Source organism: Daphnia pulex, chromosome 10 (genome assembly GCF_021134715.1).
Source record: "Daphnia pulex isolate KAP4 chromosome 10, ASM2113471v1".
NCBI classification, from domain to species: domain Eukaryota; kingdom Metazoa; phylum Arthropoda; class Branchiopoda; order Diplostraca; family Daphniidae; genus Daphnia; species Daphnia pulex.
In genome coordinates, this window is record NC_060026.1 from 10773977 (window position 1) to 10834924 (window position 60948).

The 60948-nt window shown below is 38.7% G+C and overlaps 25 non-coding genes across 25 annotated transcripts; all 25 read left to right on the plus strand.

Annotated features, from left to right (window-relative positions):
• The first annotated feature begins 12776 nt into the window (after positions 1-12776).
• Trnag-gcc lies at positions 12777-12847 on the plus strand. Its single transcript has one exon. It is a non-coding gene; the product is annotated as a tRNA-Gly (tRNA).
• A 929-nt stretch (positions 12848-13776) lies between these two features.
• On the plus strand, positions 13777-13847 carry Trnag-gcc. The gene has a single exon. It is a non-coding gene; the product is annotated as a tRNA-Gly (tRNA).
• Positions 13848-14778: 931 nt separating this feature from the next.
• Trnag-gcc lies at positions 14779-14849 on the plus strand. The gene has a single exon. It is a non-coding gene; the product is annotated as a tRNA-Gly (tRNA).
• A 929-nt stretch (positions 14850-15778) lies between these two features.
• Positions 15779-15849, plus strand: Trnag-gcc. Its single transcript has one exon. It is a non-coding gene; the product is annotated as a tRNA-Gly (tRNA).
• Positions 15850-16778: 929 nt separating this feature from the next.
• Trnag-gcc lies at positions 16779-16849 on the plus strand. Its single transcript has one exon. It is a non-coding gene; the product is annotated as a tRNA-Gly (tRNA).
• A 930-nt stretch (positions 16850-17779) lies between these two features.
• On the plus strand, positions 17780-17850 carry Trnag-gcc. Its single transcript has one exon. It is a non-coding gene; the product is annotated as a tRNA-Gly (tRNA).
• A 929-nt stretch (positions 17851-18779) lies between these two features.
• Trnag-gcc lies at positions 18780-18850 on the plus strand. The gene has a single exon. It is a non-coding gene; the product is annotated as a tRNA-Gly (tRNA).
• Positions 18851-19769: 919 nt separating this feature from the next.
• Trnag-gcc lies at positions 19770-19840 on the plus strand. The gene has a single exon. It is a non-coding gene; the product is annotated as a tRNA-Gly (tRNA).
• A 929-nt stretch (positions 19841-20769) lies between these two features.
• Positions 20770-20840, plus strand: Trnag-gcc. The gene has a single exon. It is a non-coding gene; the product is annotated as a tRNA-Gly (tRNA).
• A 931-nt stretch (positions 20841-21771) lies between these two features.
• Trnag-gcc lies at positions 21772-21842 on the plus strand. The gene has a single exon. It is a non-coding gene; the product is annotated as a tRNA-Gly (tRNA).
• A 929-nt stretch (positions 21843-22771) lies between these two features.
• Positions 22772-22842, plus strand: Trnag-gcc. Its single transcript has one exon. It is a non-coding gene; the product is annotated as a tRNA-Gly (tRNA).
• A 929-nt stretch (positions 22843-23771) lies between these two features.
• On the plus strand, positions 23772-23842 carry Trnac-gca. The gene has a single exon. It is a non-coding gene; the product is annotated as a tRNA-Cys (tRNA).
• A 929-nt stretch (positions 23843-24771) lies between these two features.
• Positions 24772-24842, plus strand: Trnag-gcc. Its single transcript has one exon. It is a non-coding gene; the product is annotated as a tRNA-Gly (tRNA).
• Positions 24843-25771: 929 nt separating this feature from the next.
• Positions 25772-25842, plus strand: Trnag-gcc. Its single transcript has one exon. It is a non-coding gene; the product is annotated as a tRNA-Gly (tRNA).
• Positions 25843-27774: 1932 nt separating this feature from the next.
• On the plus strand, positions 27775-27845 carry Trnag-gcc. The gene has a single exon. It is a non-coding gene; the product is annotated as a tRNA-Gly (tRNA).
• A 1929-nt stretch (positions 27846-29774) lies between these two features.
• On the plus strand, positions 29775-29845 carry Trnag-gcc. Its single transcript has one exon. It is a non-coding gene; the product is annotated as a tRNA-Gly (tRNA).
• Positions 29846-45165: 15320 nt separating this feature from the next.
• On the plus strand, positions 45166-45236 carry Trnag-gcc. Its single transcript has one exon. It is a non-coding gene; the product is annotated as a tRNA-Gly (tRNA).
• Positions 45237-46165: 929 nt separating this feature from the next.
• On the plus strand, positions 46166-46236 carry Trnag-gcc. Its single transcript has one exon. It is a non-coding gene; the product is annotated as a tRNA-Gly (tRNA).
• Positions 46237-47165: 929 nt separating this feature from the next.
• Trnag-gcc lies at positions 47166-47236 on the plus strand. The gene has a single exon. It is a non-coding gene; the product is annotated as a tRNA-Gly (tRNA).
• Positions 47237-48157: 921 nt separating this feature from the next.
• Positions 48158-48228, plus strand: Trnag-gcc. The gene has a single exon. It is a non-coding gene; the product is annotated as a tRNA-Gly (tRNA).
• A 1931-nt stretch (positions 48229-50159) lies between these two features.
• Trnag-gcc lies at positions 50160-50230 on the plus strand. Its single transcript has one exon. It is a non-coding gene; the product is annotated as a tRNA-Gly (tRNA).
• Positions 50231-52151: 1921 nt separating this feature from the next.
• Positions 52152-52222, plus strand: Trnag-gcc. Its single transcript has one exon. It is a non-coding gene; the product is annotated as a tRNA-Gly (tRNA).
• A 1932-nt stretch (positions 52223-54154) lies between these two features.
• Trnag-gcc lies at positions 54155-54225 on the plus strand. Its single transcript has one exon. It is a non-coding gene; the product is annotated as a tRNA-Gly (tRNA).
• A 930-nt stretch (positions 54226-55155) lies between these two features.
• Positions 55156-55226, plus strand: Trnag-gcc. The gene has a single exon. It is a non-coding gene; the product is annotated as a tRNA-Gly (tRNA).
• A 1925-nt stretch (positions 55227-57151) lies between these two features.
• Trnas-gcu lies at positions 57152-57222 on the plus strand. Its single transcript has one exon. It is a non-coding gene; the product is annotated as a tRNA-Ser (tRNA).
• The last annotated feature ends 3726 nt before the right edge of the window (positions 57223-60948 follow it).

The window sequence follows — 60948 nt, forward strand, 5'->3', positions numbered from 1 at the left end:
AAAAAAAAAAACTCTAGCAAAGAGAGTTTTACTACTTTCAATTAAAAAAAAACTCCCAGTGCCACCCGGGAGTTTTACTCCAGCAAGCCAAAAAACACATTCAACAAAACAAATTCACCGGGTGGAATCCTCACACACACTCACATTGAAAAAAAATCCGCCGGTGGAATCCACACACACATACATAAAACAAAGAAATTCGCCGGAGGGAATCCACACACACACACACCCACATTCAAAAAAATAAATCCGTCTTTTGACTCCACACACAAACACACATTTAAAAAAAATAAATCAGCCAGGAGATTCCGCACAAACAAATTAACAAAAACAAATAAGCCGGTAGCTTACGGTAACAGGCAAACACACACGATCTCCCACTCTTCTTACGTAATCACGGCTGATACCCCCTAGTGTAAGAATTTGACGTCCTTAAAATCACCATATTTCATAGTCTCTAACTAAATAAAAAATTGGAGCAATATGAATATATATAAGAAATCACGACAAGAAAACCATAATAAAAAAACTATTTAAAACATAAATGTTAAAAACAAAATAATTTACCGAAGATGGTTTTCGGTAGTTTAGATTTATAGAGAAACAGACCCGTCTCCTTCTTGCTTCCTTTTTTCAGTTGGCAAGCCCATGTGAATTCAACCGTTAGGGAATCTTCCATTGTTTCCCTCCATGCCCAACGTATGACAAATTATTATTTTTTATGTCGACACCTCCAAACGCTCTTAACACAGTGATCTAATAGGAAAAGAGATTCATTTTTATAATACATTGATGGCATTCAAAGACACACGGCGGCTTACAACATTTTTTCTTATTTCAGACATATCAAATTGTTGTTCAAATACTTAATCTTCCATCTTATGAATCTTATGAGGTGGCATATTCAAATCCTTATTGACTACAAGGCGCCGTTTATGACCACTAGGTCTAGCATCGTTTGAATCGTTGCTGGGAGCATGATCGTTCTTGATCTTTAAGACTTACGAGAATTTTCCATTGATCTCGCTGTTCTAGCTTCACATCAACAACATACTCTGGAATAGTTCGGACATAACGTTTAATGCCCAAGAGTAAAGAATCAAATATGAATAACAGAGAAAAAGTTGTTGTCCTAAGACCAAGGCGAAAAAAGTTACCTTTTCAGTAATTTATAAACAATTTTTCCTTGTGAGTAGAGGCAACACATTTCACATTCGGGTTCTTTTTCAACTATGACATTTCTTTTCCATTGTTTCCCCTTTGTCTCTGTTACATTATCCGTACCTGAAATGGCAGGATAATGGAAATTAATAGCTGTGTTGTTATAAAAGAATTTTAAAGGGTAACCTTTAGTTTTCTTCTACTTGGACATATGATTGTCTTCTTCCTCAGATTCCACACTTTTGTCTAAAGAAATTTGAACAGGCATTCGGAGCCGGACGAACTTACTTTGCTGGTGAGACGGAAGGCGGCTTAACTAACTGAATCTCACTATCTGTGCTGTCCAAGGTTGGAGGGATTTGTGTAAAATACTATTTCCACATGAAGCCTGAGTTGAACGCCGTTTCCCATGAAGACTTCCAAATTCCTCTTCTCCTGATTTAGCTTATGTTACACTCTCAGATTCGGAAGACTCTTGCAAATCACATCGCACCACATCTTATTTATATGAGAACTATTAAAACGTAAACGATAAAAACTTACAGTGTGCGAAAATTTTGTGTATGGAATGTTGAGGCCAAGTAGTTTTCAGCAATTCACCTCTACGAACTTTTCCTTGAGGATCTTTCGTTGGCCAGTAACATTTTCCTTCATTCGACTTCCAACATTGTGGAATCACTTCGTTGCGAACAACCTCAGTAAATTCAGCTGAGTCAAGTAAATTTCATGACCAAAAAACCATTTTGATAACTAACGAATGTTGGCTTTATGGACGCAGAACGAATTCCAATTTTAGCACTTTGTGAAACACGTGTAGTACTGCTTAATAAATGCGACTGAATACTGAGTTTTAATCGTTCTATCTCTGTCCCCTTTCTCTAAAATAACTTAAACATTTCTTACCATTTCCTTACTTTTATGAACTTGAAAGATGTGAAGGTTATGAATCATGCTTGCAAACGCAATTTTATTTCAATGTGAGCTGCGTACCACATTAAAGTTTACGTGATAAAAGATGGCTATTTTTAGAAATATAATTATGTGTACGCCATTTGTCATCTTTTTTCACAAAATAAAAAAATGCATATGGCAACGCATCACGCGACGAAAAAAACAGATAAAAACAGCAGTCAAAAAGAAGAAAAGTGACCTTAGGTTTATTTTCCGGAATTTTGTTTTCTTATTGGAAAAATCATAATTACAGATATCTCGTTCAGACCTGGTATTTAAAATTAAAATTATATTTTTTTCACTCAACTGATTGTTGTTAAAACAGGGATCGCAAACATTGTTTCTTTAACTATGGCTACCAGGAAACGTAATCTTGGGAGAGTAAAATACAAGTCTCATTTTTTAACTTTGCCAATCAATTTGATAGTTTGGGTTCATCAGATTCTTATGAAATCCCAAGTGTTGTAACAAGGCCAATCAATAAAACTTCTTCAGAATGTGAATTAGATTATAGTGCTAGGCCACCAACTAAAAATGCAACGAGCAATTGTATACATCCAGATATAACGAGTGTCACCGATTTTGAGGGAATGTGAAGTATTTGATTGTAGTTATATTACATCAGTAGTTATTTACATGACATTGCATTACATACTAAATGCAAAATTTTCCCCTAATGATGAGTCTCTCTAGTGGTAGACATTGTGGGGAAATTTTGCCGTTTTTCTGTTTATTTTTATACCCTTAAACTTTAACTAGATTACAAATTAAAGTACTTAAAATGTAGATGAACTTATTCTTCAACTTTTCCTAAAAACTATAAGGGCTTAGGCCTAGCGTTTTTTTTTGTGATTTTTTTTAAACAGGGCCCTTTTTTGAAGTGCCATAAGAAACGCATGGCAACTGCCACAACTTTTGCTCGGCGAAGCGGTTACAGTTGGCGCCAGTTCCAGGGGGCAGGGAAATGTACATAAAGGGGTGTTGCATTTTTTTCATGTTCCCTGTTTTGTTTCGACCCCCCTCCCTCCAAAAATCTTTACATTACAGTAACTAGGTTGCTAATTAAAAAATAAAAACTGAAGTCGCGTAGCGCCATAAGACGCCATGCTAAAAGCGGGCGAAGTTGGTACGCTGTACCAAATTTCATCCCACCCAGCCTAGTCGCCATTTTCTATCACTCTCCCTCAAGTTCCTGGTGGATGACAGTCGACGCTACGCTTTCCTGGCCTTCACTTTAGACCGAGGGACATACTGTAGGCCCTTTCATATAGTCTAGTGGGCAGCAATATGAAGCCATAGGTGCAGAAAACTCGCATGCCTGTTTTTTAGGTCACGATTGTGTCATCCCTTTGCAAGTTGTGACAGCGCTAAAGTCAAATGAAGGGCTACACTACTGCAGCGTTGAGCTCGTCAGGCTAAATCGGTAAAAATGATCTAGGATTGATTCAGATTTTGCCTCGCTCGATTCAAAATTGAAGAAATTCGTGGGGCGGTCAAACAATATTCTTTTCAAGTATGACGACCCTCCACATAACCTAACATCTCTACAAACCAACTACGCATCTGACTACAGCAACATGCTAGTTATTCAATACAAGTCTTCAAACACTCGGGTAGTGAATATTTACATGGAAGATTCTATTGCAATAATAATTTTGTTGTTCTATTCAGATCAGGGAGAAGTTACCACGGTTAAGGTTAGTCTTGCTGAAAAAAACGTGCAGTAGTAGTTTAGTACCGCGCCTATTAGACAAGAAACTGATGATTATGAATCACAACACGACACTACACTCGCGTTTTCAACAACATCAAACGAGGCTGCTTCTACTGATTTGTCAACCAGGATCCAGTCACCTACTGGAATAAAAATGGATTATAGTGAGGTTACAGCTATCGGTAAAACAACTGGAATAATTGTGATGCGTGACAAAGACATTCAAAACCGTGAAGCTAGATGGAGGACTCGAAAACTGTTCCGTAACTCTGTCCAGAAAATTCAGAAGAGAGAAAGAAATAAAAGAAACATTGAGAGCTGCGCCATTAAGAGAGCCCTCCAATTTCAGAGCGACGGGAAAATTTGTTTCAGTCCTGTTTCGGAAAAAATTGAGGCATCCTACCACTACCCCCATGCCCGGAAGATTTCGAACCTGATTTTGTTTTCAACGAAGGGTGGGAAAAAAGACCACAAGTAGTTAAGATGTAATATCTTGAGCCGTATAAAGTTGAGATAAAAAATCTCTACAATTGCGGAGAACAAAAAAAAAATAGTCCCGCCCAAATGCTGGAAAGAATTCAATTCCAACATCCAAAGGAATTCTGTCTTCCTTCCGAAAACCATTTAAGATCTTACATTTAAAAAAAAACTACAAACGTCCAAAAAAGGGAGGCGGTGAGAAAACAGAAAAAGTAGCCGATCAGTACACTGCGTTCCTGCAAGACTTAGCCCACAACAATACGGACATGGAACCATCAGACGCGTTACTCATTACTTAAAATAGCTTCCTTATTGAAAGTAATCCTAACCTTCCAACGGATGCCAAAATAAACAACAAATTTAACTATTGTATGTCTAGGTTGAATAAAAGATAGATTCTGTTCAGATCCAACCAGTTCTATTGATTTCTTTCTAACGCTGTCTAACACTAAAAGCCAATTACGTGTTTTCTGATGACGTCTCCATTAATGTGACGATACTCGTAAAGCTAACTGACGTCAAGGATTATGCCGTTCTCCAGTAGTCGTCGTAGTAAATACACATCTTCAGTAATAATGGTTCGATGAGCAGTGCACGGAATATAGGCTTTGTGTGTAGAAAACATTATAACACTGGTTTTTATCTTTTTTCTTAACACTGTCAACAGGATTTTGGATTCAGCCTGCAGGTATAAAACCTAAAAGGATGAGAACAATAAATATTAGAAAATGAAATATAGAAAAACAGTGAATTACCTGAGATAGATTTCAGATCAGCACATCACAGAGGATTGAAAAATGACAGGAATTTCAGAGCTTGGCATAGCTGGATCTGGTTGGTTGGCACAGATGCACATGATTACCTGAGATTAACTATTTTGTTGTCTTGTGACTTGCTGCGTGTATATGTTGAATTGAAAATGCATAAGACTCTGCAAATAAGAAAGACAAGTTAATAAAATTAGCGTTGTACTCAATATCTGGCTAGTGTAACTGCACATGATCACCCGGCAGTACTTTTTTGTTGACTATTGACTTGCTGTGTGTATGCTGTTTGATTAGAAGTGAATAATACTCTGTGAATTATACAAACATTTTAATAATGTTAGCATTGTACTCAATATCTGGCTATAGTGTATCTAAACATGGTTACCTGATAGTTTATTTGTCGAATTTTTACTTGTGACTGTTTGATGGCAACTGCAAGAGAAGAATTGCCCATAACAGTTGTTAACAAAGGCACTTTTAGGTCAATAAACATAGATTGTCCAGTACTAGCAATAGAGCACATGATCAGTTAACAAACACTCAACTTCTAATGATACGAAGAATAATAGGACACATTTTGAATCAACTTGAACAAGAGTCTTCAGGTTGTTTTGAATACGTCAATTAACCGACTGAAGCCTAGTCTTAACTAATAAAATGTATTTTAAAGTGAGTAGAAATGGATTCTTTGTATTCTTTTCTTGTTTATTAATATTTTTTTCATTGACTTTAAATTTTTGCCTACAAACCATTCCCCTCTGTTAATTTTGTTTTCTACTGTTTCTGTGAGAAGCTTCATTTCAAAATTGTTCAGTTGCAGTACTGCAGTATGAAAGAAATCTGACTTTGAAATGGCGAGATACAAGAATTTTGACTAGACAGGTATGAGGTAGCTCCATTTTACCAGGATTTCCACAATTGGTAACATATGATTGCAATGTAAGGAAAAGTTTAAGTACGTTTAGTAAGTTAATCACTTTGTTCGACAGGTATCCAATTAGATTGTTAGAGATTGGAGGTGAACATTGGTTCACCACAGTTAGCTGGAAGATATGTTCCACTTTCAAGACAATCTCAAACGAGCTTCTACATGGAATTTTCAGATTTATATTAAAAACCAAGTTTACTGACATTCTGTCTTTAGATTATTGACGTTTTTTAGGAATATTTAATTGAGTGGTTTCATTGCTACTTCTGGTATTGGTTTGTTCCTTTGCCCGTTGATTGTGCAATTCAATCGATTTTTCTAGCTTGCTATCAAGCTTGTCTTCATTTGAATCTAACGGTGCTAATAAAAGACTCTTGTATTAGAACTCTTAGATTGTCACAAGAGCATGGTCTGTAATGTAGGGGGTTTCCTCGTTGATAACGTAGTCCGTGATGTAAGCTAAAATTCTTTTCTTGACATTCCATAAGACATTGTTGCAGTGGTGTAACTGGGCATCGTTTATCTATACATCTACTCCACTTTTAGTGAGTTTATCGTTTTTTTCCATATCGATTACTTACTAAATTTAACAACTGATCATTTTCCCTAATCGAAGCCGAAAATTCCATTTACAAGTGTTTCACTCGGATTGCTGGTGTGATTGCTTCCATTCTAACCGGACCTACTCTGATCATTGCCGAGCGAGAAGTCAACGCCAATTCATCCGTGCACATGTTTCCTCAAACGCGGAATTCGTTAACCAACTTATTGACGAATTCTATTTGATCATAGGAGCCAGGAATTTGGAGGTAGCTACCAACGCCTGTTTGAAAGGAGTCCACTTAGCTGGCCATCTGGCCTCGTCTAAATATGGAGGCCTTTCGGACAACGCTGGTTATCAATTCCCACTACATTCAAATGTCTTCTCCCATTTATCTCCTCCAATCTCTTTGACGAAAATACGAAAAACGAACGTAGATTGTGTTTAGTCGCTGTGTGCCATCTCGCTGTGTGCCATTACCATTTAAGTCGCTGTGTGCCATTTCGCTGTGTGTCATCATCATTTAAGTCGCTGTGTGCCATCATTGTTTAGTCATTTTTGCTCGTAAAAATTGTTTTACATTCCGTCGATTCGCCAACAGCTTGGCACACATCACTTGGGCAAGATGAAGATGAACAATGAATGCAACAAGGACTGCAAGAAAAATGTTTTGAAGTGGGTTAGATAACTTCCAAAGTTTTCATATTTTATTGGTGACTTCATAAAGGAAAAATTTTCAGAAATAAAAATTATTTCATTTCATTAAGAAGAATTCGTCACTAAACTCGTCAAGCGTTTCATCTGGGCAAGCGTTAGATCTACCCCTAATAGCATTAGTACCGTGATCCTTCCGTTCGTAAAAATCCTCCTTAAAAGAAAATAAAACACCACTCGTACCACAAACTCCATCTACTATAGGAATTTGGTCATCAATCTGAAAGAAAAGTCTTATTCAATGTTGACATTTTATTTAATTCGTATATTTTTTTTACCACATTCTTTAAAAGTTGACAGGATATGCATGTTGTCTCGAACTCTGTTCCCATTTTTCTAATACGTATCCCATGGAAAAGCAAATAAATGTCTTGCAGGTCAATCAAATATGATTCAACAGATTTAAACCATTCCATCTATTAGAGAGTGTAAGAAAAAATTAATAGGAAAATTGCAAAATATGATGGTTATAGGAAAAAAATTACCAGCCCGAAACTGCTAACCACAAATCCACTTGGGTGAAGACAGCAGATAAAGATTGGCTTCCCTTTAGTGTATACGTAAGCAATGCGATGGACAAGCGTCACTAAAGTGGTGTAATAACCACCCTGAGAACCCATAACATCTTTCTTCTATTTCATCGACGTGTAAATTCATAGCTGATTGCAAGGAGCGACCACTACCCATGCCGACTGTGTTTGGCATTTTAAAGAATTTTTTTTTACATTATTCCATCCCTAGTCAAATTGACAAATATGTAAATGTAAATTGTAAACGTAATTTTAATGAAATTGTAAACTTACGAAACAGCTTTGTTGACAAGCTTTTCTATTTTAGTAAAGTAATCGTGTGGGCACGCTTTTCAACCAGACATTCTTAATTTGAACAAAATTGTTAGTAAATCAATGCTGGAAATCAACACAATTATATATCACCTGTTAACAGAAAAAACAAATACTTCCGTAGACAAAGGAATCTCAACCATTCTGCCCAACAAAATTTGGACATTGTGGGAAAGTGACTGTTGATAGTCGGAAAAATAAATTTTCGAGAATGATATACCCCTCGCAGATTTTTGTGTTACATTTGCTGAAAATGAAGACAATTCTATAGCAAAATCTAGTCATTTCGAATACATTTACATTTATTGATTTAGATTTCCCCCCACTCAAAGGTCTTTGATAAACACTCACCTACAGAACATGTCATTTTTCTCGCCGATAATGATCGTGATGATGATGATGAAGAAGTGAAAGAGTTAGATGTTAGTAAATAAAGTAGTATAGTAGAGTAAAGTAGAGTAAAAACAACAAATAATAATAAATGCTTTTTAAATATCAATCTTAAGAAATCTCCTGCAAATCTCCTTTACTTGTGTCCAAAAAAATTGACATCAAAGTTGCAAGATATGGTATCTGAAACGCTTAAACAAAAAGGTGTGAATATTGATACTGTATCAAAAAGCAAATTCAACATTAATAAGTCGGTAAGAGAGATTATGTTGGGAATGTTTATACTCATACATATTTGGAAAATACCAATTTAATAATTTGCAAAAAAACTATGATAATATAAATAATTCTACTATATTAGGTAACAAAAATAATGGTAAAGGTGGAAAAAAGAGAGAGCGTTGAAAGTATAGCACATTAAACCAATCCTGTATCACATTGTAAAATAAAATGAAAATGTTCTTTATTCCTCGATATGTTACAAATACTGAAGTAACATTTAATCTTGTTAAAAAAATATACTATTTAACTGTTCTCAGCGAAGAAGATAGTTTCTTACATCATCTAAGGAAGAAGGGAAAGTTTAGAGGTGGATAACGAAGGTTTAGAAGATGATAAGTAAGTCAATAAGGATGAGCAAGGTGACGACAAGGGTGAGCAAAGTGAAAAAGGAAATGAGGAAAGTGAAGGCACGCAGAGGTAGGAGGAGAAACCTAAAAGAAAGTAGCTGAGGAGACAATCACGTAAGCAGAGATGGTTAGATAACCAAGGAAAGAAGAAAATGAAACTGGATACTGACACATTGTCAGAAGAGTTGGCTGAAAAATGTAGCACAGATAATTTAAATAGTAAAATAGTAAAAAATTAATTTTCCCTAGCAACATTTTTTGCAGACAAAAATTCCGAAGTAGAATCAGACAACGTGGACGAAGTCAGCAATCTTGTTAAAAACCTTATACTATTCTTAGCGAAAAATATGTTGATTGCTTCAATATTGCAAAAGAAACAAAATTGTTGGTACAAACATTACCTTTAGTTTCAAATATTTCTTTAGATTACGAACTCCCCCCAGAATTGATCTCCTACAGAGAAGATGAAAACAATTCTAAAGAAGAATCTGGGGAACATTACTTCGGGGCACAATCCTCAGAATCCAAAGAGGAATCTTATTTAGAGATAGTGACTGAGGAGAGTTACGAAGAAAAAATATTCTAAAAAAAATATGACATCCTGGACAGTTTCGCCAAAAAGAACTAAAGCTCCTGTAAAATCATATGGAAACTCGCTGCAATTGTTAACAACTAGAACTTGAAGAATATTCAGATTGAATAAAACATAAAATGCGAAAATTAATGTTGGTGATAACGATCACCAGGATTCATTATCCATAAAGCGCGAGTCGACATGGGCATCCAATTACAGCAGCAAACGGCATTATGTAAGATCGAAGAAAGCTTGTAGAAGACAGAAGCCAACGATGCTAGCGGTCTTCCTTGACTGGAGGCTTCCGGGTAGGCTTCCAAAGAAACGAGTGAATCCAGCACGTATATATCTATCGTATATACATCTGACTGTTTAAGAACGGCAGCTCTTTTCTAGTCAATGATGGCCATCGACGACGCTACACAATCTCCAACAAGCATAGCTCCTTTCACGCATTTGACGCCAAGAAAGTACTGAACCATTTTGATAATCGGTACGAATTGGTTGCCTATACGACGTCCTTTGATCAGATCAATGCAATCGCCCAAACCTAAAGAAAAAAGCAAATTATATGGGCTGACTATTAACCTTAACAAAACAAAGAAAACTCACACCATTGCTTTAACAGACGAATTTGACGACTTCTTGAGCTACTTGCTCATTCTGTTAAATGCCTTCAAAAGTCTTCAATGTTTTTTTTTGTTTATTTAATCTCGAATTTGGACCCAAGAATCTTTAATATCTCGAGACCTTCTTTCTGTGCTATTTACAGGTAACTGAAGAATCCTCGTACAGAGTGTGCCTATCATGATCGACGTATAATCAGCACAATCAATCGATAACAAAATAACTGAGTCACTAAATTCTTTCCCTGAATCAAAGGTATCGTCGGTGTACTGCCTATCTACCTCAAACAGCAGCTCACTTTGAAATCCATTGTTTTAGTAAGATGTAAACTTGTAACCCTAACATCTTGTATGTGTAGTGTTGAAAAATGGATTTTATCCGAACATATTTCAAAAGTGTTTCTGTGAGGGGATCAGGGTTAGTGAGGCTTTTGCATGTAGTTGTTTTTCTGAAAACGCCTATTTTAAAAATCTTTCAGCATCCTAAAGTATCCAAATAACAAAAAAAAGATGTGATAAGAAAAATACTCAATATATTGAACAGGAAATCCCATTTAAAAATGATCATATAGGCCTACCAAAAGAAGGGATAATAAGGTTTTTTGATGTTTCCAATTTCTTCCAGCTGCATATAGAAGGGTAGAGAGATTTCATCTGGTAATACATATACCCAGCTGAAAAATCTATCAAAAGCTCCTTAGCTGGCAAAATAGCTCCAGCTACGTATTTTTCAATCAATTTTCGATGAAGAATTCATGATTCTTCTGTGTCATCCCTCTCGATTGATTGACGTTTTACAGTTGCTCACGAACCAGGTGGCTATTTTCGTCTTGGATGTTATGTTGATCCCGTTATACTATTATAGTTTGTCCAGTCATCGGCCACTTGTTGCACAGTCAATTTTTTCTTGAGTTTGAAATGAAATCCGCTAAAAGCTAATAATCCACGAAAACGTAACAGTAAAATCCGTTCAAGCACGAAAAGAAAAAAGGTAGATTGGTTGACTGATGTTAGTCTTGTCTAACGTTCCTTCCTTCTTAGCCTCGTAAAACCGTTCCGTCATAGAGTTGGAGACGTTCTTTGGGTTACAACTGTGTCTTATTCTTCCATCCATCCATCCGTCCATCCCCGTATGTATCGAGTGAATGGAAAAAAGGACCGACGAAAGCCGCCGCCGCCCGGCCGCAGAAACCGACAACAGTTTCTTTCTATGCTTGTTGTTGTGTGTGTGTAAAAAACACTCCGCCCATATCTTCTCCTTTTTTTTATAGGCTAGAGAGAAAAAGAAAAAACATTTTTGTGATATGCTTTGAGGCCCGGAATTTTTTTTCTCCAGTGGGACGTGCTAAAACGGTCACCTTCTTTTTTTTGCTAACAAGCTTAGGCATGATAGTCGGCTACAATAGATGGGTTGTCGTCGTGCAATTTGTATCAAGAAGTATACGTGAGGGGCAAGCATCGATGGTTCAGTGGTAGAAATCTCGCCTGCCACGCGGGCGGCCCGGGTTCGATTCCCAGTCGATGCATTTTAATCATCATTGCCCAAGACAGATTGGTAGAATCTACTCTATTGAGTTTAGTTTGCTGATATTCTTGCGCAGTACGTATAAGGACGGTACTTAGTGGTTAGTGGTGGTTGAAGCAATCTCCTTAAGCGGACTCTTTTTTGTTTGCCAGATTGGTTTAGATTACTTAATCTTCCTTTGATCATACCAATTGGCGAATAAACCATTTGTAGGACAGAGAGGTACAAGTTATATCCATCGCCAGACTCTGTGTTTGTATCGTGGAAACCCAAGTATAGTTATCGGTTCAAACTCGTCGTGTTCCAACTGCTGTGGTAATCGACATTCAGACGCAAATGTTCCTTTTTTTGTAAACTCATTTGGTTCTATGCTCTCCCATTCCAAAAACTGTAGTCCCGTGTAGATCTAAAGTCACATTTTGATAAAAAGAAAAAAAGAAACAGTTGACTAAGATTCAAATTGAATTAGGATACATGTGTGTTGAGATAACAAGATATAGAAACAATGGTGATTAATGTTATTTGAACGTTGTATCCGTCTTAAAAGCCTAAACATACCTTCACAAGAAATATTTTTGCTTGATCTCGACGTGATTTGAACACGCAACCTCCTGATCTGGAGTCAGGCGCGCTACCGTTGCGCCACGAAATCTTGATTTTCGATGTAATTACTATCGTTATATTTTGGGAACTACGGTGTCTTTTATAAAGGAATAGATTCTGATGGTAAGATTGATTATCACACGAACACATTTAGTCTTTTGAAAGAGTCAGTCAGATTAGTCAGGTTATTTTTTTATATTTCCTTGGATCTTTTGATCGCCACAAGCCTTGATTTCCGTAATGAAAGCTAACAAGCTTAGGCATGATAGTCGGCTAAAATAGATGGGTTGTCGTCGTGCAATTTGTATCAAGAAGTATACGTGAGGGGCAAGCATCGATGGTTCAGTGGTAGAATGCTCGCCTGCCACGCGGGCGGCCCGGGTTCGATTCCCGGTCGATGCATTTGAATCACCATTGCCCAAGACAGATTGGTAGAATCTACTCTATTGAGTTTAGTTTGCTGATATTCTTGCGCAGTACGTATAAGGACGGTACTTAGTGGTTAGTGGTGGTTGAAGCAATCTCTTTAAGCGGACTCTTTTTTGTTTGCCAGATTGGTTTAGATTACTTAATCTTCCTTTGATCATACCAATTGGTGAATAAACCATTTGTAGGACAGAGAGGTACAAGTTATATCCATCGCCAGACTCTGTGTTTGTATCGTGGAAACCCAAGATAGTTATCGGTTCAAACTCGTCGTGTTCCAACTGCTGTGGTAATCGACATTCAGACGCAAATGTTCCTCTTTTTGTAAACTCACTTGGTTCTATGCTCTCCCATTCCAAAAACTGTAGTCCCGTGTAGATCTAAAGTCACATTTTGATAAAAAGAAAAAAAACAGCTGACTTAGATTCAAATTGAATTAGGATACATGTGTGTTGAGATAACAAGATATAGAAACAATGGTGATTAATGTTATTTGAACGTTGTATCCGTTTTAAAAGACTAAACATACCTTCACAAGAAATATTTTTGCTTGATCTCAACGTGATTTGAACCCGCAACCTCCTGATCTGGAGTCAGGCGCGCTACCGTTGCGCCACGAAATCTTGATTTTCGAGGTAATTACTATCGTTATATTTTGGGAACTACGGTGTCTTTTATAAAGGAATAGATTCTGATGGTAAGATTGGTTATCACACGAACACATTTAGTCTTTTGAAAGAGTCAGTCAGATTAGTCAGGTTATTTTTTTATATTTCCTTGGATCTTTTGATCACCACAAGCCTTGATTTCCGTAATGAAAGCTAACAAGCTTAGGCATGATAGTCGGCTATAATAGATGGGTTGTCGTCGTGCAATTTGTATCAAGAAGTATACGTGAGGGGCAAGCATCGATGGTTCAGTGGTAGAATGCTCGCCTGCCACGCGGGCGGCCCGGGTTCGATTCCCGGTCGATGCATTTTAATCACCAATGCCCAAGACAGGTTGGTAGAATCTACTCTATTGAGTTTAGTTTGCTGATATTCTTGCGCAGTGCGTATAAGGACGGTACTTAGTGGTTAGTGGTGGTTGAAGCAATCTCTTTAAGCGGACTCTTTTTTGTTTGCCAGATTGGTTTAGATTACTTAATCTTCCTTTGATCATACCAATTGGCGAATAAACCATTTGTAGGACAGAGAGGTACAAGTTATATCCATCGCCAGACTCTGTGTTTGTATCGTGGAAACCCAAGATAGTTATCGGTTCAAACTCGTCGTGTTCCAACTGCTGTGGTAATCGACATTCAGACGCAAATGTTCCCCCTTTTGTAAACTCACTTGGTTCTATGCTCTCCCATTCCAAAAACTGTAGTCCCGTGTAGATCTAAAGTCACATTTTGATAAAAAGAAAAAAAAAACAGCTGACTAAGATTCAAATTGAATTAGGATACATGTGTGTTGAGATAACAAGATATAGAAACAATGGTGATTAATGTTATTTGAACGTTGTATCCGTTTTAAAAGCCTAAACATACCTTCACAAGAAATATTTTTGCTTGATCTCGACGTGATTTGAACACGCAACCTCCTGATCTGGAGTCAGGCGCGCTACCGTTGCGCCACGAAATCTTGATTTTCGATCTAATTACTATCGTTATATTTTGGGAACTACGGTGTCTTTTATAAAGGAATAGATTCTGATGGTAAGATTGATTATCACACGAACACATTTAGTCTTTTGAAAGAGTCAGTCAGATTAGTCAGGTTATTTTGTTATATTTCCTTGGATCTTTTGATCGCCACAAGCCTTGATTTCCGTAATGAAAGCTAACAAGCTTAGGCATGATAGTCGGCTACAATAGATGGGTTGTCGTCGTGCAATTTGTATCAAGAAGTATACGTGAGGGGCAAGCATCGATGGTTCAGTGGTAGAATGCTCGCCTGCCACGCGGGCGGCCCGGGTTCGATTCCCGGTCGATGCATTAGAATCACCATTGCCCAAGACAGATTGGTAGAATCTACTCTATTGAGTTTAGTTTGCTGATATTCTTGCGCAGTACGTATAAGGACGGTACTTAGTGGTTAGTGGTGGTTGAAGCAATCTCTTTAAGCGGACTCTTTTTTGTTTGCCAGATTGGTTTAGATTACTTAATCTTCCTTTGATCATACCAATTGGTGAATAAACCATTTGTAGGACAGAGAGGTACAAGTTATATCCATCGCCAGACTCTGTGTTTGTATCGTGGAAACCCAAGATAGTTATCGGTTCAAACTCGTCGTGTTCCAACTGCTGTGGTAATCGACATTCAGACGCAAATGTTCCTCTTTTTGTAAACTCACTTGGTTCTATGCTCTCCCATTCCAAAAACTGTAGTCCCGTGTAGATCTAAAGTCACATTTTGATAAAAAGAAAAAAAACAGCTGACTTAGATTCAAATTGAATTAGGATACATGTGTGTTGAGATAACAAGATATAGAAACAATGGTGATTAATGTTATTTGAACGTTGTATCCGTTTTAAAAGACTAAACATACCTTCACAAGAAATATTTTTGCTTGATCTCGACGTGATTTGAACACGCAACCTCCTGATCTGGAGTCAGGCGCGCTACCGTTGCGCCACGAAATCTTGATTTTCGATCTAATTACTATCGTTATATTTTGGGAACTACGGTGTCTTTTATAAAGGAATAGATTCTGATGGTAAGATTGATTATCACACGAACACATTTAGTCTTTTGAAAGAGTCAGTCAGATTAGTCAGGTTATTTTTTTATATTTCCTTGGATCTTTTGATCACCACAAGCCTTGATTTCCGTAATGAAAGCTAACAAGCTTAGGCATGATAGTCGGCTACAATAGATGGGTTGTCGTCGTGCAATTTGTATCAAGAAGTATACGTGAGGGGCAAGCATCGATGGTTCAGTGGTAGAATGCTCGCCTGCCACGCGGGCGGCCCGGGTTCGATTCCCGGTCGATGCATTTTAATCACTATTGCCCAAGACAGATTGGTAGAATCTACTCTATTGAGTTTAGTTTGCTGATATTCTTGCGCAGTACGTCTAAGGACGGTACTTAGTGGTTAGTGGTGGTTGAAGCAATCTCTTTAAGCGGACTCTTTTTTGTTTGCCAGATTGGTTTAGATTACTTAATCTTCCTTTGATCATACCAATTGGCGAATAAACCATTTGTAGGACAGAGAGGTACAAGTTATATCCATCGCCAGACTCTGTGTTTGTATCGTGGAAACCCAAGATAGTTATCGGTTCAAACTCGTCGTGTTCCAACTGCTGTGGTAATCGACATTCAGACGCAAATGTTCCCCCTTTTGTAAACTCACTTGGTTCTATGCTCTCCCATTCCAAAAACTGTAGTCCCGTGTAGATCTAAAGTCACATTTTGATAAAAAGAAAAAAAGCAGCTGACTACAATTCAAATTGAATTAGGATACATGTGTGTTGAGATAATAAGATATAGAAACGATGGTGATTAATGTTATTTGAACGTTGTATCTGTTCTATAAGCCCAAACATACCTTCACAAGAAATATTTTTGCTTGATCTCGACGTGATTTGAACACGCAACCTCCTGATCTGGAGTCAGGCGCGCTACCGTTGCGCCACGAAAACTTGATTTTCGATGTAATTACTATCGTTATATTTTGGGAACTACGGTGTCTTTTATAAAGGAATAGATTCTGATGGTAAGATTGATTATCACACGAACACATTTAGTCTTTTGAAAGAGTCAGTCAGATTAGTCAGGTTATTTTTTTATATTTCCTTGGATCTTTTGATCGCCACAAGCCTTGATTTCCGTAATGAAAGCTAACAAGCTTAGGCATGATAGTCGGCTATAATAGATGGGTTGTCGTCGTGCAATTTGTATCAAGAAGTATACGTGAGGGGCAAGCATCGATGGTTCAGTGGTAGAATGCTCGCCTGCCACGCGGGCGGCCCGGGTTCGATTCCCGGTCGATGCATTTTAATCACCAATGCCCAAGACAGGTTGGTAGAATCTACTCTATTGAGTTTAGTTTGCTGATATTCTTGCGCAGTGCGTATAAGGACGGTACTTAGTGGTTAGTGGTGGTTGAAGCAATCTCTTTAAGCGGACTCTTTTTTGTTTGCCAGATTGGTTTAGATTACTTAATCTTCCTTTGATCATACCAATTGGCGAATAAACCATTTGTAGGACAGAGAGGTACAAGTTATATCCATCGCCAGACTCTGTGTTTGTATCGTGGAAACCCAAGATAGTTATCGGTTCAAACTCGTCGTGTTCCAACTGCTGTGGTAATCGACATTCAGACGCAAATGTTCCCCCTTTTGTAAACTCACTTGGTTCTATGCTCTCCCATTCCAAAAACTGTAGTCCCGTGTAGATCTAAAGTCACATTTTGATAAAAAGAAAAAAAAACAGCTGACTAAGATTCAAATTGAATTAGGATACATGTGTGTTGAGATAACAAGATATAGAAACAATGGTGATTAATGTTATTTGAACGTTGTATCCGTTTTAAAAGCCTAAACATACCTTCACAAGAAATATTTTTGCTTGATCTCGACGTGATTTGAACACGCAACCTCCTGATCTGGAGTCAGGCGCGCTACCGTTGCGCCACGAAATCTTGATTTTCGATGTAATTACTATCGTTATATTTTGGGAACTACGGTGTCTTTTATAAAGGAATAGATTCTGATGGTAAGATTGATTATCACACGAACACATTTAGTCTTTTGAAAGAGTCAGTCAGATTAGTCAGGTTATTTTTTTATATTTCGTTGGATCTTTTGATCGCCACAAGCCTTGATTTCCGTAATGAAAGCTAACAAGCTTAGGCATGATAGTCGGCTACAATAGATGGGTTGTCGTCGTGCAATTTGTATCAAGAAGTATACGTGAGGGGCAAGCATCGATGGTTCAGTGGTAGAATGCTCGCCTGCCACGCGGGCGGCCCGGGTTCGATTCCCGGTCGATGCATTTTAATCACTATTGCCCAAGACAGATTGGTAGAATCTACTCTATTGAGTTTAGTTTGCTGATATTCTTGCGCAGTACGTCTAAGGACGGTACTTAGTGGTTAGTGGTGGTTGAAGCAATCTCTTTAAGCGGACTCTTTTTTGTTTGCCAGATTGGTTTAGATTACTTAATCTTCCTTTGATCATACCAATTGGCGAATAAACCATTTGTAGGACAGAGAGGTACAAGTTATATCCATCGCCAGACTCTGTGTTTGTATCGTGGAAACCCAAGATAGTTATCGGTTCAAACTCGTCGTGTTCCAACTGCTGTGGTAATCGACATTCAGACGCAAATGTTCCTCTTTTTGTAAACTCACTTGGTTCTATGCTCTCCCATTCCAAAAACTGTAGTCCCGTGTAGATCTAAAGTCACATTTTGATAAAAAGAAAAAAAACAGCTGACTTAGATTCAAATTGAATTAGGATACATGTGTGTTGAGATAACAAGATATAGAAACAATGGTGATTAATGTTATTTGAACGTTGTATCCGTTTTAAAAGACTAAACATACCTTCACAAGAAATATTTTTGCTTGATCTCGACGTGATTTGAACACGCAACCTCCTGATCTGGAGTCAGGCGCGCTACCGTTGCGCCACAAAATCTTGATTTTTGATGTAATTACTATCGTTATATTTTGGGAACTACGGTGTCTTTTATAAAGGAATAGATTCTGATGGTAAGATTGATTATCACACGAACACATTTAGTCTTTTGAAAGAGTCAGTCAGATTAGTCAGGTTATTTTTTTATATTTCGTTGGATCTTTTGATCGCCACAAGCCTTGATTTCCGTAATGAAAGCTAACAAGCTTAGGCATGATAGTCGGCTACAATAGATGGGTTGTCGTCGTGCAATTTGTATCAAGAAGTATACGTGAGGGGCAAGCATCGATGGTTCAGTGGTAGAATGCTCGCCTGCCACGCGGGCGGCCCGGGTTCGATTCCCGGTCGATGCATTTTAATCATCATTGCCCAAGACAGATTGGTAGAATCTACTCTATTGAGTTTAGTTTGCTGATATTCTTGCGCAGTACGTATAAGGACGGTACTTAGTGGTTAGTGGTGGTTGAAGCAATCTCTTTAAGCGGACTCTTTTTTGTTTGCCAGATTGGTTTAGATTACTTAATCTTCCTTTGATCATACCAATTGGCGAATAAACCATTTGTAGGACAGAGAGGTACAAGTTATATCCATCGCCAGACTCTGTGTTTGTATCGTGGAAACCCAAGATAGTTATCGGTTCAAACTCGTCGTGTTCCAACTGCTGTGGTAATCAACATTCAGACGCAAATGTTCCCCCTTTTGTAAACTCACTTGGTTCTATGCTCTCCCATTCCAAAAACTGTAGTCCCGTGTAGATCTAAAGTCACATTTTGATAAAAAGAAAAAAAGCAGCTGACTACAATTCAAATTGAATTAGGATACATGTGTGTTGAGATAACAAGATATAGAAACGATGGTGATTAATGTTATTTGAACGTTGTATCTGTTCTATAAGCCCAAACATACCTTCACAAGAAATATTTTTGCTTGATCTCGACGTGATTTGAACACGCAACCTCCTGATCTGGAGTCAGGCGCGCTACCGTTGCGCCACGAAATCTTGATTTTTGATGTGTTATATTTTGGGAACTACGGTGTCTTTTATAAAGGAATAGATTCTGATGGTAAGATTGATTATCACACGAACACATTTAGTCTTTTGAAAGAGTCAGTCAGATTAGTCAGGTTATTTTTTTATATTTCGTTGGATCTTTTGATCGCCACAAGCCTTGATTTCCGTAATGAAAGCTAACAAGCTTAGGCATGATAGTCGGCTACAATAGATGGGTTGTCGTCGTGCAATTTGTATCAAGAAGTATACGTGAGGGGCAAGCATCGATGGTTCAGTGGTAGAATGCTCGCCTGCCACGCGGGCGGCCCGGGTTCGATTCCCGGTCGATGCATTTTAATCATCATTGCCCAAGACAGATTGGTAGAATCTACTCTATTGAGTTTAGTTTGCTGATATTCTTGCGCAGTACGTATAAGGACGGTACTTAGTGGTTAGTGGTGGTTGAAGCAATCTCTTTAAGCGGACTCTTTTTTGTTTGCCAGATTGGTTTAGATTACTTAATCTTCCTTTGATCATACCAATTGGCGAATAAACCATTTGTAGGACAGAGAGGTACAAGTTATATCCATCGCCAGACTCTGTGTTTGTATCGTAGAAACCCAAGATAGTTATCGGTTCAAACTCGTCGTGTTCCAACTGCTGTGGTAATCGACATTCAGACGCAAATGTTCCTCTTTTTGTAAACTCACTTGGTTCTATGCTCTCCCATTCCAAAAACTGTAGTCCCGTGTAGATCTAAAGTCACATTTTGATAAAAAGAAAAAAAACAGCTGACTTAGATTCAAATTGAATTAGGATACATGTGTGTTGAGATAACAAGATATAGAAACAATGGTGATTAATGTTATTTGAACGTTGTATCCGTTTTAAAAGACTAAACATACCTTCACAAGAAATATTTTTGCTTGATCTCGACGTGATTTGAACACGCAACCTCCTGATCTGGAGTCAGGCGCGCTACCGTTGCGCCACGAAATCTTGATTTTCGATGTAATTACTATCGTTATATTTTGGGAACTACGGTGTCTTTTATAAAGGAATAGATTCTGATGGTAAGATTGATTATCACACGAACACATTTAGTCTTTTGAAAGAGTCAGTCAGATTAGTCAGGTTATTTTTTTATATTTCCTTGGATCTTTTGATCGCCACAAGCCTTGATTTCCGTAATGAAAGCTAACAAGCTTAGGCATGATAGTCGGCTATAATAGATGGGTTGTCGTCGTGCAATTTGTATCAAGAAGTATACGTGAGGGGCAAGCATCGATGGTTCAGTGGTAGAATGCTCGCCTGCCACGCGGGCGGCCCGGGTTCGATTCCCGGTCGATGCATTTTAATCATCATTGCCCAAGACAGATTGGTAGAATCTACTCTATTGAGTTTAGTTTGCTGATATTCTTGCGCAGTACGTATAAGGACGGTACTTAGTGGTTAGTGGTGGTTGAAGCAATCTCTTTAAGCGGACTCTTTTTTGTTTGCCAGATTGGTTTAGATTACTTAATCTTCCTTTGATCATACCAATTGGCGAATAAACCATTTGTAGGACAGAGAGGTACAAGTTATATCCATCGCCAGACTCTGTGTTTGTATCGTAGAAACCCAAGATAGTTATCGGTTCAAACTCGTCGTGTTCCAACTGCTGTGGTAATCGACATTCAGACGCAAATGTTCCTCTTTTTGTAAACTCACTTGGTTCTATGCTCTCCCATTCCAAAAACTGTAGTCCCGTGTAGATCTAAAGTCACATTTTGATAAAAAGAAAAAAAAAACAGCTGACTAAACTTCAAATTGAATTAGGATACATGTGTGTTGAGATAACAAGATATAGAAACAATGGTGATTAATGTTATTTGAACGTTGTATCCGTTTTAAAAGCCTAAACATACCTTCACAAGAAATATTTTTGCTTGATCTCGACGTGATTTGAATACGCAACCTCCTGATCTGGAGTCAGGCGCGCTACCGTTGCGCCACGAAATCTTGATTTTCGATGTAATTACTGTCGTTATATTTTGGGAACTACGGTGTCTTTTATAAAGGAATAGATTCTGATGGTAAGATTGATTATCACACGAACACATTTAGTCTTTTGAAAGAGTCAGTCAGATTAGTCAGGTTATTTTTTTATATTTCCTTGGATCTTTTGATCGCCACAAGCCTTGATTTCCGTAATGAAAGCTAACAAGCTTAGGCATGATAGTCGGCTATAATAGATGGGTTGTCGTCGTGCAATTTGTATCAAGAAGTATACGTGATGGGCAAGCATCGATGGTTCAGTGGTAGAATGCTCGCCTGCCACGCGGGCGGCCCGGGTTCGATTCCCGGTCGATGCATTTTAATCACCAATGCCCAAGACAGGTTGGTAGAATCTACTCTATTGAGTTTAGTTTGCTGATATTCTTGCGCAGTGCGTATAAGGACGGTACTTAGTGGTTAGTGGTGGTTGAAGCAATCTCTTTAAGCGGACTCTTTTTTGTTTGCCAGATTGGTTTAGATTACTTAATCTTCCTTTGATCATACCAATTGGCGAATAAACCATTTGTAGGACAGAGAGGTACAAGTTATATCCATCGCCAGACTCTGTGTTTGTATCGTGGAAACCCAAGATAGTTATCGGTTCAAACTCGTCGTGTTCCAACTGCTGTGGTAATCGACATTCAGACGCAAATGTTCCCCCTTTTGTAAACTCCTTGGTTCTATGCTCTCCCATTCCAAAAACTGTAGTCCCGTGTAGATCTAAAGTCACATTTTGATAAAAAGAAAAAAAAACAGCTGACTAAGATTCAAATTGAATTAGGATACATGTGTGTTGAGATAACAAGATATAGAAACAATGGTGATTAATGTTATTTGAACGTTGTATCCGTTTTAAAAGCCTAAACATACCTTCACAAGAAATATTTTTGCTTGATCTCGACGTGATTTGAACACGCAACCTCCTGATCTGGAGTCAGGCGCGCTACCGTTGCGCCACGAAATCTTGATTTTCGATGTAATTACTATCGTTATATTTTGGGAACTACGGTGTCTTTTATAAAGGAATAGATTCTGATGGTAAGATTGATTATCACACGAACACATTTAGTCTTTTGAAAGAGTCAGTCAGATTAGTCAGGTTATTTTTTTATATTTCGTTGGATCTTTTGATCGCCACAAGCCTTGATTTCCGTAATGAAAGCTAACAAGCTTAGGCATGATAGTCGGCTACAATAGATGGGTTGTCGTCGTGCAATTTGTATCAAGAAGTATACGTGAGGGGCAAGCATCGATGGTTCAGTGGTAGAATGCTCGCCTGCCACGCGGGCGGCCCGGGTTCGATTCCCGGTCGATGCATTTTAATCACTATTGCCCAAGACAGATTGGTAGAATCTACTCTATTGAGTTTAGTTTGCTGATATTCTTGCGCAGTACGTCTAAGGACGGTACTTAGTGGTTAGTGGTGGTTGAAGCAATCTCTTTAAGCGGACTCTTTTTTGTTTGCCAGATTGGTTTAGATTACTTAATCTTCCTTTGATCATACCAATTGGCGAATAAACCATTTGTAGGACAGAGAGGTACAAGTTATATCCATCGCCAGACTCTGTGTTTGTATCGTGGAAACCCAAGATAGTTATCGGTTCAAACTCGTCGTGTTCCAACTGCTGTGGTAATCGACATTCAGACGCAAATGTTCCTCTTTTTGTAAACTCACTTGGTTCTATGCTCTCCCATTCCAAAAACTGTAGTCCCGTGTAGATCTAAAGTCACATTTTGATAAAAAGAAAAAAAACAGCTGACTTAGATTCAAATTGAATTAGGATACATGTGTGTTGAGATAACAAGATATAGAAACAATGGTGATTAATGTTATTTGAACGTTGTATCCGTTTTAAAAGACTAAACATACCTTCACAAGAAATATTTTTGCTTGATCTCGACGTGATTTGAACACGCAACCTCCTGATCTGGAGTCAGGCGCGCTACCGTTGCGCCACGAAATCTTGATTTTTGATGTAATTACTATCGTTATATTTTGGGAACTACGGTGTCTTTTATAAAGGAATAGATTCTGATGGTAAGATTGATTATCACACGAACACATTTAGTCTTTTGAAAGAGTCAGTCAGATTAGTCAGGTTATTTTTTTATATTTCGTTGGATCTTTTGATCGCCACAAGCCTTGATTTCCGTAATGAAAGCTAACAAGCTTAGGCATGATAGTCGGCTACAATAGATGGGTTGTCGTCGTGCAATTTGTATCAAGAAGTATACGTGAGGGGCAAGCATCGATGGTTCAGTGGTAGAATGCTCGCCTGCAACGCGGGCGGCCCGGGTTCGATTCCCGGTCGATGCATTTTAATCATCATTGCCCAAGACAGATTGGTAGAATCTACTCTATTGAGTTTAGTTTGCTGATATTCTTGCGCAGTACGTATAAGGACGGTACTTAGTGGTTAGTGGTGGTTGAAGCAATCTCTTTAAGCGGACTCTTTTTTGTTTGCCAGATTGGTTTAGATTACTTAATCTTCCTTTGATCATACCAATTGGCGAATAAACCATTTGTAGGACAGAGAGGTACAAGTTATATCCATCGCCAGACTCTGTGTTTGTATCGTGGAAACCCAAGATAGTTATCGGTTCAAACTCGTCGTGTTCCAACTGCTGTGGTAATCAACATTCAGACGCAAATGTTCCCCCTTTTGTAAACTCACTTGGTTCTATGCTCTCCCATTCCAAAAACTGTAGTCCCGTGTAGATCTAAAGTCACATTTTGATAAAAAGAAAAAAAGCAGCTGACTACAATTCAAATTGAATTAGGATACATGTGTGTTGAGATAACAAGATATAGAAACGATGGTGATTAATGTTATTTGAACGTTGTATCTGTTCTATAAGCCCAAACATACCTTCACAAGAAATATTTTTGCTTGATCTCGACGTGATTTGAACACGCAACCTCCCGATCTGGAGTCAGGCGCGCTACCGTTGCGCCACGAAATCTTGATTTTTGATGTAATTACTATCGTTATATTTTGGGAACTACGGTGTCTTTTATAAAGGAATAGATTCTGATGGTAAGATTGATTATCACACGAACACATTTAGTCTTTTGAAAGAGTCAGTCAGATTAGTCAGGTTATTTTTTTATATTTCGTTGGATCTTTTGATCGCCACAAGCCTTGATTTCCGTAATGAAAGCTAACAAGCTTAGGCATGATAGTCGGCTACAATAGATTGGTTGTCGTCGTGCAATTTGTATCAAGAAGTATACGTGAGGGGCAAGCATCGATGGTTCAGTGGTAGAATGCTCGCCTGCCACGCGGGCGGCCCGGGTTCGATTCCCGGTCGATGCATTTTAATCACTATTGCCCAAGACAGATTGGTAGAATCTACTCTATTGAGTTTAGTTTGCTGATATTCTTGCGCAGTACGTATAAGGACGGTACTTAGTGGTTAGTGGTGGTTGAAGCAATCTCTTTAAGCGGACTCTTTTTTGTTTGCCAGATTGGTTTAGATTACTTAATCTTCCTTTGATCATACCAATTGGCGAATAAACCATTTGTAGGACAGAGAGGTACAAGTTATATCCATCGCCAGACTCTGTGTTTGTATCGTAGAAACCCAAGATAGTTATCGGTTCAAACTCGTCGTGTTCCAACTGCTGTGGTAATCGACATTCAGACGCAAATGTTCCTCTTTTTGTAAACTCACTTGGTTCTATGCTCTCCCATTCCAAAAACTGTAGTCCCGTGTAGATCTAAAGTCACATTTTGATAAAAAGAAAAAAAACAGCTGACTTAGATTCAAATTGAATTAGGATACATGTGTGTTGAGATAACAAGATATAGAAACAATGGTGATTAATGTTATTTGAACGTTGTATCCGTTTTAAAAGACTAAACATACCTTCACAAGAAATATTTTTGCTTGATCTCGACGTGATTTGAACACGCAACCTCCTGATCTGGAGTCAGGCGCGCTACCGTTGCGCCACGAAATCTTGATTTTCGATGTAATTACTATCGTTATATTTTGGGAACTACGGTGTCTTTTATAAAGGAATAGATTCTGATGGTAAGATTGATTATCACACGAACACATTTAGTCTTTTGAAAGAGTCAGTCAGATTAGTCAGGTTATTTTTTTATATTTCCTTGGATCTTTTGATCGCCACAAGCCTTGATTTCCGTAATGAAAGCTAACAAGCTTAGGCATGATAGTCGGCTATAATAGATGGGTTGTCGTCGTGCAATTTGTATCAAGAAGTATACGTGAGGGGCAAGCATCGATGGTTCAGTGGTAGAATGCTCGCCTGCCACGCGGGCGGCCCGGGTTCGATTCCCGGTCGATGCATTTTAATCACCAATGCCCAAGACAGGTTGGTAGAATCTACTCTATTGAGTTTAGTTTGCTGATATTCTTGCGCAGTACGTCTAAGGACGGTACTTAGTGGTTAGTGGTGGTTGAAGCAATCTCTTTAAGCGGACTCTTTTTTGTTTGCCAGATTGGTTTAGATTTCTTAATCTTCCTTTGATCATACCAATTGGCGAATAAACCATTTGTAGGACAGAGAGGTACAAGTTATATCCATCGCCAGACTCTGTGTTTGTATCGTGGAAACCCAAGATAGTTATCGGTTCAAACTCGTCGTGTTCCAACTGCTGTGGTAATCGACATTCAGACGCAAATGTTCCCCCTTTTGTAAACTCACTTGGTTCTATGCTCTCCCATTCCAAAAACTGTAGTCCCGTGTAGATCTAAAGTCACATTTTGATAAAAAGAAAAAAAAAACAGCTGACTAAACTTCAAATTGAATTAGGATACATGTGTGTTGAGATAACAAGATATAGAAACAATGGTGATTAATGTTATTTGAACGTTGTATCCGTTTTAAAAGCCTAAACATACCTTCACAAGAAATATTTTTGCTTGATCTCGACGTGATTTGAATACGCAACCTCCTGATCTGGAGTCAGGCGCGCTACCGTTGCGCCACGAAATCTTGATTTTCGATGTAATTACTATCGTTATATTTTGGGAACTACGGTGTCTTTTATAAAGGAATAGATTCTGATGGTAAGATTGATTATCACACGAACACATTTAGTCTTTTGAAAGAGTCAGTCAGATTAGTCAGGTTATTTTTTTTATATTTCGTTGGATCTTTTGATCGCCACAAGCCTTGATTTCCGTAATGAAAGCTAACAAGCTTAGGCATGATAGTCGGCTACAATAGATGGGTTGTCGTCGTGCAATTTGTATCAAGAAGTATACGTGAGGGGCAAGCATCGATGGTTCAGTGGTAGAATGCTCGCCTGCCACGCGGGCGGCCCGGGTTCGATTGCCGGTCGATGCATTTTAATCACTATTGCCCAAGACAGATTGGTAGAATCTACTCTATTGAGTATAGTTTGCTGATATTCTTGCGCAGTACGTATAAGGACGGTACTTAGTGGTTAGTGGTGGTTGAAGCAATCTCTTTAAGCGGACTCTTTTTTGTTTGCCAGATTGGTTTAGATTACTTAATCTTCCTTTGATCATACCAATTGGCGAATAAACCATTTGTAGGACAGAGAGGTACAAGTTATATCCATCGCCAGACTCTGTGTTTGTATCGTGGAAACCCAAGATAGTTATCGGTTCAAACTCGTCGTGTTCCAACTGCTGTGGTAATCGACATTCAGACGCAAATGTTCCCCCTTTTGTAAACTCACTTGGTTCTATGCTCTCCCATTCCAAAAACTGTAGTCCCGTGTAGATCTAAAGTCACATTTTGATAAAAAGAAAAAAATCAGCTGACTACAATTCAAATTGAATTAGGATACATGTGTGTTGAGATAATAAGATATAGAAACGATGGTGATTAATGTTATTTGAACGTTGTATCTGTTCTATAAGCCCAAACATACCTTCACAAGAAATATTTTTGCTTGATCTCAACGTGATTTGAACACGCAACCTCCTGATCTGGAGTCAGGCGCGCTACCGTTGCGCCACGAAATCTTGATTTTCGATGTAATTACTATCGTTATATTTTGGGAACTACGGTGTCTTTTATAAAGGAATAGATTCTGATGGTAAGATTGATTATCACACGAACACATTTAGTCTTTTGAAAGAGTCAGTCAGATTAGTCAGGTTATTTTTTTATATTTCCTTGGATCTTTTGATCGCCACAAGCCTTGATTTCCGTAATGAAAGCTAACAAGCTTAGGCATGATAGTCGGCTATAATAGATGGGTTGTCGTCGTGCAATTTGTATCAAGAAGTATACGTGACGGGCAAGCATCGATGGTTCAGTGGTAGAATGCTCGCCTGCCACGCGGGCGGCCCGGGTTCGATTCCCGGTCGATGCATTATAATCACCAATGCCCAAGACAGGTTGGTAGAATCTACTCTATTGAGTTTAGTTTGCTGATATTCTTGCGCAGTGCGTATAAGGACGGTACTTAGTGGTTAGTGGTGGTTGAAGCAATCTCTTTAAGCGGACTCTTTTTTGTTTGCCAGATTGGTTTAGATTACTTAATCTTCCTTTGATCATACCAATTTGCGAATAAACCATTTGTAGGACAGAGAGGTACAAGTTATATCCATCGCCAGACTCTGTGTTTGTATCGTGGAAACCCAAGATAGTTATCGGTTCAAACTCGTTGTGTTCCAACTGCTGTGGTAATCGACATTCAGACGCAAATGTTCCCCCTTTTGTAAACTCACTTGGTTCTATGCTCTCCCATTCCAAAAACTGTAGTCCCGTGTAGATCTAAAGTCACATTTTGATAAAAAGAAAAAAAGCAGCTGACTACAATTCAAATTGAATTAGGATACATGTGTGTTGAGATAATAAGATATAGAAACGATGGTGATTAATGTTATTTGAACGTTGTATCCGTTTTAAAAGCCTAAACATACCTTCACAAGAAATATTTTTGCTTGATCTCGACGTGATTTGAACACGCAACCTCCTGATCTGGAGTCAGGCGCGCTACCGTTGCGCCACGAAATCTTGATTTTCGATGTAATTATTATCGTTATATTTTGGGAACTACGGTGTCTTTTATAAAGGAATAGATTCTGATGGTAAGATTGATTATCACACGAACACATTTAGTCTTTTGAAAGAGTCAGTCAGATTAGTCAGGTTATTTTTTTATATTTCGTTGGATCTTTTGATCGCCACAAGCCTTGATTTCCGTAATGAAAGCTAACAAGCTTAGGCATGATAGTCGGCTACAATAGATGGGTTGTCGTCGTGCAATTTGTATCAAGAAGTATACGTGAGGAGCAAGCATCGATGGTTCAGTGGTAGAATGCTCGCCTGCCACGTGGGCGGCCCGGGTTCGATTCCCGGTCGATGCATTTTAATCACCATTGCCCAAGACAGATTGGTAGAATCTACTCTGTTGAGTTTAGTTTGCTGATATTCTTGCGCAGTGCGTATAAGGACGGTACTTAGTGGTTAGTGGTGGTTGAAGCAATCTCTTTAAGCGGACTCTTTTTTGTTTGCCAGATTGGTTTAGATTACTTAATCTTCCTTTGATCATACCAATTGGCGAATTAACCATTTGTAGGACAGAGAGGTACAAGTTATATCCATCGCCAGACTCTGTGTTTGTATCGTGGAAACCCAAGATAGTTATCGGTTCAAACTCGTCGTGTTCCAACTGCTGTGGTAATCGACATTCAGACGCAAATGTTCCCCCTTTTGTAAACTCACTTGGTTCTATGCTCTCCCATTCCAAAAACTGTAGTCCCGTGTAGATCTAAAGTCACATTTTGATAAAAAGAAAAAAAGCAGCTGACTAAGATTCAAATTGAATTAGGATACATGTGTGTTGAGATAACAAGATATAGAAACAATGGTGATTAATGTTATTTGAACATTGTATCTGTTCTATAAGACCAAACATACCTTCACAAGAAATATTTATGCTTGATCTCGACGTGATTTGAACACGCAACCTCCTGATCTGGAGTCAGGCGCGCTACCGTTGCGCCACGAAATCTTGATTTTCGTTGTTATTACTATCGTTATATTTTGGGAACTACGGTGTCTTTTATAAAGGAATAGATTCTGATGGTAAGATTGATTATCACACGAACACATTTAGTCTTTTGAAAGAGTCAGTCAGATTAGTCAGGTTATTATTTTATATTTCCTTGGATCTTTTGATCGCCACAAGCCTTGATTTCCGTAATGAAAGCTAACAAGCTTAGGCATGATAGTCGGCTACAATAGATGGGTTGTCGTCGTGCAATTTGTATCAAGAAGTATACGTGAGGGGCAAGCATCGATGGTTCAGTGGTAGAATGCTCGCCTGCCACGCGGGCGGCCCGGGTTCGATTCCCGGTCGATGCATTTTAATCACCATTGCCCAAGACAGATTGGTAGAATCTGCTCTATTGAGTTTAGTTTGCTGATATTCTTGCGCAGTACGTATAAGGACGGTACTTAGTGGTTAGTGGTGGTTGAAGCAATCTCTTTAAGCGGACTCTTTTTTGTTTGCCAGATTGGTTTAGATTACTTAATCTTCCTTTGATCATACCAATTGGTGAATAAACCATTTGTAGGACAGAGAGGTACAAGTTATATCCATCGCCAGACTCTGTGTTTGTATTGTGGAAACCCAAGATAGTTATCGGTTCAAACTCGTCGTGTTACAACTGCTGAGGTAATCGAAATTCAGACGCAAATGTTCCCCCTTTTGTAAACTCACTTGGTTCTATGCTCTCCCATTCCAAAAACTGTAGTCCCGTGTAGATCTAAAGTCACATTTTGATTTAAAAAAAAACAGCTGACTAAGATTCAAATTGAATCAGGATACATGTGTGTTGAGATAACAAGATATAGAAACAATGGTGATTAATGTTATTTGAACGTTGTATCCGTTTTAAAAGCCTAAACATACCTTCACAAGATATATTTTTGCTTGATCTCGACGTGATTTGAACACGCAACCTCCTGATCTGGAGTCAGGCGCGCTACCGTTGCGCCACGAAATCTTGTTTTTCGATGTAATTACTATCGTTATATTTTGGGAACTACGGTGTCTTTTATAAAGGAATAGATTCTGATGGTAAGATTGATTATCACACGAACACATTTAGTCTTTTGAAAGAGTCAGTCAGATTAGTCAGGTTATTTTTTTATATTTCGTTGGATCTTTTGATCGCCACAAGCCTTGATTTCCGTAATGAAAGCTAACAAGCTTAGGCATGATAGTCGGCTACAATAGATGGGTTGTCGTCGTGCAATTTGTATCAAGAAGTATACGTGAGGAGCAAGCATCGATGGTTCAGTGGTAGAATGCTCGCCTGCCACGTGGGCGGCCCGGGTTCGATTCCCGGTCGATGCATTTTAATCACCATTGCCCAAGACAGATTGGTAGAATCTACTCTATTGAGTTTAGTTTGCTGATATTCTTGCGCAGTGCGTATAAGGACGGTACTTAGTGGTTAGTGGTGGTTGAAGCAATCTCTTTAAGCGGACTCTTTTTTGTTTGCCAGATTGGTTTAGATTACTTAATCTTCCTTTGATCATACCAATTGGCGAATTAACCATTTGTAGGACAGAGAGGTACAAGTTATATCCATCGCCAGACTCTGTGTTTGTATCGTGGAAACCCAAGATAGTTATCGGTTCAAACTCGTCGTGTTCCAACTGCTGTGGTAATCGACATTCAGACGCAAATGTTCCCCCTTTTGTAAACTCACTTGGTTCTATGCTCTCCCATTCCAAAAACTGTAGTCCCGTGTAGATCTAAAGTCACATTTTGATAAAAAGAAAAAAATCAGCTGACTAAGATTCAAATTGAATCAGGATACATGTGTGTTGAGATAACAAGATATAGAAACAATGGTGACAAGATTCCTTCGGTAACGTCCTTCGGTAATTTTTTTAAACGTTAAAGAGACAGAAAATCAAGGTTATAGTAGATTAATACATACTATAACGTTTGGAAAATTCTGTTTCCCTTTATTATCTTCCATAATTGATTCTTTATAACTAATTGAAAAATAATCTGTAATATTATGAGTGGTGCGAATTATGAATGGCGGAGGATTCGCCCCGCCACCCCACGTCGCACTTCATGTTTAGATTAAGTTATAGCAATTTTTATTACTATAGTAACATGGAATTAGAAAAATTATTAGTTACATATTAACTACAAAGAATTGGATGTGCTCTTATAGCAGTTTGATTAAACCACCGCTGAAAAAATCTTTATAATTAAGGCATATAACCTAAGTGTTTTACGACCGGTTCCGAAATCGATACCGATGGTAGCGTCGCTAGCGATATTACCATTGCTTTACTTCGACTTTTGTTACATTATTTGGTGTACTCACCAACCGGGCCAAGCATTCTGGCCCTTATATAAAAATGTCAATGTTGTTCTAATGGTTAGCAACTCGGGCTGCCACTCGTATTGTTTAGGGTTCGAATCTCGATCTCGAAAAATTAATTTGTAATTTTTGAAAAATTACACTTAAAAAGCTTTCGGAGGTAAATGGAAGTGGAAGATCGGCGGTAACTCTTCACGACCACCAGAAGATCTTGATGACTGTGAAGAGGACAAGGGAAGAAGAGAGAGATGACCCAGAGCTTCAAAATGAGTATAATCAAACATTTTTAAATGTTCCTCAACTTCTTGGTTGATGACTAACTGTTAAAAAAAGGAGGAATAGAAATTTTACTTGATCAAAAAATTTATTAAAATCAAGACAAAAAACAGTAAACAAAAAGAGGTGATAATAAAACAAAAGATTTAAAAAAGTAATAATGGGAAAATACAAAGTAAAAAGAAGAATAAAGACGAAATCGAAATCGAACATAAAAACAAAATCAAATAATAAATACTCTCCACTCCCGTAGCAGAAAACTTGTCTTGCTAGGGAAGATCCAAACTTTTTTTTTTGTTTTTGTTTACACTGCTGAGCATGCACTGACAGTTGGAAGGTTACGCAAAAAAAGCGAATTCACTGCCTAGGATTCGGCAACCAGCTAGGTAACAAGTACGCAAATTAAATTTTTAAAACAGTAATGAAAACAAATGAAAACCCCGTTACGCCATGTATCAAATTTTGACAGAATTATGTACAACATTTGGTGACGATTGGTCATTCAGGGAAGAAACGTATAAAGGAACACTAAATGGACATTAAACCCTCTGAATTTCACTACTAGCTACTACTACCCTACCCCCTATACCCCACACCCTATATTGTTAAGGACCTTAGTATATAAATATACCTCAGGGATTAATGTTATTTGACCGTTTTAAAAGCCTAATCATACCTTCACAAGAAATATTTTTGCTTGATCTCGACGTGATTTGAACCCGCAACCTCCTGATCTGGAGTCAGGCGCGCTACCGTTGCGCCACGAAATCTTGATTTTCGATGTAATTACTATCGTTATATTTTGGGAACTACGGTGTCTTTTATAAAGGAATAGATTCTGATGGTAAGATTGATTATCACACGAACACATTTAGTCTTTTGAAAGAGTCAGTCAGATTAGTCAGGTTATTTTTTTATATTTCTTTGGATCTTTTGATCGCCACAAGCCTTGATTTCCGTAATGAAAGCTAACAAGCTTAGGCATGATAGTCGGCTACAATAGATGGGTTGTCGTCGTGCAATTTGTATCAAGAAGTATACATGAGGGGCAAGCATCGATGGTTCAGTGGTAGAATGCTCGCCTGCCACGTGGGCGGCCCGGGTTCGATTCCCGGTCGATGCATTTTAATCACCATTGCCCAAGACAGATTGGTAGAATCTACTCTATTGAGTTTAGTTTGCTGATATTCTTGCGCAGTGCGTATAAGGACGGTACTTAGTGGTTAGTGGTGGTTGAAGCAATCTCTTTAAGCGGACTCTTTTTTGTTTGCCAGATTGGTTTAGATTACTTAATCTTCCTTTGATCATACCAATTGGCGAATAAACCATTTGTAGGACAGAGAGGTACAAGTTATATCCATCGCCAGACTCTGTGTTTGTATCGTGGAAACCCAAGATAGTTATCGGTTCAAACTCGTCGTGTTCCAACTGCTGTGGTAATCGACATTCAGACGCAAATGTTCCCCCTTTTTTAAACTCATTTGGTTCTATGCTCTCCCATTCCAAAAACTGTAGTCCCGTGTAGATCTAAAGTCACATTTTGATAAAAAGAAAAAAAAACAGCCGACTAAGATTCAAATTGAATCAGGATACATGTGTGTTGAGATAACAAGATATAGAAACAATGGTGATTAATGTTATTTGAACGTTGTATCCATTTTAAAAGCCTAAACATACCTTCACAAGAAATATTTTTGCTTGATCTCGACGTGATTTGAACACGCAACCTCCTGATCTGGAGTCAGGCGCGCTACCGTTGCGCCACGAAATCTTGATTTTCGATTTAATTACTATCGTTATATTTTGGGAACTACGGTGTCTTTTATAAAGGAATAGATTCTGATGGTAAGATTGATTATCACACGAACACATATAGTCTTTTGAAAGAGTCAGTCAGATTAGTCAGGTTATTTTTTTATATTTCCTTGGATCTTTTGATCGCCACAAGCCTTGATTTCCGTAATGAAAGCTAACAAGCTTAGGCATGATAGTCGGCTACAATAGATGGGTTGTCGTCGTGCAATTTGTATCAAGAAGTATACGTGAGGGGCAAGAATCGATGGTTCAGTGGTAGAATGCTCGCCTGCCACGCGGGCGGCCCGGGTTCGATTCCCGGTCGATGCATTTTAATCACCATTGCCCAAGACAGATTGGTAGAATCTACTCTATTGAGTTTAGTTTGCTGATATTCTTGCGCAGTACGTATAAGGACGGTACTTAGTGGTTAGTGGTGGTTGAAGCAATCTCTTTAAGCGGACTCTTTTTTGTTTGCCAGATTGGTTTAGATTACTTAATCTTCCTTTGATCATACCAATTGGCGAATAAACCATTTGTAGGACAGAGAGGTACAAGTTATATCCATCGCCAGACTCTGTGTTTGTATCGTGGAAACCCAAGATAGTTATCGGTTCAAACTCGTCGTGTTCCAACTGCTGTGGTAATCGACATTCAGACGCAAATGTTCCCCCTTTTGTAAACTCACTTGGTTCTATGCTCTCCCATTCCAAAAACTGTAGTCCCGTGTAGATCTAAAGTCACATTTTGATAAAAAGAAAAAAAAACAGCTGACTAAGATTCAAATTGAATTAGGATACATGTGTGTTGAGATAACAAGATATAGAAACAATGGTGAATAATGTTATTTGAACGTTGTATCCGTTTAAAGAGCCTAAACATACCTTCACAAGAAATATTTTTGCTTGATCTCGACGTGATTTGAACACGCAACCTCCTGATCTGGAGTCAGGCGCGCTACCGTTGCGCCACGAAATCTTGATTTTCGATGTTATTACTATCGTTATATTTTGGGAACTACGGTGTATTTTATAAAGGAATAGATTCTGGTGGTAAGATTGATTATCACACGAACACATTTAGTCTTTTGAAAGAGTCAGTCAGATTAGTCAGGTTATTTTTTTATATTTCTTTGGATCTTTTGATCGCCACAAGCCTTGATTTCCGTAATGAAAGCTAACAAGCTTAGGCATGATAGTCGGCTACAATAGATGGGTTGTCGTCGTGCAATTTGTATCAAGAAGTATACGTGAGAGTCAAGCATCGATGGTTCAGTGGTAGAATGCTTGCTGCCACGCGGGCGCCCCGGGATCGATTCTCGGTCGATGCATTTTAATCATCATTGCCCAAGACAGATTTGTAGAATCTACTCTATTGAGTTTAGTTTGCTGATATTCTTGCGCAGTACGTATAAGTACGGTACTTAGTGGTTAGTGGTGGTTGAAGCAATCTCTTTAAGCGGACTCTTTTTTGTTTGCCAGATTGGTTTAGATTACTTAATCTTCCTTTGATCATACCAATTGGCGAATAAACCATTTGTAGGACAGAGAGGTACAAGTTATATCCATCGCCAGACTCTGTGTTTGTATCGTGGAAACCCAAGATAGTTATCGGTTCAAACTCGTCGTGTTCCAACTGCTGTGGTAATCTACATTCAGACGCAAATGTTCCCCCTTTTGTAAACTCACTTGGTTCTATGCTCTCCCATTCCAAAAACTGTAGTCCCGTGTAGATCTAAAGTCACATTTTGATAAAAAGAAAAAAAAACAGCTGACTAAGATTCAAATTGAATTAGGATACATGTGTGTTGAGATAACAAGATATAGAAACAATGGTGATTAATGTTATTTGAACGTTGTATCCGTTTTAAAAGCCTAGACATACCTTCAAAAGAAATATTTTTGCTTGATCTCGACGTGATTTGAACACGGAACCCTTCTGATCTGGAGTCAGGCGCGCTACCGTTGCGCCACGAAATCTTGATTCTCGATGTAATTACTATCGTTATATTTTGGGAACTACGGTGTCTTTTATAAAGGAATAGATTCTGATGGTAAAATTGATTATCACACGAACACATATAGTCTTTTGAAAGAGTCAGTCAGATTAGTCAGGTTATTTTTTTATATTTCCTTGGATCTTTTGATCGCCACAAGCCTTGATTTCCGTAATGAAAGCTAACAAGCTTAGGCATGATAGTCGGCTACAATAGATGGGTTGTCGTCGTGCAATTTGTATCAAGAAGTATACGTGAGAGTCAAGCATCGATGGTTCAGTGGTAGAATGCTTGCTGCCACGCGGGCGCCCCGGGATCGATTCTCGGTCGATGCATTTTAATCATCATTGCCCAAGACAGATTTGTAGAATCTACTCTATTGAGTTTAGTTTGCTGATATTCTTGCGCAGTACGTATAAGTACGGTACTTAGTGGTTAGTGGTGGTTGAAGCAATCTCTTTAAGCGGACTCTTTTTTGTTTGCCAGATTGGTTTAGATTACTTAATCTTCCTTTGATCATACCAATTGGCGAATAAACCATTTGTAGGACAGAGAGGTACAAGTTATATCCATCGCCAGACTCTGTGTTTGTATCGTGGAAACCCAAGATAGTTATCGGTTCAAACTCGTCGTGTTCCAACTGCTGTGGTAATCTACATTCAGACGCAAATGTTCCCCCTTTTGTAAACTCACTTGGTTCTATGCTCTCCCATTCCAAAAACTGTAGTCCCGTGTAGATCTAAAGTCACATTTTGATAAAAAGAAAAAAAAACAGCTGACTAAGATTCAAATTGAATTAGGATACATGTGTGTTGAGATAACAAGATATAGAAACAATGGTGATTAATGTTATTTGAACGTTGTATCCGTTTTAAAAGCCTAGACATACCTTCAAAAGAAATATTTTTGCTTGATCTCGACGTGATTTGAACACGGAGCCCTTCTGATCTGGAGTCAGGCGCGCTACCGTTGCGCCACGAAATCTTGATTCTCGATGTAATTACTATCGTTATATTTTGGGAACTACGGTGTCTTTTATAAAGGAATAGATTCTGATGGTAAGATTGATTATCACACGAACACATATAGTCTTTTGAAAGAGTCAGTCAGATTAGTCAGGTTATTTTTGTATATTTCCTTGGATCTTTTGATCGCCACAAGCCTTGATTTCCGTAATGAAAGCTAACAAGCTTAGGCATGATAGTCGGCTACAATAGATGGGTTGTCGTCGTGCAATTTGTATCAAGAAGTATACGTGAGGGGCAAGTATCGATGGTTCAGTGGTAGAATGCTCGCCTGCCACGCGGGCGGCCCGGGTTCGATTCCCGGTCGATGCATTTTAATCACCATTGCCCAAGACAGATTGGTAGAATCTACTCTATTGAGTTTAGTTTGCTGATATTATTGCGCAGTACGTATAAGGACGGTACTTAGTGGTTAGTGGTGGTTGAAGCAATCTCTTTAAGCGGACTCTTTTTTGTTTGCCAGATTGGTTTAGATTACTTAATCTTCCTTTGATCATACCAATTGGCGAATAAACCATTTGTAGGACAGAGAGGTACAAGTTATATCCATCGCCAGACTCTGTGTTTGTATCGTGGAAACCCAAGATAGTTATCGGTTCAAACTCGTCGTGTTCCAACTGCTGTGGTAATCGACATTCAGACGCAAATGTTCCCCCTTTTGTAAACTCACTTGGTTCTATGCTCTCCCATTCCAAAAACTGTAGTCCCGTGTAGATCTAAAGTCACATTTTGATAAAAAGAAAAAAAAACAGCTGACTAAGATTCAAATTGAATTAGGATACATGTGTGTTGAGATAACAAGATATAGAAACAATGGTGAATAATGTTATTTGAACGTTGTATCCGTTTAAAGAGCCTAAACATACCTTCACAAGAAATATTGTTGCTTGATCTCGACGTGATATGAACACGCAACCTCCTGATCTGGAGTCAGGCGCGCTACCGTTGCGCCACGAAATCTTGATTTTCGATGTTATTACTATCGTTATATTTTGGGAACTACGGTGTATTTTATAAAGGAATAGATTCTGATGGTAAGATTGATTATCACACGAACACATTTAGTCTTTTGAAAGAGTCAGTCAGATTAGTCAGGTTATTTTTTTATATTTCTTTGGATCTTTTGATCGCCACAAGCCTTGATTTCCGTAATGAAAGCTAACAAGCTTAGGCATGATAGTCGGCTACAATAGATGGGTTGTCGTCGCGCAATTTGTATCAAGAAGTATACGTGAGAGTCAAGCATCGATGGTTCAGTGGTAGAATGCTTGCTGCCACGCGGGCGCCCCGGGATCGATTCTCGGTCGATGCATTTTAATCATCATTGCCCAAGACAGATTTGTAGAATCTACTCTATTGAGTTTAGTTTGCTGATATTCTTGCGCAGTACGTATAAGGACGGTACTTAGTGGTTAGTGGTGGTTGAAGCAATCTCTTTAAGCGGACTCTTTTTTGTTTGCCAGATTGGTTTAGATTACTTAATCTTCCTTTGATCATACCAATTGGCGAATAAACCATTTGTAGGACACAGAGGTACAAGTTATATCCATCGTCAGACTCTGTGTTTGTATCGTGGAAACCCAAGATAGTTATCGGTTCAAACTCGTCGTGTTCCAACTGCTGTGGTAATCGACATTCAGACGCAAATGTTCCCCCTTTTGTAAACTCACTTGGTTCTATGCTCTCCCATTCCAAAAACTGTAGTCCCGTGTAGATCTAAAGTCACATTTTGATAAAAAGAAAAAAAAACAGCTGACTAAGATTCAAATTGAATTAGGATACATTTGTGTTGAGATAACAAGATATAGAAACAATGGTGATTAATGTTATTTGAACGTTGTATCCGTTTTAAAAGCCTAGACATACCTTCAAAAGAAATATTTTTGCTTGATCTCGACGTGATTTGAACACGGAACCCTTCTGATCTGGAGTCAGGCGCGCTACCGTTGCGCCACGAAATCTTGATTCTCGCTGTAATTACTATCGTTATATTTTTGGAACTACGGTGTCTTTTATAAAGGAATAGATTCTGATGGTAAGATTGATTATCACACGAACACATATAGTCTTTTGAAAGAGTCAGTCAGATTAGTCAGGTTATTTTTGTATATTTCCTTGGATCTTTTGATCGCCACAAGCCTTGATTTCCGTAATGAAAGCTAACAAGCTTAGGCATGATAGTCGGCTACAATAGATGGGTTGTCGTCGTGCAATTTGTATCAAGAAGTATACGTGAGGGGCAAGTATCGATGGTTCAGTGGTAGAATGCTCGCCTGCCACGCGGGCGGCCCGGGTTCGATTCCCGGTCGATACATTTTAATCACCATTGCCCAAGACAGATTGGTAGAATCTACTCTATTGAGTTTAGTTTGCTGATATTCTTGCGCAGTACGTATAAGGACGGTACTTAGTGGTTAGTGGTGGTTGAAGCAATCTCTTTAAGCGGACTCTTTTTTGTTTGCCAGATTGGTTTAGATTACTTAATCTTCCTTTGATCATACCAATTGGCGAATAAACCATTTGTAGGACAGAGAGGTACAAGTTATATCCATCGCCAGACTCTGTGTTTGTATCGTGGAAACCCAAGATAGTTATCGGTTCAAACTCGTCGTGTTCCAACTGCTGTGGTAATCGACATTCAGACGCAAATGTTCCCCCTTTTGTAAACTCACTTGGTTCTATGCTCTCCCATTCCAAAAACTGTAGTCCCGTGTAGATCTAAAGTCACATTTTGATAAAAAGAAAAAAAAACAGCTGACTAAGATTCAAATTGAATTAGGATACATGTGTGTTGAGATAACAAGATATAGAAACAATGGTGAATAATGTTATTTGAACGTTGTATCCGTTTAAAGAGCCTAAACATACCTTCACAAGAAATATATTTGCTTGATCTCGACGTGATTTGAACACGCAACCTCCTGATCTGGAGTCAAGCGCGCTACCGTTGTGCCACAAAATCTTGATTTTCGATGTTATTACTATCGTTATATTTTGGGAACTACGGTGTCTTTTATAAAGGAATAGATTCTGATGGTAAGATTGATTATCACACGAACACATTTAGTCTTTTGAAAGAGTCAGTCAGATTAGTCAGGTTATTTTTTTATATTTCCTTGGATCTTTTGATCGCCACAAGCCTTGATTTCCGTAATGAAAGCTAACAAGCTTAGGCATGATAGTCGGCTACAATAGATGGGTTGTCGTCGTGCAATTTGTATCAAGAAGTATACGTGAGGGACAAGCATCGATGGTTCAGTGGTAGAATGCTCGCCTGCCACGCGGGCGGCCCGGGATCGATTCCCGGTCGATGCATTTTAATCACCATTGCCCAAGACAGATTGGTAGAATCTACTCTATTGAGTTTAGTTTGCTGATATTCTTGCGCAGTACGTATAAGGACGGTAGTTAGTGGTGGTTGAAGCAATCTCTTTAAGCGGACTCTTTTTTGTTTGCCAGATTGGTTTAGATTACTTAATCTTCCTTTGATCATACCAATTGGTGAATAAACCATTTGTAGGACAGTGAGGTACAAGTTATATCCATCGCCAGACTCTGTGTTTGTATCGTGGAAACCCAAGATAGTTATCAGTTCAAACTCGTCGTGTTCCAACTGCTGTGGTAATCGACATTCAGACGCAAATGTTCCCCCTTTTGTAAACTCACTTGGTTCTATGCTCTCCCATTCCAAAAACTGTAGTCCCGTGTAGATCTAAAGTCACATTTTGATATAAAGAAAAAATACAGCTGACTTAGATTCAAATTGAATCAGGATACATGTGTGTTGAGATAACAAGATATAGAAACAATGGTGATTAATGTTATTTGAACGTTGAATCCGTTTTAAAAGCCTAAACATACCTTCACAAGAAATATTTTTGCTTGATCTCAACGTGATTTGAACCCGCAACCTCCTGATCTGGAGTCAGGCGCGCTACCGTTGCGCCACGAAATCTTGATTTTTGATGTAATTACTATCGTTATATTTTGAAAACTACGGTGTCTTTTATAAAGGAATAGATTCTGATGGTAAGATTGATTATCACACGAACACATTTAGTCTTTTGAAAGAGTCAGTCAGATTAGTCAGGTTATGTTTTTATATTTCTTTGGATCTTTTGATCGCCACAAGCCTTGATTTCCGTAATGAAAGCTAACAAGCTTAGGCATGATAGTCGGCTACAATAGATGGGTTGTCGTCGCGCAATTTGTATCAAGAAGTATACGTGAGGGGCAAGCATCGATGGTTCAGTGGTAGAATGCTCGCCTGCCACACGGGCGGCCTGGGTTCGGTTCCCGGTCGATGCATTTTAATCATCGTTGCCCAAGACAGATTTGTAGAATCTACTCTGTTGAGTTTAGTTTGCTGATATTCTTGCGCAGTACGTATAAGGACGGTACTTAGTGGTTAGTGGTGGTTGAAGCAATCTCTTTAAGCGGACTCTTGTTTGTTTGCCAGATTGGTTTAGATTACTTAATCTTCCTTTGATCATACCAACTGGCGAATAAACCATTTGTAGGACAGAGAGGTACAAGTTATATCCATCGCCAGACTCTGTGTTTGTATCGTGGAAACCCAAGATAGTTATCGGTTCAAACTCGTCGTGTTCCAACTGCTGTGGTAATCGACATTCAGACGCAAATGTTCCCCCTTTTGTAAACTCACTTGGTTCTATGCTCTCCCATTCCAAAAACTGTAGTCCCGTGTAGATCTAAAGTCACATTTTGATAAAAAGAAAAAAAAAACAGCTGACTAAGATTCAAATTGAATTAGGATACATGTGTGTTGAGATAACAAGATATAGAAACAATGGTGATTAATGTTATTTGAACGTTGTATCCGTTTTAAAAGCCTAAACATACCTTCACAAGAAATATTTTTGCTTGATCTCGACGTGATTTGAACACACAACCTTCTGATCTGGAGTCAGGCGCGCTACCGTTGCGCCACGAAATCTTGATTTTTATAAGTAATTACTATCGTTATATTTTGGGAACTACGGTGTCTTTTATAAAGGAATAGATTCTGATGGTAAGATTGATTATCACACGAACACATTTAGTCTTCTGAAAGAGTCAGTCAGATTAGTCAGGTTATGTTTTTATATTTCTTTGGATCTTTTGATCGCCACAAGCCTTGATTTCCGTAATGAAAGCTTACAAGCTTAGGCATGATAGTCGGCTACAATAGATGGGTTGTTGTCGTGCAATTTGTATCAAGAAGTATACGTGAGGGGAAAGCATCGATGGTTCAGTGGTAGAATGCTCGCCTGCCACGCGGGCGGCCCGTGTTCGATTCCCGGTCGATGCATTTTAATTACCATTGCCCAAGACAGATTGGTAGAATCTACTCAATTGAGTTTAGTTTGCTGATATTCTTGCGCAGTACGTATAAGGACGGTACTTAGTGGTTAGTGGTGGTTGAAGCAATCTCTTTAAGCGGACTCTTTTTTGTTTGCCAGATTGGTTTAGATTACTTAATCTTCCTTTGATCATACCAATTGGCGAATAAACCATTTGTAGGACAGAGAGGTACAAGTTATATCCATCGCCAGACTCTGTGTTTGTATCGTGGAAACCCAAGATAGTTATCGGTTCAAACTCGTCATGTTCCAACTGCTGTGGTAATCGACATTCAGACGCAAATGTTCCTTCTTTTGTAAACTCACTTGGTTCTATGCTCTCCCATTCCAAAAACTGTAGTCCCGTGTAGATCTAAAGTCACATTTTGATAAAAAGAAAAAAAGCAGCTGACTACAATTCAAATTGAATTAGGATACATGTGTGTTGAGATAACAAGATATTGAACTAATGGTGATCAATGTTAATTGAATGTTGTATCTGTTCTATAAGCCCAAACATACCTTCACAAGAAATATTTTTGCTTGATCTCGACGTGATTTGAACACGCAACCTCCTGATCTGGAGTCAGGCGCGCTACCGTTGCGCCACGAAATCTTGATTTTCGATGTAATTACTATCGTTATATTTTGGGAACTACGGTGTCTTTTATAAAGGAATAGATTCTGATGGTAAGATTGATTATCACACGAACACATTTAGTCTTTTGAAAGAGTCAGTCAGATTAGTCAGGTTATTTTTTTATATTTCTTTGGATCTTTTGATCGCCACAAGCCTTGATTTCCGTAATGAAAGCTAAGAAGCTTAGGCATGATAGTCGGCTACAATAGATGGGTTGTCGTCGTGCATTTTGTATCAAGAAGTATACGTGAGGGGCAAGCATCGATGGTTCAGTGGTAGAATGCTCGCCTGCCACGCGGATGGCCCGGGTTCGATTCCCGGTCGATGCATTTTAATCACCATTGCCCAAGACAGATTGGTAGAATCTACTCTATTGAGTTTAGTTTGCTGATATTCTTGCGCAGTACGTATAAGGACGGTACTTAGTGGTTAGTGGTGGTTGAAGCAATCTCTTTAAGCGGACTCTTTTTGTTTGCCAGATTGGTTTAGATTACTTAATCTTCCTTTGATCATACCAATTGGTGAATAAACCATTTGTAGGACAGAGAGGTACAAATTATATCCATCGCCAGACTCTGTGTTTGTATCGTGGAAACCCAAGATAGTTATCGGTTCAAACTCGTCGTGTTCCAACTGCTGTGGTAATCGACATTCAGACGCAAATGTTCCCCCCTTTGTAAACTCACTTGGTTCTATGCTCTCCCATTCCAAAAACTGTAGTCCCGTGTAGATCTAAAGTCACATTTTGATAAAAAGAAAAAAAAAACAGCTGGCTAAGATTCAAATTGAATTAGGATACATGTGTGTTGAGATAAAAAGATATAGAAATAATGGTGATTAATGTTATTTGAACGTTGAATCCGTTTTAAAAGCCTAAACATACCTTCACAAGAAATATTTTTGCTTGATCTCGACGTGATTTGAACACGCAACCTCCTGATCTGGAGTCAGACGCGCTACCGTTGCGCCACGAAATCTTGATTTTCGATGTAATTACTATCGTTATATTTTGGGAACTACGGTGTCTTTTATAAAGGAATAGATTCTGATGGTAAGATTGATTATCACACGAACACATTTAGTCTTTTGAAAGAGTCAGTCAGATTAGTCAGGTTATGTTTTTATATTTCTTTGGATCTTTTGATCGCCACAAGCCTTGATTTCCGTAATGAAAGCTTACAAGCTTAGGCATGATAGTCGGCTACAATAGATGGGTTGTCGTCGTGCAATTTGTATCAAGAAGTATACGTGAGGGGAAAGCATCGATGGTTCAGTGGTAGAATGCTCGCCTGCCACGCGGGCGGCCCGTGTTCGATTCCCGGTCGATGCATTTTAATCACCATTGCCCAAGACAGATTGGTAGAATCTACTTTATTGAGTTTAGTTTGCTGATATTCTTGCGCAGTACGTATAAGGACGGTACTTAGTGGTTAGTGGTGGTTGAAGCAATCTCTTTAAGCGGACTCTTTTTTGTTTGCCAGATTGGTTTAGATTACTTAATCTTCCTTTGATCATACCAATTGGCGAATAAACCATTTGTAGGACAGAGAGGTACAAGTTATATCCATCGCCAGACTCTGTGTTTGTATCGTGGAAACCCAAGATAGTTATCGGTTCAAACTCGTCGTGTTCCAACTGCTGTGGTAATCGACATTCAGACGCAAATGTTCCTTCTTTTGTAAACTCACTTGGTTCTATGCTCTCCCATTCCAAAAACTGTAGTCCCGTGTAGATCTAAAGTCACATTTTGATAAAAAGAAAAAAAGCAGCTGACTACAATTCAAATTGAATTAGGATACATGTGTGTTGAGATAACAAGATATTGAACTAATGGTGATTAACGTTAATTGAATGTTGTATCTGTTCTATAAGCCCAAACATACCTTCACAAGAAATATTTTTGCTTGATCTCGACGTGATTTGAACACGCAACCTCCTGATCTGGAGTCAGGCGCGCTACCGTTGCGCCACGAAATCTTGATTTTCGATGTAATTACTATCGTTATATTTTGGGAACTACGGTGTCTTTTATAAAGGAATAGATTCTGATGGTAAGATTGATTATCACACGAACACATTTAGTCTTTTGAAAGAGTCAGTCAGATTAGTCAGGTTATTTTTTTATATTTCTTTGGATCTTTTGATCGCCACAAGCCTTGATTTCCGTAATGAAAGCTAAGAAGCTTAGGCATGATAGTCGGCTACAATAGATGGGTTGTCGTCGTGCATTTTGTATCAAGAAGTATACGTGAGGGGCAAGCATCGATGGTTCAGTGGTAGAATGCTCGCCTGCCACGCGGGTGGCCCGGGTTCGATTCCCGGTCGATGCATTTTAATCACCATTGCCCAAGACAGATTGGTAGAATCTACTCTATTGAGTTTAGTTTGCTGATATTCTTGCGCAGTACGTATAAGGACGGTACTTAGTGGTTAGTGGTGGTTGAAGCAATCTCTTTAAGCGGACTCTTTTTGTTTGCCAGATTGGTTTAGATTACTTAATCTTCCTTTGATCATACCAATTGGTGAATAAACCATTTGTAGGACAGAGAGGTACAAATTATATCCATCGCCAGACTCTGTGTTTGTATCGTGGAAACCCAAGATAGTTATCGGTTCAAACTCGTCGTGTTCCAACTGCTGTGGTAATCGACATTCAGACGCAAATGTTCCCCCCTTTGTAAACTCACTTGGTTCTATGCTCTCCCATTCCAAAAACTGTAGTCCCGTGTAGATCTAAAGTCACATTTTGATAAAAAGAAAAAAAAACAGCTGGCTAAGATTCAAATTGAATTAGGATACATGTGTGTTGAGATAAAAAGATATAGAAACAATGGTGATTAATGTTATTTGAACGTTGAATCCGTTTTAAAAGCCTAAACATACCTTCACAAGAAATATTTTTGCTTGATCTCGACGTGATTTGAACACGCAACCACCTGATCTGGAGTCTGGCGCACTACCGTTGCGCCACGAAATCTTGATTTTCAATGTAATTACTATCGTTATATTTTGGGAACTACGGTGTCTTTTATAAAGGAATAGATTCTGATGGTAAGATTGATTATCACACGAACACATTTAGTCTTTTGAAAGAGTCAGTCAGATTAGTCAGGTTATTTTTTTATATTTCTTTGGATCTTTTGATCGCCACAAGCCTTGATTTCCGTAATGAAAGCTAAGAAGCTTAGGCATGATAGTCGGCTACAATAGATGGGTTGTCGTCGTGCATTCTGTATCAAGAAGTATACGTGAGGGGCAAGCATCGATGGTTCAGTGGTAGAATGCTCGCCTGCCACGCGGGCGGCCCGGGTTCGATTCCCGGTCGATGCATTTTAATCACCATTGCCCAAGACAGATTGGTAGAATCTACTCTATTGAGTTTAGTTTGCTGATATTCTTGCGCAGTACGTATAAGGACGGTACTTAGTGGTTAGTGGTGGTTGAAGCAATCTCTTTAAGCGGACTCTTTTTGTTTGCCAGATTGGTTTAGATTACTTAATCTTCCTTTGATCATACCAATTGGTGAATAAACCATTTGTAGGACAGAGAGGTACAAATTATATCCATCGCCAGACTCTGTGTTTGTATCGTGGAAACCCAAGATAGTTATCGGTTCAAACTCGTCGTGTTCCAACTGCTGTGGTAATCGACATTCAGACGCAAATGTTCCCCCCTTTGTAAACTCACTTGGTTCTATGCTCTCCCATTCCAAAAACTGTAGTCCCGTGTAGATCTAAAGTCACATTTTGATAAAAAGAAAAAAAAACAGCTGGCTAAGATTCAAATTGAATTAGGATACATGTGTGTTGAGATAAAAAGATATAGAAACAATGGTGATTAATGTTATTTGAACGTTGAATCCGTTTTAAAAGCCTAAACATACCTTCACAAGAAATATTTTTGCTTGATCCCGACGTGATTTGAACACGCAACCTCCTGATCTGGAGTCTGGCGCACTACCGTTGCGCCAAGAAATCTTGATTTTCAATGTTATTACTATCGTTATATTTTGGGAACTACGGTGTCTTTTATAAAGGAATAGATTCTGATGGTAAGATTGATTATCACACGAACACATTTAGTCTTTTGAAAGAGTCAGTCAGATTAGTCAGGTTATTTTTTTATATTTCTTTGGATCTTTTGATCGCCACAAGCCTTGATTTCCGTAATGAAAGCTAAGAAGCTTAGGCATGATAGTCGGCTACAATAGATGGGTTGTCGTCGTGCATTTTGTATCAAGAAGTATACGTGAGGGGCAAGCATCGATGGTTCAGTGGTAGAATGCTCGCCTGCCACGCGGGCGGCCCGGGTTCGATTCCCGGTCGATGCATTTTAATCACCATTGCCCAAGACAGATTGGTAGAATCTACTCTATTGAGTTTAGTTTGCTGATATTCTTGCGCAGTACGTATAAGGACGGTACTTAGTGGTTAGTGGTGGTTGAAGCAATCTCTTTAAGCGGACTCTTTTTGTTTGCCAGATTGGTTTAGATTACTTAATCTTCCTTTGATCATACCAATTGGTGAATAAACCATTTGTAGGACAGAGAGGTACAAATTATATCCATCGCCAGACTCTGTGTTTGTATCTTGGAAACCCAAGATAGTTATCGGTTGAAACTCGTCGTGTTCCAACTGCTGTGGTAATCGACATTCAGACGCAAATGTTCCCCCTTTTGTAAACTCACTTGGTTCTATGCTCTCCCATTCCAAAAACTGTAGTCCCGTGTAGATCTAAAGTCACATTTTGATAAAAAGAAAAAAAAACAGCTGACTAAGATTCAAATTGAATTAGGATACATGTGTGTTGAGATAAAAAGATATAGAAACAATGGTGATTAATGTTATTTGATCCGTTTTAAAAGCCTAAACATACCTTCACAAGAAATATTTTTGCTTGATCTCGACGTGATTTGAACACGCAACCTCCTGATCTGGAGTCTGGCGCACTACCGTTGAGCCACGAAATCTTGATTTTCGATGTAATTACTATCGTTATATTTTGGGAACTACGGTGTCTTTTATAAAGGAATAGATTCTGATGGTAAGATTGATTATCACACGAACACATTTAGTCTTTTGAAAGAGTCAGTCAGATTAGTCAGGTTATTTTTTTATATTTCCTTGGATCTTTTGATCGCCACAAGCCTTGATTTCCGTAATGAAAGCTAACAAGCTTAGGCATGATAGTCGGCTACAATAGATGGGTTGTCGTCGTGCAATTTGTATCAAGAAGTATACGTGAGGGGCAAGCATCGATGGTTCAGTGGTAGAATGCTCGCCTGCCACGCGGGCGGCCCGGGTTCGATTCCCGGTCGATGCATTTTAATCACCACTGCCCAAGACAGATTGGTAGAATCTACTCTATTGAGTTTAGTTTGCTGATATTCTTGCGCAGTACGTATAAGGACGGTACTTAGTGGTTAGTGGTGGTTGAAGCAATCTCTTTAAGCGGACTCTTTTTTGTTTGCCAGATTGGTTTAGATTACTTAATCTTCCTTTGATCATACCAATTTGCGAATAAACCATTTGTAGGACAGAGAGGTACAAGTTATATCCATCGCCAGACTCTGTGTTTGTATCGTGGAAACCCAAGATAGTTATCGGTTCAAACTCGTCGTGTTCCAACTGCTGTGGTAATCGACATTCAGACGCAAATGTTCCCCCTTTTGTAAACTCACTTGGTTCTATGCTCTCCCATTCCAAAAACTGTAGTCCCGTGTAGATCTAAAGTCACATTTTGATAAAAAGAAAAAAAAGCAGCTGACTACAATTCAAATTGAATTAGGATACATGTGTGTTGAGATAACAAGATATTGAACCAATGGTGATTAATGTTATTTGAACGTTGTATCTGTTCTATAAGCCCAAACATACCTTCACAAAAAATTTTTTTTGATTGATCTCGACGTGATTTGAACACGCAACCTCCTGATCTGGAGTCAGGCGCTCTACCGTTGCGCCACGAAATCTTGATTTTCAATGTAATTACTATCGGTATATTTTGGGAACTACGGTGTCTTTTATAAAGGAATAGATTCTGATGGTAAGATTGATTATCACACGAACACATTTAGTCTTTTGAAAGAGTCAGTCAGATTAGTCAGGTTATTTTTTTATATTTCTTTGGATCTTTTGATCGCCACAAGCCTTGATTTCCGTAATGAAAGCTAACAAGCTTAGGCATGATAGTCGGCTACAATAGATGGGTTGTCGTCGTGCAATTTGTATCAAGAAGTATACGTGAGGGGCAAGCATCGATGGTTCAGTGGTAGAATGCTCGCCTGCCACGTGGGCGGCCTGGGTTCGATTCCCGGTCGATGCATTTTAATCACCATTGCCCAAGACAGATTGGTAGAATCTACTCTATTGAGTTTAGTTTGCTGATATTCTTGCGCAGTACGTATAAGGACGGTACTTAGTGGTTAGTGGTGGTTGAAGCAATCTCTTTAAGCGGACTCTTTTTTGTTTGCCAGATTGGTTTAGATTACTTAATCTTCCTTTGATCATACCAATTGGCGAATAAACCATTTGTAGGACAGAGAGGTACAAGTTATATCCATCGCCAGACTCTGTGTTTGTATCGTGGAAACCCAAGATAGTTATCGGTTCAAACTCGTCGTGTTCCAACTGCTGTGGTAATCGACATTCAGACGCAAATGTTCCTTCTTTTGTAAACTCACTTGGTTCTATGCTCTCCCATTCCAAAAACTGTAGTCCCGTGTAGATCTAAAGTCACATTTTGATAAAAAGAAAAAAAGCAGCTGACTACAATTCAAATTGAATTAGGATACATGTGTGTTGAGATAACAAGATATTGAACTAATGGTGATTAACGTTAATTGAATGTTGTATCTGTTCTATAAGCCCAAACATACCTTCACAAGAAATATTTTTGCTTGATCTCGACGTGATTTGAACACGCAACCTCCTGATCTAGAGTCAGGCGCGCTACCGTTGCGCCACGAAATCTTGATTTTCGATGTAATTACTATCGTTATATTTTGGGAACTACGGTGTCTTTTATAAAGGAATAGATTCTGATGGTAAGATTGATTATCACACGAACACATTTAGTCTTTTGAAAGAGTCAGTCAGATTAGTCAGGTTATTTTTTTATATTTCTTTGGATCTTTTGATCGCCACAAGCCTTGATTTCCGTAATGAAAGCTAAGAAGCTTAGGCATGATAGTCGGCTACAATAGATGGGTTGTCGTCGTGCATTTTGTATCAAGAAGTATACGTGAGGGGCAAGCATCGATGGTTCAGTGGTAGAATGCTCGCCTGCCACGCGGGTGGCCCGGGTTCGATTCCCGGTCGATGCATTTTAATCACCATTGCCCAAGACAGATTGGTAGAATCTACTCTATTGAGTTTAGTTTGCTGATATTCTTGCGCAGTACGTATAAGGACGGTACTTAGTGGTTAGTGGTGGTTGAAGCAATCTCTTTAAGCGGACTCTTTTTGTTTGCCAGATTGGTTTAGATTACTTAATCTTCCTTTGATCATACCAATTGGTGAATAAACCATTTGTAGGACAGAGAGGTACAAATTATATCCATCGCCAGACTCTGTGTTTGTATCGTGGAAACCCAAGATAGTTATCGGTTCAAACTCGTCGTGTTCCAACTGCTGTGGTAATCGACATTCAGACGCAAATGTTCCCCCCTTTGTAAACTCACTTGGTTCTATGCTCTCCCATTCCAAAAACTGTAGTCCCGTGTAGATCTAAAGTCACATTTTGATAAAAAGAAAAAAAAACAGCTGGCTAAGATTCAAATTGAATTAGGATACATGTGTGTTGAGATAAAAAGATATAGAAACAATGGTGATTAATGTTATTTGAACGTTGAATCCGTTTTAAAAGCCTAAACATACCTTCACAAGAAATATTTTTGCTTGATCTCGACGTGATTTGAACACGCAACCACCTGATCTGGAGTCTGGCGCACTACCGTTGCGCCACGAAATCTTGATTTTCAATGTAATTACTATCGTTATATTTTGGGAACTACGGTGTCTTTTATAAAGGAATAGATTCTGATGGTAAGATTGATTATCACACGAACACATTTAGTCTTTTGAAAGAGTCAGTCAGATTAGTCAGGTTATTTTTTTATATTTCTTTGGATCTTTTGATCGCCACAAGCCTTGATTTCCGTAATGAAAGCTAAGAAGCTTAGGCATGATAGTCGGCTACAATAGATGGGTTGTCGTCGTGCATTTTGTATCAAGAAGTATACGTGAGGGGCAAGCATCGATGGTTCATTGGTAGAATGCTCGCCTGCCACGCGGGCGGCCCGGGTTCGATTCCCGGTCGATGCATTTTAATCACCATTGCCCAAGACAGATTGGTAGAATCTACTCTATTGAGTTTAGTTTGCTGATATTCTTGCGCAGTACGTATAAGGACGGTACTTAGTGGTTAGTGGTGGTTGAAGCAATCTCTTTAAGCGGACTCTTTTTGTTTGCCAGATTGGTTTAGATTACTTAATCTTCCTTTGATCATACCAATTGGTGAATAAACCATTTGTAGGACAGAGAGGTACAAATTATATCCATCGCCAGACTCTGTGTTTGTATCGTGGAAACCCAAGATAGTTATCGGTTGAAACTCGTCGTGTTCCAACTGCTGTGGTAATCGACATTCAGACGCAAATGTTCCCCCTTTTGTAAACTCACTTGGTTCTATGCTCTCCCATTCCAAAAACTGTAGTCCCGTGTAGATCTAAAGTCACATTTTGATAAAAAGAAAAAAAAACAGCTGACTAAGATTCAAATTGAATTAGGATACATGTGTGTTGAGATAAAAAGATATAGAAACAATGGTGATTAATGTTATTTGATCCGTTTTAAAAGCCTAAACATACCTTCACAAGAAATATTTTTGCTTGATCTCGACGTGATTTGAACACGCAACCTCCTGATCTGGAGTCTGGCGCACTACCGTTGAGCCACGAAATCTTGATTTTCGATGTAATTACTATCGTTATATTTTGGGAACTACGGTGTCTTTTATAAAGGAATAGATTCTGATGGTAAGATTGATTATCACACGAACACATTTAGTCTTTTGAAAGAGTCAGTCAGATTAGTCAGGTTATTTTTTTATATTTCCTTGGATCTTTTGATCGCCACAAGCCTTGATTTCCGTAATGAAAGCTAACAAGCTTAGGCATGATAGTCGGCTACAATAGATGGGTTGTCGTCGTGCAATTTGTATCAAGAAGTATACGTGAGGGGCAAGCATCGATGGTTCAGTGGTAGAATGCTCGCCTGCCACGCGGGCGGCCCGGGTTCGATTCCCGGTCGATGCATTTTAATCACCACTGCCCAAGACAGATTGGTAGAATCTACTCTATTGAGTTTAGTTTGCTGATATTCTTGCGCAGTACGTATAAGGACGGTACTTAGTGGTTAGTGGTGGTTGAAGCAATCTCTTTAAGCGGACTCTTTTTTGTTTGCCAGATTGGTTTAGATTACTTAATCTTCCTTTGATCATACCAATTTGCGAATAAACCATTTGTAGGACAGAGAGGTACAAGTTATATCCATCGCCAGACTCTGTGTTTGTATCGTGGAAACCCAAGATAGTTATCGGTTCAAACTCGTCGTGTTCCAACTGCTGTGGTAATCGACATTCAGACGCAAATGTTCCCCCTTTTGTAAACTCACTTGGTTCTATGCTCTCCCATTCCAAAAACTGTAGTCCCGTGTAGATCTAAAGTCACATTTTGATAAAAAGAAAAAAAAGCAGCTGACTACAATTCAAATTGAATTAGGATACATGTGTGTTGAGATAACAAGATATTGAACCAATGGTGATTAATGTTATTTGAACGTTGTATCTGTTCTATAAGCCCAAACATACCTTCACAAAAAATATTTTTGCTTGATCTCGACGTGATTTGAACACGCAACCTTCTGATCTGGAGTCAGGCGCTCTACCGTTGCGCCACGAAATCTTGATTTTCAATGTAATTACTATCGGTATATTTTGGGAACTACGGTGTCTTTTATAAAGGAATAGATTCTGATGGTAAGATTGATTATCACACGAACACATTTAGTCTTTTGAAAGAGTCAGTCAGATTAGTCAGGTTATTTTTTTATATTTCTTTGGATCTTTTGATCGCCACAAGCCTTGATTTCCGTAATGAAAGCTAACAAGCTTAGGCATGATAGTCGGCTACAATAGATGGGTTGTCGTCGTGCAATTTGTATCAAGAAGTATACGTGAGGGGCAAGCATCGATGGTTCAGTGGTAGAATGCTCGCCTGCCACGCGGGCGGCCTGGGTTCGATTCCCGGTCGATGCATTTTAATCACCATTGCCCAAGACAGATTGGTAGAATCTACTCTATTGAGTTTAGTTTGCTGATATTCTTGCGCAGTACGTATAAGGACGGTACTTAGTGGTTAGTGGTGGTTGAAGCAATCTCTTTAAGCGGACTCTTTTTTGTTTGCCAGATTGGTTTAGATTACTTAATCTTCCTTTGATCATACCAATTGGCGAATAAACCATTTGTAGGACAGAGAGGTACAAGTTATATCCATCGCCAGACTCTGTGTTTGTATCGTGGAAACCCAAGATAGTTATCGGTTCAAACTCGTCGTGTTCCAACTGCTGTGGTAATCGACATTCAGACGCAAATGTTCCCCCTTTTGTAAACTCACTTGGTTCTATGCTCTCCCACTCCAAAAACTGTAGTCCCGTGTAGATCTAAAGTCACATTTTGATAAAAAGAAAAAAAAGCAGCTGACTACAATTCAAATTGAATTAGGATACATGTGTGTTGAGATAACAAGATATTGAACCAATGGTGATTAATGTTATTTGAACGTTGTATCTGTTCTATAAGCCCAAACATACCTTCACAAGAAATATTTTTGCTTGATCTCGACGTGATTTGAACACACAACCTCCTTATCTGGAGTCAGGCGCGCTACCGTTGCGCCACGAAATCTTGATTTTTATATGTAATTACTATCGTTATATTTTGGGAACTACGGTGTCTTTTATAAAGGAATAGATTCTGATGGTAAGATTGATTATCACACGAACACATTTAGTCTTTTGAAAGAGTCAGTCACATTAGTCAGGTTATTTTTTTATATTTGCTTGGATCTTTTGATCGCCACAAGCCTTGATTTCCGTAATGAAAGCTAACAAGCTTAGGCATGATAGTCGGCTACAATAGATGGGTTGTCGTCGTGCAATTTGTATCAAGAAGTATACGTGAAGGGCAAGCATCGATGGTTCAGTGGTAGAATGCTCGCCTGCCACGCGGGCGGCCCGGGTTCGATTCCCGGTCGATGCATTTTAATCACCATTGCCCAAGACAGATTGGTAGAATCTACTCTATTGAGTTTAGTTTGCTGATATTCTTGCGCAGTACGTATAAGGACGGTACTTAGTGGTTAGTGGTGGTTGAAGCAATCTCTTTAAGCGGACTCTTTTTTGTTTGCCAGATTGGTTTAGATTACTTAATCTTCCTTTGATCATACCAATTTGCGAATAAACCATTTGTAGGACAGATAGGTACAAGTTATATCCATCGCCGGACTCTGTGTTTGTATCGTGGAAACCCAAGATAGTTATCGGTTCAAACTCGTCGTGTTCCAACTGCTGTGGTAATCGACATTCAGACGCAAATGTTCCCCCTTTTGTAAACTCACTTGGTTCTATGCTCTCCCATTCCAAAAACTGTAGTCCCGTGTAGATCTAAAGTCACATTTTGATAAAAAGAAAAAAAAACAGCTGACTAAGATTCAAATTGAATTAGGATACATGTGTGTTGAGATAACAAGATATAGAAACAATGGTGATTAATGTTATTTGAACGTTGTATCCGTTTTAAAGGCCTAAACATACCTTCAAAAGAATTATTTTTGCTTGATCTCGACGTGATTTGAACACGCAACCTCCTGATCTGGAGTCTGGCGCGCTACCGTTGCGCCACGAAATCTTGATTTTCAATGTAATTACTATCGTTATATTTTGGGAACTACGGTGTCTTTTATAAAGGAATAGATTCTGATGGTAAGATTGATTATCACACGAACACATTTAGTCTTTTGAAAGAGTCAGTCAGATTAGTCAGGTTATTTTTTTATATTTCGTTGGATCTTTTGATCGCCACAAGCCTTGATTTCCGTAATGAAAGCTAACAAGCTTAGGCATGATAGTCGGCTACAATAGATGGGTTGTCGTCGTGCAATTTGTATCAAGAAGTATACGTGAGGGGCAAGCATCGATGGTTCAGTGGTAGAATGCTCGCCTGCCACGCGGGCGGCCCGGGTTCGATTCCCGGTCGATGCATTTTAATCACCATTGCTCAAGACAGATAGGTAGAATCTACTCTATTGAGTTTAGTTTGCTGATATTCTTGCGCAGTACGTATAAGGACGGTACTTAGTGGTTAGTGGTGGTTGAAGCAATCTCTTTAAGCGGACTCTTTTTGTTTGCCAGATTGGTTTAGATTACTTAATCTTCCTTTGATCATACCAATTGGCGAATAAACCATTTGTAGGACAGAGAGGTACAAGTTATATCCATCGCCAGACTCTGTGTTTGTATCGTGGAAACCCAAGATAGTTATCGGTTCAAACTCGTCGTGTTCCAACTGCTGTGGTAATCGACATTCAGACGCAAATGTTCCCCCTTTTGTAAACTCACTTGGTTCTATGCTCTCCCATTCCAAAAACTGTAGTCCCGTGTAGATCTAAAGTCACATTTTGATAAAAAGAAAAAAAAAAACAGCTGACTAAGATTCAAATTGAATTAGGATACATGTGTGTTGAGATAACAAGATATAGAAACAATGGTGATTAATGTTATTTGAACGTTGTGTCCGTTTTAAAAGCCTAAACATACCTTCACAAAAAATATTTTTGCTTGATCTCGACGTGATTTGAACACGCAACCTCCTGATCTGGAGTCAGGCGCGCTACCGTTGCGCCACGGAAACTTGATTTTTTTATGTAATTACTATCGATATATTTTGGGAACTACGGTGTCTTTTATAAAGGAAAAGATTCTGATGGTAAGATTGATTATCACACGAACACATTTAGTCTTTTGAAAGAGTCAGTCAGATTAGTCAGGTTATTTTTTTATATTTCTTTTGATCTTTTGATCGCCACAAGCCTTGATTTCCGTAATGAAAGCTAACAAGCTTAGGCATGATAGTCGGCTACAATAGATGGGTTGTCGTTGTGCAATTTGTATCAAGAAGCATACATAAGGGCCAAGCATCGATGGTTCAGTGGTAGAATGCTCGCCTGCCCCGCGGGCGGCCCGGGTTCGATTCCCGGTCGATGCATTTTAATCACAATTGCCCAAGACAGATTGGTAGAATCTACTCTATTGAGTTTAGTTTGCTGATATTCTTGCGCAGTACGTATAAGGACGGTACTTAGTGGTTAGTGGTGGTTGAAGCAATCTCTTTAAGCGGACTCTTTTTTGTTTGCCAGATTGGTTTAGATTAGTTAATCTTCCTTTGATCATACCAATTGGCGAATAAACCATTTGTAGGACAGAGAGGTACAAGTTATATCCATCGCCAGACTCTGTGTTTGTATCGTGGAAACCCAAGATAGTTATCGGTTGAAACTCGTCGTGTTCCAACTGCTGTGGTAATCGACATTCAGACGCAAATGTTCCCCCTTTTGTAAACTCACTTGGTTCTATGCTCTCCCATTCCAAAAACTGTAGTCCCGTGTAGATCTAAAGTCACATTTTGATAAAAAGAAAAAAAAGCAGCTGACTAAGATTCAAATTGAATTAGGATACATGTGTGTTGAGATAAAAAGATATAGAAACAATGGTGATTAATGTTATTTGATCCGTTTTTAAAGCCTAAACATACCTTCACAAGAAATATTTTTGCTTGATCTCGACGTGATTTGAACACGCAACCTCCTGATCTGGAGTCTGGCGCACTACCGTTGAGCCACGAAATCTTGATTTTCGATGTAATTACTATCGTTATATTTTGGGAACTACGGTGTCTTTTATAAAGGAATAGATTCTGATGGTAAGATTGATTATCACACGAACACATTTAGTCTTTTGAAAGAGTCAGTCAGATTAGTCAGGTTATTTTTTTATATTTCCTTGGATCTTTTGATCGCCACAAGCCTTGATTTCCGTAATGAAAGCTAATAAGCTTAGGCATGATAGTCGGCTACAATAGATGGGTTGTCGTCGTGCAATTTGTATCAAGAAGTATACGTGAGGGGCAAGTATCGATGGTTCAGTGGTAGAATGCTCGCCTGCTACGCGGGCGGCCCGGGTTCGATTCCCGGTCGATGCATTTTAATCACCATTGCTCAAGACAGATTGGTAGAATCTACTCTATTGAGTTTAGTTTGCTGATATTCTTGCGCAGTACGTATAAGGACGGTACTTAGTGGTTAGTGGTGGTTGAAGCAATCTCTTTAAGCGGACTCTTTTTTGTTTGCCAGATTGGTTTAGATTACTTAATCTTCCTTTGATCATACCAATTGGCGAATAAACCATTTGTAGGACAGAGAGGTACAAGTTATATCCATCGCGAGACTCTGTGTTTGTATCGTGGAAACCCAAGATAGTTATCGGTTCAAACTCGTCGTGTTCCAACTGCTGTGGTAATCGACATTCAGACGCAAATGTTCCCCCTTTTGTAAACTCATTTGGTTCTATGCTCTCCCATTCCAAAAACTGTAGTCCCGTGTAGATCTAAAGTCACATTTTGATAAAAAGAAAAAAAAGCAGCTGACTAGGGGAGACCGGGGCTATGTGGGACACGGGGCTAAAATGTACAGGGCAATTTTAATATGTACAATTTGTCTAAAAATGATGAAATAAATAAAGCGTATGTTAAATGATGTTTTATTTATCTTATAAACTTTTTTTCTTGAAATTATGATGAATTGGTCGAGTTTTATGAGAAAAACAAAAAAATGGGAATCGGAAAAAAAAATTCTGACGTTTTATTTTTCATTTTCGTAATACTTTTTTTTATTTTTTTATAAAACCCATACAGCTGTTTTATAGGGTTTTCTTTCTAGTTTGAGATAATAATAATATTTTATAAAAAATGTTTTCCTAAGTATGTTATAATTTAGTTTATTTCATGTTGTTTGGGTTCGGGTTAAACGGGACATGGAAAACGGGGTAAAACAGGTATTGCTAGATCAACGTTTTTTCCAGAAAAACGCCCCCTGGCAACAAAAACAAAGGAAAAATGACCGAAAAAACTTTTTTGATAATATCTCCACTGCTACTTTATAAAATAAATAAAAATATAGCACTTCTGAAAGGGAAATGAATTTCCTGTTCACCAGTGCATTATTTATTAAATATCGTTAAGCCGTTGCAGAGAAAAATGATGTTCCATTTAACGCCTGGCTCTGTTCCGTTTAACCCTAAATTTTTTGTTTTTCGGCATTTTTTCATGTTGGCATTTCATCACATAACTATTAAATGATTCAACGAAAAAAATTAAAAAAATTACCAAATGTAAATAAATGCTAGGGAATCACCCCTATACTTTTATTTTTTTATAATTCTTATTTTTATTTAAATGGAAGCATAAAGAAAAAAAATGTCCCACATAGCCCCGGTCTCCCCTACAATTCAAATTGAATTAGGATACATGTGTGTTGAGATAACAAGATATTGAACCAATGGTGATTAATGTTATTTGAACGTTGTATCTGTTCTATAAGCCCAAACATACCTTCACAAAAAATATTTTTGCTTGATCTCGACGTGATTTGAACACGCAACCTCCTGATCTGGAGTCAGGCGCGCTGACGTTGCGCCACGAAATCTTGATTTTCGATGTAATTACTATCGGTATATTTTGGGAACTACGGTGTCTTTTATAAAGGAATAGATTCTGATGGTAAGATTGATTATCACACGAACACATTTAGTCTTTTGAAAGAGTCAGTCAGATTAGTCAGGTTATTTTTTTATATTTCTTTGGATCTTTTGATCGCCACAAGCCTTGATTTCCGTAATGAAAGCTAACAAGCTTAGGCATGATAGTCGGCTACAATAGATGGGTTGTCGTCGTGCAATTTGTATCAAGAAGTATACGTGAGGGGCAAGCATCGATGGTTCAGTGGTAGAATGCTCGCCTGCCACGCGGGCGGCCTGGGTTCGATTCCCGGTCGATGCATTTTAATCACCATTGCCCAAGACAGATTGGTAGAATCTACTCTATTGAGTTTAGTTTGCTGATATTCTTGCGCAGTACGTATAAGGACGGTACTTAGTGGTTAGTGGTGGTTGAAGCAATCTCTTTAAGCGGACTCTTTTTTGTTTGCCAGATTGGTTTAGATTAGTTAATCTTCCTTTGATCATACCAATTGGCGAATAAACCATTTGTAGGACAGATAGGTACAAGTTATATCCATCGCCAGACTCTGCGTTTGTATCGTGGAAACCCAAGATAGTTATCGGTTCAAACTCGTCGTGTTCCAACTGCTGTGGTAATCTACATTCAGACGCAAATGTTCCCCCTTTTGTAAACTCACTTGGTTCTATGCTCTCCCATTCCAAAAACTGTAGTCCCGTGTAGATCTAAAGTCACATTTTTATAAAAAGAAAAAAAGCAGCTGACTACAATTCAAATTGAATTAGGATACATGTGTGTTGAGATAACAAGATATAGAAACAATGGTGATTAATGTTATTTGAACGTTGTATCCGTTTTAAAAGCCTAAACATACCTTCACAAGAAATATTTTTGCTTGATCTCGACGTGATTTGAACACGCAACCTCCTGATCTGGAGTCAGGCGCGCTACCGTTGCGCCACGAAATCTTGATTTTCGATGTAATTACTATCGTTATATTTTGGGAACTACGGTGTCTTTTATAAAGGAATAGATTCTGATGTCCCAGGCGGCCCGGGTTCGATTCCCGGTTGATGCATTTTAATCATCATTGCCCAAGACAGATTTGTAGAATCTACTCTATTGAGTTTAGTTTGCTGATATTCTTGCGCAGTACGTATAAGGACGGTACTTAGTGGTTAGTGGTGGTTGAAGCAATCTCTTTAAGCGGACTCTTTTTTGTTTGCCAGATTGGTTTAGATTACTTAATCTTCCTTTGATCATACCAATTGGTGAATTAACCATTTGTAGGACAGAGAGGTACAAATTATATCCATCGCCAGACTCTGTGTTTGTATCGTGGAAACCCAAGATAGTTATCGGTTCAAACTCGTCGTGTTCCAACTGCTGTGGTAATCGACATTCAGACGCAAATGTTCCCCCTTTTGTAAACTCACTTGGTTCTATGCTCTCCCATTCCAAATACTGTAGTCCCGTGTAGATCTAAAGTCACATTTTGATAAAAAGAAAAAAAAAGAGCTGGCTAAGATTCAAATTGAATTAGGATACATGTGTGTTGAGATAAAAAGATATAGAAACAATGGTGATTAATGTTATTTGAACGTTGAATCCGTTTTAAAAGCCTAAACATACCTTCACAAGAAATATTTTTGCTTGATCTCGACGTGATTTGAACACGCAACCTCCTGATCTGGAGTCTGGCGCGCTACCGTTGCGCCTAGAAATCTTGATTTTCAATGTAATTACTATCGTTATATTTTGGGAACTACGGTGTCTTTTATAAAGGAATAGATTCTGATGGTAAGATTGATTATCACACGAATACATTTAGTCTTTTGATAGAGTCAGTCAGATTAGTCAGGTTATTTTTTTATATTTCTTTGGATCTTTTGATCGCCACAAGCCTTGATTTCCGTAATGAAAGCTAAGAAGCTTAGGCATGATAGTCGGCTACAATAGATGGGTTGTCGTCGTGCAATTTGTATCAAGAAGTATACGTGAGGGGCAAGCATCGATGGTTCAGTGGTAGAATGCTCGCCTGCCTCGCGGGCGGCCCGGGTTCGATTCCCGGTCGATGCATTTTAATCACCATTGCCCAAGACAGATTGGTAGAATCTACTCTATTGAGTTTAGTTTGCTGATATTCTTGCGCAGTACGTATAAGGACGGTACTTAGTGGTTAGTGGTGGTTGA